The following is a 71,834-nucleotide window of genomic DNA, read 5'->3' on the forward strand; positions in this document are numbered from 1 at the left end:
CATTAGTTGGTTATTTTAAATGAACTATATATATATATATATATATATATATATATATATATATATATATATATATATATATGTACATCTATATCTATGTATATATATATATAGTAGAGTAGAGGTTGTAGCCGTATTAGTCCAGTGGTGTCAATATCAAATAACAGATGGAATAAGTATCTTGTGATAATACCTTTTTTATTGGACTAACAGAATATAAAAGGTATTATCACAAGATACTTATTCCATCTGTTATTTGATATGTGTATATATATATATGTATAAAAATATATAAGATATTTCTACTTTTATTTGAGAAAAAAATGAAATCCATATCTGATGCCCAGATGGGAAAAGTAATATCGTGACTGATCTTTGATGGGTTTTTTATGGGTTTTAATATTTGGTAAACTGAAAATATTAACGAAACATCAAAATTATTTTTTTTAACTTGAAATCTTTCCTTAGGAGATCTGGAAGTAAAAACCGGAAAGCTTTCCAATGGCGTTGTCCTTAAAGTGGTATATGGAATGGTTGGCGTGACCGCGATCCTGCACGTCATTTATTCCAGCATCATGATATTCTATGTCTTTCTTAAAAAGAAGAGATCCGCGGAGCCAATATCTGTTTAAGCGGACAAAGAAGAGCCCTGCCCGTGTCCTGATTGGAGGTGGTCGGACTGCAGAAATCGAATGCCCGGAAAATCAAATCCTTTTTTTTTTTTTTTCTCTAAATTGACTTTCATTTGACGTTATCGCTTGATTTCTCTTGTGAACCCGGATATCATTCATTCTCAGGATGCACGAGAGGCAGCTGGACCCCTGCAGGCGCATCAGACACAAGTTTTGCTTGCAGACTTTGTATTCTATCAATAATCAATAAAATGTAGATTGTGATATTACAGATTCATTAGATTCTTTTGTTCCATTTCTGCTTCTTATGGCTAGATTCCAGCTGAAAGGGTGTGATCACTTTACTTATATTCGTATTAGATCGGATGTTGAACGATACCTTAGACGGGGGTCTGTTAGTGACAGGAGTCCTCTAACCCCTATTCTGAAACAGATCTGCACCGTACTAAAGAGCTAACAGTCTGCTACAAACTTACTTGTTTTTTCACATTTTTCTACATCAAACACAGATAAATTATCTTATATGCAGGGGAGGGCTGGTAGCCCAAGGCCTGGGGGGCAAGTCTAGTCAACTGGCCCATTGCGCATCAATTAGACTAAAAAAAAAATCAACAATATTAATTTTTATATATATATATATATATATATAATTAACAGCAATCACAATCCTATCATGCCCAGGTTCTAGCATGTGCTGGCTGACTTAGCATGATAGGAGTGTGATTGCTGTTTGCAATATCAATATATATATATTAATTATTCTGTCCAATAAAAGTGTTGTTAACACACCAAAGTTGGACCAAAAAAAAAATTGATAACAGCAATCACACTCCTATCATGCCTAGGCAGCCAGTATATGCTGGAATCTGGGCATGAAAGGAATGTGATTACAGCCTCCCTATGCCATGCTATCACCCAACACTTACACATCCATGCTATCTGAAACCCTCATTCACAAACATTCAGCATAACACCCATCACTCTCACACACTATCCACTCTCCCTGAATCTTGTCCTACCTTTCTTCTATCACTGTCACTCCTCTTCTTCGTTCTTCCTCTTCTTCTGTGTCCTGTCCTTCCGGTGCGGAAGACGGTGGGCGCGGTTTCAGTGTTTTTCTCAAATCCCGGCGCACAAGTCCTGACGCACAGCCACAGTTGCCGCGCCAGCACCCCTCAGATGAGCGGCAGCCGGGGCGGGCCGCCCCCGCCAGGTACGCTACCGACACAACGGCAGCATTCAATCCAGCCGCAAACTAAGCGGCTGCGTTGAATATCCTTCTGCCGGCCATATAAAAAAATGCAAAAAGACAATAAAAAAGATAAAAAACCTTTACATCCCATTGCCCTAACACAATATCTAAAAAGTATAACCCAAACCTGTACACCTTATAGTGTGTTCCCTATAAATGCTGGGGAAGTATGGAAAATCTACATAAATTAGGTATTTCTGAAATTAGGACACCTGAATTGATAAATTTGGAGGGGATTTTCCATTACTTTACCTAATTTGTGAGGATTCAGATGGAAAACTTATATCGGGCTGCCGGCAGACCAACATTGAAAGCATCATGCCTCAGCACCACAGCCATTGGGCGGTGCGTGCACGCTGGCTGCTTTAATTTCATTAGGGGCTAGGGGGTTAAAGAAAAGCAGACCCATATTCAAGGGAGGAGGGTTTGCCTTGGGACATCATGAAAAATACAAAAGGGGGGGGTGGCTGGATTGTGGCATTACAAAATCAATAAAAACAGGGGGGTGGCTAGGGGTAATACACATGGAAGTGGCGGCATCAACAATAGACCAGAGTGTGCTTGGGCATCACATTAACCAATACGAAAGCGGTGGGGGCAACAATAGACAAGGGAGGGGGTTAGTTGGGGCATCACATAAATCAATGCGGGGGGCAATACACAAGGGTGAGGAAGGATAAATGCACAAGGGGGGCAATACACAAGGTTGTGTTGTGGGGGGAAGACAGTAATCAGGGGATCTGGCTAGGGCATCAATGCACAAGGGGACAAAAATACAATAGGGGGAGCTAATGACAAAGCAGTGTAGAAAATACATTTGTTATGCTTCAGTGTGTATTTGGGTGTCCTGGTGTGTATTCGGGTGTTTGTGTGGCAGAGCCTGTCCTGGTGTGTGTGTGTGTGTGTGTCGGTGTGGCAGAGCCTGTCCTGGTGTGTGTGTTTGGGTGTCGGTGTGATAGAGCCTCTCCTGGTGTTTGTGGTAGAGCCTGTCCTGGTGTGTGTGTGTGTATGGGTGTCGGTGTGGCAGAGCCTTTCATGGTATGTGTTTGGATGTGTCGGTGTGATAGAACCTGTCCTGGTGTGTGTCTGGGTGTTGGTGTGACAGAGGCAGTCCTGGTGTGTGTGTCTGGGTGTCGGTGTGGGCACTGTACTTACTGTCGTAATAAATTGGTTTATTTAATGTTTACTTATCCAGAGATAAAATACACTTCTGAATTTGTAGTCACTTCAGAGGACAAACATTCTAGGCCCAGAAATCAGTTTGAGGAAAAGTAAAGGTATTATGTTATTTACTCTTATTTAAATCTGCATATCTTATCACAAAGGATTAATCGCAGAAACTTGAATAGTGGTTGGGATCTTCAGAGTGAAACCCAATTTAGTAGTAAGAACTGATTTCATTATTCCCGTTGGTTTCAGTCCTTCACCCTTAAGAGAGGACCTTTTACATAAACATACTGGCAGACCACTTTGCACCATGAATGGTGTTTTTAAAAAAAAAAATAAAAAAATAATAATGTATCTGGGATGAGGTATTCATTGGGTGTTGCAGTGCTAGAACAGTTGTGGTGGTATTAATAGCCAAAGGTTTCTTACAAGAATATCGTGAAGAATAATGTGATCGCTGTTTTTTTCCACTGAATAAAATGGAACGTTTTCATCTAAAAATGTTTGCAGTAGCAAATTTTTTGATTCCATTATGGCTAATGTATTTCCTTTATTAAGGTCTTTTAACACTTTTTCTTTCTGGCATTTTAATACAAATAATGCGATAAAAATAATGTTTCATATTTATTGGTATGGCAAATAGTGTGTGTGGGGGGTCATTTTCGTCCAAGGAATGCTGAACTTTCAGTTTCGGTTCAGAATTTTCATTTCTGTGCATCCCTACTTTTTACATTTTTTTGGACATTTTTTGAACTGGATGATTCCCCTTATGATGTCATGGTGACATTGCTGTTTTTTTACAGGTGGCCATTTGAAACACTCCTAGAAGCGATCTAAAAGGGCTCCTCTTTTTTTTATTTGTGTTGCTTAATGCATCTATATCGAGCCACTTCAGCAACACTGGCTAAGCTTAGGAGGCGATCATTTATTGGCCCAGCCTGCCATTGGGAAATCACAGGGTTAAACATGCTTTATATGCAATCCTGTCCTGACATGCACAAGAAGTTCCCTGGAGGACAGGAAACTCGACAAGTCATTTTAGACTCTGCAGGAATCTAATTGCTCCCCCTGCTGGGTGATTGCGCGTATTGGGATCAGCACTGCAGGGCTATGGAGTCAAACAGAGATAGTTACTAAATGATAAACTCAAACAAGACCAAAAGAAAAAATAAATATATTAACAATACATTTATTTGAGCATTAAAATAAAAAATAAAGAAATTTAGGAATTACATTTTAATGTAAGTGCTTGACAGCAAACAAACAACAAATTGGGGTTTATGTATAAAAAGTGATTCTGGTGCAAGGTTTGAAATGTTACTGTGATAAGGCCACTCTTCAAATTTGCACAAGAACTACTTTTTTACTCAACACATAAATACCTACATAACTATTCAGTACGTATTTTCACTTTTAGGCTGTGAAAACGTGTAGGAACCTTAGTTCATACAGTTGAAAATTCAAAGATCAATGTTTACAGTCAATACAGATGAAAAGTCTTAACTATGTATTTTGAAAGGGCCAACACACAGCAAGTTCTTCCTGAAAAGGTATGTTAGCATTTCATAATATATATATATTTTTTTGAGATACAACTCCTCATCACGCTATACACAATGCTTAGTGAATCAACATCTGTGAAATGTGACAGAATACAGATTTTTTTCTTTATGATGGTCCATCTATGTTTTGTACATTAAGCACTAGGGGAAAACTAAAAAAAATATATATAATGTACTGCACTTAAAAGTTTGCTAAATGCCATTTTTTATTACCACACTTTTGTTGTTATTAAATCCTGAGGCACGATACGGCAAATATGAATGTAATTTTTTTTTTTAAATAAAGTAAAATGAACCCTCGCAAATTGGTTGCTTTTTTTTTTTGAGCAGCCTCTTCTCAAATAAAATTTATTCCATCTTCATACCACCTGAAATCTGTACCACCACCGGAAATCAGCGGAATAGCTACACGAATGTCCGTTTGGGATATGGAGGACATCCCAGATTACTCTTGAGAGACCCAGCAGCAACACTACCAAGCGTGTATTGTATTAAGAGATAATGGGAAAGTCTGTAATCCTAGCAGCAGGACAGGATTCTACCCCAAAATATTCAGGGTTCCTACAGTCATGAGAGTGTAGCTTTTGTAATATGGTAGCCAATAGCATTTGTGGGTTAGTTTCCACGTATATAAAAACTTTGTTTTTTCTCCACAGAAGATCTACAAACAAGTAATGTCTTTTGTTTTTTTACATAAAAACAACTTTGCATCCATCTGTGGCAGAATTCAGGATTTGGTAAGAATATTTCATGGTTAAGTGTACGTTTGTGACATCTATTTTGTCTTCTTCATCTCTGATGTCTTGCCTTTGTTATGGAAGGAAATAAACTGAGAATCAGTGTTGAAGATTTTGTCCCACCACGTAAAGGTTGAGGCGTAGTTACCGACAAAGTTCATGTGGTGGAAATCGTGGAAGCGTGCCCCCGCGTAGAAGGGGATTAGGTGCAAGGGATTCAGAGGAATGTCGTACCCACTAAAGACAGAAGAGAAGGAGAAGTTAAACAGAATACATTAACTAGAAGTCTTACTATGTATTGCTGTTCTCACAATATCTAAAGACTAACGTTATCTCCATTCAACCAAAACACTAAATTACCAGTCTCAACCTGAAATTATATATATTAGGGCTGAAACAACTAATCGATAAAATCGATAATAATCGATTATGAAAATCGTTGGCAACGAATTTCATCATCGATTAATCGAATCGATTTTTATCGATTATAAAAAGAGGTTTTTTTCAGAGCAAATGCTCTGAAAAACTCCTCTCCTTATAATAATCCGATCTCAAACAGAGATCGGATTATAACACTGGAATCGAGATCCCCCGCAACGCTGCAGGAGACCTGGATTCCCCTCACTGTCGGCCGGTCTCTCACTTCCGTCTCTCTCCCCCCTCCCATACACCCCTCTGACTCCTCCCCCTCCCATACGTCACTCTGCCTCTCTCCCGGCTCCGTTACAGACAAGGACTTTCAATGCAGCTTCATAGAAGCCACAGTGTAAGTGAAGTGCAGTAACGGAGGCTGTCTGTGCGATGCAGACACTCACAGGCTGACAGAGAATCATCCTCTCTGTCAGCTGGTGGGGGTCTGCATCGCACAGACAGCCTCCGTTACTGCACTTCACTTACACTGTGGCTTCTATGAAGCTGCAGTGTAAGTGAACTGTCAGTAACGGAGCAGGGTAGAGAGGCAGAGCGGTGTATGGGAGGGGGGAGGAGTCAGAAGGGTGTATGGGAGCCACCCTCCCCATACACCACTGTGGCTCCTCCCCCTCCCATACGCCACTCTGCCTCTCTACCCGGCTCCGTTACTGACAGTAACGGAGGCTGTCTGTGCGATGCAGACCCCCACCAGCTGACAGAGAGGATGATTCTCTGTCAGCCTGTGAGTGTCTGCATCGCACAGACAGCCTCCGTTACTGCACTTCACTTACACTGTGGCTTCTATGAAGCTGCAGTGAAAGTCCTTGTCTAGTGAGGATCCGTTGCTGACAGGAGGCAGAATGGAGTATGGGAGGAGGCAGAGTGAAGTATGGGAGGGGGGAGGAGGCAAAGTGGTGTATGGGAGGGGGAGGAGCCAAAGTGATGTATGGGAGGGGGAGGAGGCAGAGTGCTGTATGGGAGGGGAGGAGGCAGAGTGGAGTATGGGAGGGGAGGAGCCAGAGTGGTGTATGGGAGGGGGAGGAGGCAGAGTGGAGTATGGGAGGAGCCAGAGTGGTGTATGGGAGGAGGCAGAGTGGAGTATGGGAGGAGGAGCCAGAGTGGTGTATGGGAGGGGGAGGAGCCAGAGTGGTGTATGGGAGGGGGAGGAGCCAAAGTTGTGTATGGGTGAGTTATAGTGGTGTATGGGGGGGTATTATGAATTTCAGGGCATATAGGGGGTATAAGGCATATCGATATTAGGCATATCAGGGGGTCATAAAACATCTGGGTGTAAAAGGTATATCAGGGGGCTCAGTTGCATATCACTGGCATATAAGGAGTATAAGGGCATATCAGGGGCACAGTGGCATATCAGGGGGCACAGTGGAATCTGGCATATAGGAGGTATAAGGCATATATGGGGCAGAGTGGCAAGCTGGGGGTCTGATGTGCATAACCGGGGGCAGTTTGGTAAATAAAAAAAATTTTAACAAGGCTTTTTTTTTTATCATAGTTTTTATTTAATATGAAAAATAGTTAACATATGAATTAATATTTACTAATAACTTTGTATTAAAACCTAGTTTGAGAAACACCGTGTTTGGGTTCTTGTAGCTTTTATTATTATGTCAGTAAAATAAGAAGGTGAATAGAGAGAGGCCATTGCAATAAAGAGATGAAAGTGTAAATTGTACGTTTTTATTACATTATTTAAAATTAAAAAAAATTGCATTTTTTTATCCGATTAATCGAAAAAATAATCGGCCAACTAATCGATTATTAAAATAATCGTTAGTTGCAGCCCTAATATATATTAAGAGGTTTCTATTATAAGGTACCTATTTATTTTGATCTGCTACTTTAAAGGCCTGGGTCTTACTTTTTACTTTAAATACGTTTGGCTGTCTTCGGCATATTAATATATCTACTGGGCCACAACCAACATCAGATAATTTCAAAAATCAACACCCACAAAAAAATAATAAAAAAAAAAAAAAAAACACACCGAAAAAAAATAAAAATAAATGACATTTACAACAATTTGGAGTAAAAATGTGAATGCTGCCACACACTCACATTTGGAGGATGCAATAATAATAAGAGCATTTAATAAACAACTTGACAGTAGCCCTGGAAAGCTTACCTGTGAACATCTATTGTTTCCATAAGTCTGACCATCACCCACGCCCACAGGAGAATGACGTGATTGCAGAACACAAGGATCCCAATAAAAAAACCAGTGCCCAAAATCAGAGTTTCCAGAGGATGGGCATACTCAGCCTGCATCCCAAATGGAGACTGAAAGAAAAAGAAGAAAAAATGAGAATAAAAGATCAGGAAAACTAAAATTAAAAAAAAAAAAAAGTACAATATTCTCACATCAGTACAAGAAAAATAGCTCAAAACAGAGCTGAAAATACAGAATGGTGCAAATAAAGTAACTAGCCATATATTGAGGGTGTTTTTGTATATATTATATATATATATATATATATATATACACACATACACACACACACATACATACATATATACACACACACATACCTAGTGTGTGTGTGTGTGTGTGTGTAACTTAATTGGGTAATTCTTAATTTCGCATAATCTTTGTCTCTAGTCACAAAGGTAGCACATCCGCTGGTGCGTAGGGCTGATTGCAGACACATTGGTTGCCAGAACTCACCGAGAACTCATGGTGTACTTTGTGGATGTATTTGTATATCCGCTTGTGGTGCAGGAGTCGATGGAGGAAATAATGCCAGGCATCTTCAATAACGGCACAACCAAAACACTGTCCACATAGTACATACCTGAAACAAAACAGCATCGCTAGAATTAAAATGTAAGCCCCAGAAATTAAAGCATTTTAGTTGATAGCGATAATATCAATTTAAAGTGGATATCCAAGCTACTTGTACAATGGGCCTTTAATGTAAAAAACATCAACAGGTTATGGGGGGTTTCAACAGAGGTAATCCACAGAAATATCATATTTCGGAAGAAGGTATGCAAGATTTTGCTCAATATCAAATAAGGTATTCATTATACCCCTGAATGGTCTACCAATAGAAGATATGTTTCTTATGCTGAAAATAAAAAATCTCCGATTTAGCACGCGTGTTAGCACGCTCCAAGAACCACACAAGTATGTTTTGTCAGACAGCCTGCTTTCCAATTAGATATCACTATCTATTCCAGTTTAAAAGGCATCTTGGGATGAGACGATCAGCTCTCCCAATCTCCTCTTATTAGAAAAAACTAAGTGACACACCACTTCCACCTAGTAAAGAAATTTACAGATAGAAATGCTTTTTGTACAACTAATAGTTTTCTATTTAAAAATGACAAACAAATCCACCATCAACGGTAAAGGGAAAAAAAACGATGTATCTGATTAAAGAACTGCAGCTCCAGAGCTGTGGTTTTTGCTTGTTTTGGCTGATGATACATACCTTTACAAAGAACGCATATTAAAGTGACTCGAAAGCAAGGAAGGAAGGAAGAAAAAAAAAAAAAAAAAAAGGAAGAAAAAGTCACATACGGGTGTGAGAAGCTGCAGCTCCAGAGGTGCAATACACCCCCTCCACAGTCAGTTTCACAACACTTTTGGCTGCTGGAGCTCTTGCGCAAGCCAGAGCATGACCTGGGTAGCAGTTAGTACAGCGAACACGCACAGCGGCACGCAGGGGATGTGTTGGGCTGAACACAACTCCTTTAATCGAAGGAACCAGGGGGGAAATTGGATGGCTGGAGTGTCCTTTTAAGCATGTGATTTATCACAAACCGTGAGCTCCGGTAACTGGTACTTACCACCGTGGCATGCTTTCCCAGTCATATGGAATGCCGAACATTTCAGTAAAATAATATGTGCCGCAAATTAGAGGGAGCTGGATGCAAAAATGGTTGAAAAGAAGCATCTTGAAGCATCTCCATTGCCCTTCCCACGTCTCTGGTTTGTCCTGTAGTGGAGAGAATTTGTATGAGGTGAACCTCTATGTACAAATTTATAAACAAGGTATATACGACAAAAAATTATTAACTCGTGCCAAAATACTAAAAAGCTATTAAATACCAAGGGGCAAGTCGCGTTTGTGTCTACATAATATAATTTATTGGCTACTGGGTAACCTAGCCTGGCTATTTCCTATCTGGTGAAGAACATCATGGCTTACTTGGCCTTTGATCCTGGTCTTATATTCAAGATAACCTTACGCTTCTCCCCCTTACTGTATTAACCTTCCGTGTGGCTTTTCCTCAGCAGAACCTGATGAACCCTGTTAAACCAATTGATATTAACAGGATGACGCACCTGCTGAATTTTAAACCTTTGCATGAAAGGTAGGAACTGGAAAAGAAAGCCCGGAAGACAAAACAGGAAATAGATGAGTTCGTGGACGATGAGCGATCCCCAGGTCGCAATCTGAAACTTGGTATAGTTGTCCAGCATGTAAGTCCAGGCATATTTAAAAGGCCCTTGCAGAGGGTTCTCGGGTAAGAAAGAGTCTATGTATTCAACGGCCAGGTAGGCGGAATTGAGGACGCTGTCATTGGACGCCATGGTTTTTCCCTGTGAAAACATGGAAAATGGAAAGTTAGCGATAGATTTCATGATCACCAAATGGAAACACACATTGAATGAGGTTTGTAAATGAAGGCACAGCATACACCACGGGACCCCATCGGTTTGGTCCTTGTATGATTTTTTAGTTGCTAATGTTGACCTTTGTCATATACAAAAAAAACATACGTTTAGACATAAAAGTCTTCTTGCTGTCGCTCTCTGTTAACCACACAAAGCTTATGTGAAAAAGGTTAGATGGTTACTTTCAGCACTGCAGATCATTCCGAATACTATCGATGGTTATAAAAGAGAGGGATCCTGCACTGGGATCACAAATAAATAATATTAATTAATAATAAATAACAATGGAGGGCAGCAGTTAGTCTAAAGAACCCCCGCACTGCAAGATTTGTGGGGAGGGGGACGCCCGTCACCACTAACGCAATTCAATCCTGCCCAAAGGAAACGTACAGAACCCAGAAAGGAAGCACAGAAAGAATCCAGTAGTTGTGTAAACGCTGCTTGAATACTTTGATATATTTGAGATATGATATAAGATATATATATATATATATATATATAGTAAATATCCCCCAAAGCAAAGACATGACCGTAACTTTACACAGCTTAGCTATATTAATAATAAGAAATAATACCGATATAGCATGAATTAAAAATATTAAAGCAATAGCTCTATTAACACTTCTATACCATACAGAACGACATCATTGCATTGAGTTACACAACCCATCGCACGAGCGCCTGCACGTACAAATATTAGAGCAGCTGTATTAATCCCGTGGTATATACTCGTATATAATATGAAAGCATTGCTCACCTGTATATAGTCCTCTGTCAGCAGTATGTCTACACACCTGACTTTATATGTTCACCTCTTTCCTCTTCAGCACTGGTACAGAGAACACCGGCCGTCGCGCTACCCCGAGTGATACTGTTTCACGTCTCTGATTGGCCACTGATGTTGCGAGCTACATACGTCACAAGACCGGCTCCAACTCCGGTTGGCTAGCCGCATGGAGTGAGCCTAGGCAGACTTCAGCTAATAACCAATCACAGAACCTGAAGGCTTTTTTCGCCCTAAGCTAGCCACGCCTTTTTTCTCAGTTTATTACATGCGGAAGGTTGTTCGCCATAGAGGGTGGGACTGTTGCCTGGGCAACATTCCGTTAAAAGTGTGAAACCTGTCACCTGTAATGGCGGGGAAAAGGAGGCGGGATAGTCATTGCGTCACGTTACATAATATACCGACCAAAGCTTACCTTACCTCTAGTAAGACGGAGGTGACTATGCATTAACGCGTTCGGTAATAGAGACTATTTCGCTTGTGTAGCAATAAAGTTGACGTATTATTTTCTCTCTCCGATGCCTTACACGTTATGAAGCCTCTTTCTATTTGGTTGCCACCATTACCGAGTCACTACACGGTGGGGAATAACCACTTGCTAGTCTATATAGATGAGCAGTGCTGCAAACGCAAAATGAAATGTAAAGCCCTGTTTTTATTCTGAAACAAGAATCCGAGGACACATCCACCTTCTGGACTCACCTTCCACTTAGCAGCATCTTAGGAGGGTTTAGGAAGAGATCCACCCTCTGTTTTGCACTGCAGGATAATATTCTTCTGTACCAAAAATGCAGCTGATATATAGATATATATGTATTAGATCTATTACATACACTACAGCATCTCCAATCACACCCCACTACTTATTCTAGGGTAGTGTCAATACTACACTATGGACACTTACAGTATGGTAGCCTCAACACTCACTGACTGTCTCACCCAACACTCATCAGTCCAACACTGCTAATGACAAGCTAAAATGGTGTCAGTACACCTTTATGTCCAGGGGCGTAACTAGAAAATTGCCCTGGACCCCCCAGCTTCAATAGCTAATCTGTGCCATCATTGCCTCCACACAACTGGTCTGGGCATTTTTTGCCTCTTGCAAAATGGTTATTTTCCCCCCTGTACAATAGAAAACAGATTTGTATATTTAGTACACACAGATAATGTATAGGATTTATAGCCATCCCTTCTTATACATTCAGCAAGTCTCACGCATTCAGAATTCAATAATCACGTACTTTTAGATAAAGACATTTAATATGAATTTCAAACATTTACAAAAAAAAATCACAAACTGAGATCTTAATAAAAGCAAAATGGAATAAAAGTGAACAATTTAACATGAAAAATAATATTGAAATTACCAGAGATGGCAAAATCTCAGACCTTCAAGTCTGTATAATTAACAGAATATACTAAACCCATGCAATATTTAACAGTCCAGACTGTTATTTTCATAGCAGACACATAAAACCAGATCAAATAACCTAGCCCTGAAATATCTTCAATTTGTGGGAAATGAGAACAATAGCCCTCAGATATTAATGAGAAGACAAAAAAAAACCCTAAACATTCACTGGTGTGTTCAACCGGCCACACTGGTTTCAAACGCAATAACACATTAGTTAAAAATTGTACATATGAGTTCCAGATCACAAACAAAAAAACATATTCCGTTCCGCAGTAGTAAATACACAAGGCTTGCCTATGCCGAAAAGTAATGTGCAATGCAATTATGCAAATATGATTAAGTCAACTAAATATTGGGTCAATAACAAAAATTCACTCCCCCCCAAGAAAACATAAAATCGGTGGCTACCCATATTGCAAGATGGCTTTTAAATTCAAAATAAATTTGGCTAGCCCAAAACACGAAACGGGGCAAAATCTTAAACATGTCTTGCCTGTGTAGAAAAGCAGCACAGACTTCCATAGTGTTATCGGATGAAGCCTGCAAGAGGTGAAACGTGTTGAGGGAAAGGATTAAGGACATTCGATTCCGCTGTTTGCTATATACACAGATGGCTTAAAGGACTTGGAAGAAGGGATCCAGGTGACCCATTGTTTTCAATTCAATAAAGACTAGCGGAGTGTAAGATCTCATATTTGAAACCTGAGAGGTCCGATTAAAAGTGCTGGAAGTATACTGCTCATGTTAAAATATGTCTAATTTGACATTTAGACAATACTGTGCTCTACTGCACCTTACTCTGATTTTTTATTGTTGGACATTTTTTTATTGAGCAAATTTTTAGGGCACATCTTCAGTTAATTGTGATTAATTACCAAAAGATGAACTCCTTTTTAAGCAATTCTTAAACAAATGTAGCTTACTAAAGATACCAGTTGACTTTTGAACAGTTTCCCGGCCGGGTTTGACTTCTCTAACATGCCTGTACAAGCATTTACTGTGGATAAGTGAAACCTACTACCCCCTCCCGAGTGGTTAGTGTTAGTAGCAGATTAAAGCTACAAGCATAACTTTAAAAAGACAGTGTTTATGGGATACTGTCATGGGCTTTATTGATGGTTTATTCTGGTCCCAAAACAAAGCTGATGCTTAAGTAATGTATCAGCCATCATCGATGCTGGTGCATCTTCTACTTTAGGATAAAACCCAGAATTGCCCATGAATTTACAATTATAAGGCAATCAAAAATGTCTCCATTGTGAATTTGGGCAAATACCCTAAATTTACATCAGTCTGTACCGATTTGTAGATGGAATATATTATCCTGGAGCCCATCCACTTTGTAGTAACCAAATTTGGTCAGCAACTGCACAACCCGATTACAGTCTATGGGCAACATACGGTAAGTCTTATTTATAAGACAAATCTACGCCCTGAAGCCACTGATAGACCTCCTGTAAGAAGGCTTTCTTAATGGACTACGGTCAAACTTACTTTGACCATCACCGGATTCAGTTTCAGAGCAAGATGACAAGATGTCACTTTTAAACCCTTAAGTAGTCAATATCTCTGTGTTATGCTTCTTAATTAGCATCACTGAAAGACCTTCTTTGTTTTCCATCTGTCATCCTCCAGGCCATCAAGCAGATGTGACTTGGATTTGGTGGTGGCAGACAGGAAATTTTAGCTTGAGTAAGGTATTTCTGCCTACCACATCCATCCCTCATGGACACTCTCCGCTTAATCCTTTTTTTGTTAAGCTATTTTTAAATGTCACCGTATTCATCCTTCCCTGATTTTCAAAGTGTGGGACATTCTCCAAAAGGGACACTATTTCTTCTTGAAGCCTTCTGTAAACCTTAATCATACTTAACACTAAATCCTTAAATGGCCAAAGTGAGACAGAAAAGAAACATTTGTCTTTGTTTATAAAGGAATATTAACTTTAAAGCACAGGTAGGGGTTCCATTTCAGTGTAGGATCTTGACACACATCTTGCTTCCCAATCCAAGGATGGAAGGGGATTTAATCCCTATTACACCTTCTATCTGTGCTCATATGGTGTGACATGGACATACCCTTGTAATAAAAGCCATGTAGTGATAGATTGTACAGTGATAGATCAGAAGTTATATCTGTATTTATTAAAATGAAAAAGGTATGCAGTACAGCGTTTTACTCTGATGATATTGAGTAGGGTCATTCATTTTTGGGACATTCAAAATAAAAATGTATAATTTGTCATTTCTATCATCACATTACTGGTACTAACTACCTGCCAAACACAGTGGATTTAACTCCTTGTAAATTAAGAAAAAAATAACTTAATGGATTAAAAATAATAATTAGCAAAAAAACAATTAACCAAATCATGCAATTTCAGTCGAAACCCACAAACCTATTGGGAAAAAAACCCCATGAATCATCACTTACATGCTATTATAAAGATTTTTATCACAAAAATAGGAGTTACCATGAATATGTGCAAAATGATATATATATAGAGCATCATAAATAGTTGTTCCAAGTTTCAAATTTATATAAAAAACACATTTTGGCAATATACATATTGTTCCCCTCAAAAGTGCCACTGAGCACCTAGGCAATTTTAAATATGTGTAAAAAACAAAACAAAAATACAGATCAGTCTCAACATAGTACTGGCAATTTTCATACGACTGTGCCATATATAAATAGTGCATATACCCCACAGCTGGGCTGCTTTCATAAAAGCAGCATCTACAAATATACAGTACTCACACACACAGTCACACATACACTTGGTTCATTTTTACATCATTGTAAATGCTTTACATTGTTTTTTTTTTCCACCTAGGAACAGGGTTTTCTAAAACCACTGCCGTAGATTCAGAATAGGACTTCACAACCTTTTAAACCTTCTTTACAAAAACACATTCCATAATCCACTAGGGTTGACAACGACTGTATAATAGAAAAGCAGCTTTACAATTTGTCACATTTCAAAAAAGAAAAAATTGACAAGTTCGAGAAGAGTCCAGACAGCTGCTGCTCGATACAGAATAACTCTGCACATTACTTCTACCAATTGTAATCTTCAGTGACCGCTGTGCTTAATGGAAACTGCAGATTTTCTCTTCCACCGTCTCAGCTTGAAGCCACAATACGGAAGGCTATGAATCCGCACTTCGCTCTGATTCACCTTCTTAAGAAAAACATTTTGACATTTCCTCTCCCAAATCACAAAGGCTTGTCAATAACTGTTACACCTATTGGGAAAATAACACGTGTTACGTGTTTGCAAAATCAAGATTTACATACTGGACAATATTGCATTATTCATTAAAAGGCATACTTCAAAGACAGATAACCATCATAACGCTTAATGTGATAATATGTGCAAAAGGAAATGCAATTTAGTTCTCTTTTTTTGCAGGGGGCGGGGTTCAAATGGAATAATACAATTTAAAAAATATTATTTGCTTTACCTGCATAACTCCTCCCTGTGCTCATACAAGATGGCAAAAGTATCCATTTGTCGGTTGTTGGGTTGTAATACTCTACCGACGCCAAGTTACATGAGCCGTCATCGCCTCCGACAACATACAACATACCGTCCACCGCACAAACACCTACACGAGAAAGAGATCCAAGTGTTAAAACACTGTCCCTAAAAGGATTAAAGGAAGATCTCGGAACATTTTTCAGAGAAGCCTCTTCTGGGGCTTCTCACAACTCCTTTTTAACTTTTCCCTTAAATTAGCAGACAGGATTTCATTACCTTAAAAAGAAAATAGTGACTATATTGTATTTTCTCTTCTCCTAAAGAGCAAGGAAATGCTGCCTCTTTCTAAAATATCATAGGAAGGATATCAAAATCAATTTGTCTTACAAAAATGAGGACTCTATGGTTGGTATAACTAGAGCTCAATGACAAAAATAGATTTTAATATAATAAAAAGTCACTAATCTTAGACAAACTAAGCTATATCTCAGGTATACCCAAGTCACCAAGAAGTTTGGGGGCATATAACGTCCGTTTGGCTGCCCTCGATTTACCTTTAACGTTTATAATTGTGAGTAGTCCTTTGAATTCACGTTAATGTTTTATGTGGAATAGGAACTGGAACAGTGCGAAATACATAGTCGTTTTGGTAAAGCTGTCATTTTCACAGCTGCAATCCTGCCCAACCATGAGAGTTCATACGACTTCCATCTCGAAATATCTGTTTGGTGTTTTGGGGATTTTTTTTTGGTCTTGTGCACCAGTTAATAGAAACGACAGACATTTTACTGAAATTCAGCGTTCCTGAGCTTTACAAAAGTGACAATTATGTCCCTCAGCTACAGGGTTTTGTCACAACAAATTAAGTAGTATTTTGCAGCATTTCATCTTCCTTGCCTTGGCATACAAAATGTGCAAAATGAACAATAGTAACCCAACACAAATTATTATTAGTATGATCATATATATTTCCTGAAAATGTGGTTATTTAAAACATCTAAAAAACGTGTCAAATTAGAGAACACATTTTCTTTGCTATTGATCACTACGCACAGCAGCACATTCAAGTGAATATACTATAATAATATAAAATATTAGTTTTAAAACCCATGGAGTGTGCGGCTAGGGATCTTCATGGTTCTTGTTCTTCAGTACCAGTGAACAAGGAGTGGGATAGGAATGTAGCATTTATCTTATCTGACAGACCTTCACAAATGAGTGAAGGCCGAACGTTCAAGGTTTGAGTGCATTATGACTGTTACAGATCAGCAAACAGGTAGTTGCATACATACATACTGTATGTAAATAATATACTAATATGAAGCTAACCCATGTCATGGTTTAGTAATAAAAGTTAGTTTTCCGCACCAAGCGTCACTACAGCTCAGGGCTGCATGTGGCTTTATTTTAAATACATACACAAGGGCTTGGTGTCTAGGTGCTCCTCCGTTATATTGTGCAATAGTACTGCTCGTGTCTGGAGGGTGAGGATGCAGATTTTGTTTTTGAATATTATTTATTGTGAAGCGGAAGCGCCTAGAAGTAATAGCTCAACCACAAAACCGATCGACCACTCAATCACAGAGCGTGGCTCCCATGGGCTGAAGCGTGTACCATGTAAAAAACAGCCAGTCTTCTGTAGCATCACTCAATACAGAGTTCCAAACTGCGTCTGGAAACATCAGCAAAAACACTGTCCATTGATGCTTCAAGAAATGGGTTTCCATGGCTGAGCAGCTGGGCACTACCTGGAAGTCTGATGGATGAATCTGGGTTGGGCAGATGCCAGAAGAAAGCTACACATAGGAATGCACAGTGCTTATTGTAAAGTTTGGTAGAGGAAGGATACTGGTCTGAAGCTGTTCTTTTTCGGTTTGGGCTAGGCCCCTTGGTACCAATGAACGCTAATGTAAATGCTATAGCATGCAAGTACATTTTAAACAACTGCATGCTCCAGACCTTTTCTGTTCTAGCATGACTACAGACTTTGTTGTGTGTAGAGGGGGACAAAGTCATGGCTTGACATGAGCCCTGACCGAAACCCCACAGGACTGTGATGAATTGGACCGTCTACTGCTAGCCAGGCATTCTCATCAAACATCACTACTTGACCTCACAAATGCTCTTTTGGTTGAATAGGCACAAATGGGCGCATACTTCAAAATCTTGTGGAAACTTTGTTTTATATATAAAGAGGACCCTGGTATTTTGTCCCAATCAAACTTCTTATAATATAATCTCAGTAAAGCCACTAAATCTACATTTATCCAAAAATCATGGCGCTATCCATATGTAATAACATAACTTATAAAGTCCTATTTCGCAAGGAAACTTACATAAAACATATTGGCACAGAGGGAGAAAGGAGGTACCTGCTCTAGTCTAGCTTTAAACGTATTAAAATGTCATAGTTTTGCCTAATTCCTCCTCAATAAGCTTGGAAAAAGCAGGTCCCTCATTCTCATTCTTTGAAGTAAGGAAAAAGAAACCTTCGCGGCCAAACGATCAGCAACAACAAGCTATTTATTCTGTCATAACAGGAAAATGGGAAATACAACAAGGCCCATACATTACCAGTGCGTATACATTGCATATTATATATAGTTTAAATATTATATTCCAGATGGAAGCAAAAGATCTGAACTTTGTCTTATTTAATGGCTTAAGTCTATGTTTATCTATCTTTTTACTTTGCTTTATCTACATCTACAACAGGTTTACTTTAGTGTTGTGAATACGAATACGTTTTATGATTGGCATATAGCAATTCTTTTTTACAGGTATTTTCAGTATGGGTTCAGTGCGAAAGTACAAAGAGTAAATAAACCAATTATAGTTGGGTAAATGCTGCAACACAAGAGTCCAAAAAAGGGGCAAGATCAATATAATTACAGCGTGATAGTCTAAACAAGCTCCCAAATCATTTTATCAGGGAATGGAGATACGACAATGAAGAGATGAGGACTCGCCACTTCCCAAGTATCTTCTTTCTGGTGGCAGTGCTGCCACACCATCAAAATGTAAAGAATCCGTATCAAACACTTCAATCCCCAATGTCTGCTCACAAAACTTGTATATTTACAAAGAACTTGGAGGTGAGTAAAAGTGGACAGTAAGGGGTGGGCTAGCATTGTATCACTTCAGGGTGGATGCATTGATAAAGGGGCTGGAGCCCTGAAAAGTAATAAGAGGTTTTGAGAATATATTGAGACGACTGGACTGTGTGATACAGATTGCTTACATTCTGATGGGGGGAGGGGGGGCACATAAAAAAACCATTCTAGCCCCTATTATGTAACTTAAAAATGCTTATTTATGGAGTCTAAAGATTTTTGGCAATGAAATGGTTTTTGAGTGGTGCAGTTTCTTCCGTCTAAGGTTACTTGTCTTACTAGTTACAAAGTTTGTTGTTGCTGGATTCATCATCCACTCATTAGCAGGATGGTAAGTTATCTTTTTCCAATGGTCACTGAAGAAAGAATCCTGTGACATTTTTTAAAAAAATCTACCCACTATATATGCATAAATGGTATGTGAAAGTGCCTAGAACACCTACACATTTTTGAGGCTCTGTTTTTATGATACAAACCATATATGTGTGCGAAATAAAAATTTTTGTTTTCCTATTGTTTTTTCTTCTTTGGAATGCCCATCATTAAGATAATATTTTTTCTTTGTTTGTTAAATAATTATGTACATCCTTTGGTAAAATTTATGGGATATCTGCACAAGAAGGCAGCACATCCTCTTTATCTGTAGGTTTCTAAATGATGGCGCATCATTTTATTAAGCAGATCCCGCAGTGAAGCACACAGCAGCCCATACCTGCATTCCTCCTGCACATGTTCATGTCAGCCACTTGTTTCCATGCATTTGTAGATGGATCATAAACCTCAACACTTTTTCTCACTAAAGGACCATCATGGCCTCCAACTGCGTATAATGACCCATTCAAGACTCCTACACCTACAAACAAATTAGAAAATATTTAAGTCCCAGCAGCACACCCAGGCGATATTTTCAGATGGAAAATTAAACTGGCCTATACACAAGAAAAGCATGAAAACCCACACAATTCCTGTTAAACTAAACCAGTGTATGTTTTAACCTAAACATTACCGGTATTCTTGAGGTGACAGCATTCTGCTAACACACGATCATCGTAACATCCACTTTGCTTGCATCACTTACTTGGTACTTGTCTACTCCACAGTTAGTGTCCAATTTGTTTATTTACTAGATCCTATACTTTTGTTTGCTTCCATTAGATACTTTAGGACCAGTCCACTAGGCCTGCCCTCCAAGAGCCGTAGGATCTCATTCTGCCGCCTGTTTATCTTAATTGGCTCAGGCGTCATTACCTCCAGTAACACACTGATTTTAACAATAAATGCACATGAGGGACACTTATATCTGTTTTTTTCACATTAAAACGTGCGCATTTAAGTCTTCCCTCACAGTTGATAAAGTGTACAAGGGTGTCTTTACAGGCTTCTAATGGACGCGAGAAGCACTTTATGCATATGTGCAGGTGTACATCATTGTTGTAATAGCGCTTAGTCTTAATTTGTATATCATACACATTTTGTGACAGCACACGGCGATCCCAGGATTCCACAGATGATCACAACAGACATGTGGGTCGAAATGGAAAACTACACATAACCCTGCAGTCGTTATATTAGACCTTGAATGTTCACAAGTAAAGACATAGTGATTCATACACATATACATAAAAAAAAAACACAATCACCCATGCACAGAAAGAACATGTAATATACCTGCTCCACTCCGTCGAGTGCCCATTTCTGAAATGTAAGTCCATTCATTTGTACTTGGGTTATAACATTCAACTGTGCTAAGACACTGGCGTGATGCTCCATCGTAACCACCAACTGCATATAGCATGCCTGAAATATAGCAGTTAACACATACATGATTAAATCAAGGACGCCAATATGAAGGAACAGAATGTTCATCTGAACAACAGCAGCTGTTATGTATTGTATGCAATGCTACAGTTTCTATAATTGGATAAAATAACCATTTTGTATAAATTTTAAACTACAATATATGCTGGATTCGCACCCATGTAAAATTCTGTACAACCAGTGGAACATTAGAAAAAACAAACAGGGTAACATGGGTTTAAATAATGCAGAATGAATACACAAGCGATTGCAGCGGGTATTGCGTGGCGGTAGTCGACAACTGTCAAGTTATTTGTGAACTGCAGCTGTAACTATGGCAGCTACTCCATTACATGTTTGTAAATTACTTTCCACTGTGAATGTGCCAGCGTATTTATACAACGCTATTAACTTCCAGGTACAAAAGTACGCCATCAGATGGCAGCACACGTACGCATCATCTAGGACTTATTTCTAATGAATAAACCTGCGGTACCTCTTCACAACGGATCCCCAGTATCTTACACAGCATGATTATGTTGCTGAATTAAGAATGTGCTCAATGATGTATGCCCTTTCAGAGATGGTTTAACAATTCCAGATCATTAAAACTTTTTTGGTGTCTTCCAGAAATATAGTAAATAAATGGCATACATGAATCATAATGCACAATCTATAGACACCAAAGTACATACCTCCAACGACTCCTACACCAACACTGCTCCTCCTGGTGTTCATTGGCGCCACATGAAACCACTCATTAGCTTTAATATTATATACTTCCACAGTTGCTAGACCTGACAAGGGATAAAATGATGCAACATTAGGGTTATTTCTAAAAAATCTGCTAGCTACATTGCAAGTTTATGGGTGGGTATATAACATAAAATATCAAGGGATCAGCACAGTTTGGGTAGGATCTCATAAAGGGCTCTGCGCTCTACATTTCTATCTTAACTGTTTGATGAACACCAACCTGGTAAACGTATACACTCATATCGTTTATTTTACTTTATATTGCATTCATTTAATGTCCCAATATATTGAACGGATGTTTATTACTGTACCAGAAAGTAATCTTTAGATTGTAGATTGCACTGGACCTTCTTTTTAATTACCTAAGGGCCCAGGCTCACTGCAATAACTGTATACGCAAAGAGATACTTTTTGTTACCTGCGGATGGAATAGGTCCTAACTAGCTTAGGAGTTTTTTTCAAACTCTTACCCAACAGGTTGGCGCAATAGAGATAAAGTGCATACATTTTCAGAGTTAACAGGCTCAAATGCAGAGGTGACCGAGTTGGTTTTATACAGTAGTTGGTCAAGAACCAATATCTGTACTGAGTTACAGGTAGAAGATTTGTTCAAAAATCTTCGCTATCACAAACTGTGTCAGACGATAACTACCTGTGCTTCCATCAAATCCACCAACAGCATAGAGAAGGCCATTTAGAACTGCTGCCCCTAGGGTGCTTCTTCTGTCCTGCATGTTGGCCACACTAGTCCACTGGTCCTTTACTGGATCATATGAATCTACTGTGCGTACCCTGAGTGAACCATTAAATCCACCAACAGCAAAAACGTGACCGTTCATGTACACCACACCTGAAAGTACAATCAAAATTAGTTTCTACTGCTACACCCATTGTATTATTCAGCAAAAACACAAATACCGCTTTAGCTCAGTGTCACAGTGTTTTTTAGCAGTATGAGAACTAGCCATAATAAAGTGATTGCAGGCTGGCAGTACCCCCCCAGGTTACATGGATATATACAATGGGTTTTCCATATCCATATAGAGCCAAAGGATAACAAAGTGCTCATAGATGCCTGCCATCACTCTCATCGCACAGCCTGGTTATCATCCTATCCCTCTAATTACCCCATCAGCGTTTCTGTTGCTGGCCCTACTTCACTTCCTTTGCATGCTCTATTCTCTTGTAGTAACATGTTCTTCTGAATACACCAAAGTGTATGTCTCCTCCCGTTCAAATGCCATTTGTTATCAGCTGCCATTTATGCGAGACGGTTACTCTGAAAAAAGTTCTGTGGTGAGGTCATTAAGACAGAAAATGAGTTTTTTTTTACCCTAGTACCAGAGGTCTTATCAGCAATAAAGCTGGACGGAGCTGTGGTATACATTCAAACATACCTGATCTACACCTTCTGGAAGGCAATTCAGCTACTTGATGCCACTGTTCTTCTTTAAAATCATAGCACTCCACGCTGCGGATAGCCTTAGGGGCTTGACCTCCAACTACCACCATTAACTACAGGGAAAGAATGTCACTTAATTAGAAACAATTTATTTCCTTAGTACAAAATACTTTCAAAGGTCTCAAGGAAAATAATCCTAAATTATCATGCCCCAAATCTTTATTTATATGCACTCAACACAGAACATTAACTGATCTACCTGCACACAGGTAACATACTCAAAATGCATGGCACAACGTACTGTTAAATTATGCCTATAACTGGGAACCCCATTTTTAAAATATTTTAAACAAACTAGGACTTTGGTATAATGAGCAATTATGATGATTTTAAAAATTATATAACTCACTATAACCACAGATTAAGCAGAACATAACCCCCGGTGTGTAGATAAGCATTATCTGGAGCTACATTTGCACTTGATCCCTTTAGCATAAGATGTAAATGTACATTTCACGCAATCTGCCATAGCTTGATATTTCTCATAAAACGCAACACATCTTAAGTAGACAATGATCCACAAACAATAAGCTCTCGGCCATAGCTCTTTTGCAAAATATCCAAAAACACTAGAGTTTAATTTCCATGATAACCAAATGTTATATTAGCTTTCTTATTCTCCGAGACACATGCGCACCTTTTAAAACTAGCCAAGCCATCATAAGGAAAGACGTAAAATATCTACACCTCTAGCCCCGCAAAAACATTAAACAAGACTAACCTAGCATATGAAATAAGACAGTGACAGGGCTTTGTGCTACACAGCAACCAGAATTAGCCTCCTGGAAACACTACATGCGTAACATAAACACAACCCATTTTCATTAAACAAGTGCCCACAGTATCTAAATATCAAATTCTTACTTTGGGAAGGCTGACGGGTGTTCTCTGCCGTGTTCGTGCGCTCTTTATCAGAGTCCGCTGGTCACCTGGGAGGAGGTGGTATTTCATGGCTTCAATGAGGTAATCCTTGCAGGCACTGCTGTTCTTCACCAGAGTCTCTTCTTCAACTCTCTACATAGCAAAGATCACAAAAACACAATGAGCCCCCATCACACTCAGCCTTAAACCTTTACCTCTAGATGATAAGGGATAGGGCAAATGGTATATACTGAAAACAAAATAGCCAGTGTCGCAAATAAAAAAAGGCCTTATATGGGAAGTGAACGGTGAAGTTCTAGACAACCTCAAGAGACCCACAAAACATTTCTATGTTTTTGTTAGATATGATCATAGCGGCATTAAAGAGCTTTCCTGAGAATGGTTTGAAGGATCTCAAAGCGGCACTGACCACATTTTGCAATACAATATAGATTTTTTTGTATTTTATTTAGAAAACATCTATAGCAGAGGCAAAAATCACATTAAGAAAGCTAAAAATGTCAAAGGTCTATTAGACAAAAAAGCTTTGCGATATTTAAGAGTGGTGTTTAAAACCGTCAGACATTTTAGGCCGGCAAATATGTATATTATATAACACAAAAACTAAGTCAGAGCCGTCTTGATTTCTTTATACAACATAGAAGGGTTTGTTTTCTCCCTGAGTTGGTGCTGTATTTTAAAAGCAGTCATTTTTGCTTTTTCTATTATATTAATTTTGAGTAAGACTAATACGGTATAGTATACATAGATTTTTTTTTTACATATTCTATACGCCATATAAACCATTGTCTATGTCTTAAATGTGCTATGGGGTACATTTGTATCTTACATATATTTCATCAGGTGTATTTATACCCAATTCTAAATGTATCTTAAGAATTGTAGTAATTTCTAGATATCCACTACTATTTTCAAGGATAGGAAGTTCATTTGATGGTTAAATCTGGTCAATGCTCAAAAAACAAACAACTTTTGGACGCCAGGTGGCCTGGAATAGTTCCACTAAAGATATTTCTCAAACAAGAGCACCTCCGAGTGGCATATAATGTAAAAATGGTTTATCAAAGGTGATATAATCCCCATGGATGTGGGATGTTAATGCCATTTGGTTCGCTTGTTGCATCACTGTGTGTGTCATTCCTCAGCATTAAATTAACCCTAATGACCCCATCAACCATAACTGCCCCTAAATTAACCCTGAAGACCCCACTAACCATAACTGCCCCTAAATTAACCCTCAACACCCCATCAACCATAACTGCCACCAAATTAACCCTAAAGACCCCATTAACCATAACTGGCCCTAAATTAACCCCCACCTCCCCTAACTTTCAGTAACCCAAATATTAATGCTATACTCACAGTTAGATGAATTGTGGACAGTGTGGACGCTATAGGAAATGGGTGGGGCCAATCGGCAGTGTGACTGCAGACAGGGATGGAGAAAGGGGCGGGGCCAATCGGCAGTGTGACTGCAGAGAGGGACTGGGAAACAGAAAGGGGCGGGGCCAATCAGAGTGACTGCAGGGAGGGACTGTAAGTACTAACTGCTGTGAGTCACACCGAATGAAACGGATTATAAAACAAGGGGTATTTTTCAGAGCATTTGCTCTGAAAAAACCCTCATTTTATTATCGATAAAATCGATTAGTTGTTGCAGCCCTACTTTCTGTTAATAATTTGTGTAATGTGTTAGATCAGTCTGTTAATACTGAGAATAAACCTAAAAAGCTACTATTCAGTATATCTGTATGAGCTTCCATGTCAATATGCAGATTTAAATCAGAAGAAAAAACACGATCGTAAATTGTTTTTCTTTTCTTACCTGAACTAAATAGTCCCGGGAAAGTAAAGGAAGACGAACATGTTCCATCAGGTGAGCCATGTGCTCCTGGCGCACATCTGTGTCGTGGTTGACCCAAGCAATCACCGCTTCAAACACCTGCAAGAAAAAACAAGAACAGTTTAGCACATCTCTAAAGTTACTTACTTGTAGTCCCTACAAACACATACATGTTGTGCTATGGTATTTTCATATAAAGCAACCTCCCATATTCTGTTGTACTTCGTTATTTGAACTGCTACAGAGATGATAGACCCAAAGGATATGTAATAAGACTGTTTAGCAAACCAGCTTTAACAGATGTAGAGTCACAAACTTTCAGGACTTCTTCAGATTTAACCAATTTATGGAGCCATGGCTTCCAGGATAATCCCAGCAACAAAAATAGCCAACAATCTCATAGGATGGCTTGTAAATGACCTTTCCAGAAGCCTGATGAGGACTTGCACATGTTTGTGTAATTATATATACAATTCTGCAGCAGAGCCACCCACAAGACATCATGATTTATTATATACTGCAGTTGTGCCCACATCCAATGTAATATATTGTGTTTTGGGTGCCTGTAGCCTGCATTTCTAGAAATGGATTCTCTTGAAGAGTATTGCTCATCTTATGATCATATGATAAACGAGCATAATGATTGTGTAAACGGAAATGCACAGTCTGTTCCAGGGACATTACAGTGTGCAATGTTAAAAAGTATGCCATGCCAAGAAATCCCTATGCAACAGAGCACAGTCAGGTTCTGCAGTAACATTTTAGGAACTATGGTAACTTGGATTTGTCCATGTCTGTACCCAACAAACAGGGCCAGACTGGGAATTAAAACAGGCCCTACCACCTCAGCCATCTGCTAAGAACACGCAACTGCAGGCTGAGCGCTTACACTTTCTTAGAAAGTGGCAACACAAAAGGACCCTGTTACGTTAGAACCGCTCCTCCTGTTAAGTTGAATTGGTTTTGGTGGCCTTTGTAATGAGTAGGGAAGGAAAAAAAGACTCAAAAGACAAAATGAGTCGACCTATTTTTGTCAAAGCTTCCATAATTTAAAATAGTCTTTTAATTTTATAAGAAAAAAAACATCAGGAAGGTACTCTGCATATATTGGCTTGGCAAGATTAAAAAAGCAACGGAAACATGATTCTGGATACCTTTTCTTCCGATATAACAGTTAGTTTGTCGCTGGCGATTAAGCTGCAAACCTGCTCAATTCCAAGGTTAAGGAATTCTTCTCCAGGCACAATATCTGAAAAGTGTTGCTCTGCATAGGAAAAAATGTGTGTAAATAAAAGTTTACAGAATAATACAAAAAAAAAGTTTTATATTTATTTTCTTTTTGAGTCAATGTCGTCCATACACTAGATGGACAAGAGTATTGGGACAACTGACCATTACACCAACAGGGACTTTTAGGACATTGCATTCTAAATACATAGACATTAATATGTAGCTGGTCTCCCCTTTGCAGCTATAACAGCTTCCCCTCTTTTGGGAAGGCTTTCCGCAAGATTTTGGAGAGTTTCTATGGGATTTTTTGCCCGTTCATCCAGTAGAGGTCAGGCACTGATGTGGACGATAAGGCCGTGCTTACAAGCTCCATTCCATTTCACCCCAAAGGTGCTCAATGGAGTTGAGGTCAGTCATGTTCTTCCACAACAAACTCATCCAACCATGTCTTTATGGACCTTGCTTTGTACACTACTATTTGTACAAAGTATGGGGACACACCTCTTAATTATTAAAATCAGGGTTTGGGCTAGGCCCCTTACTTCAAGTGAAGGAAAGTTTATAAATGTTTCAGCATACCAAGACATTTTGCACAATGTTTTGCTTCCAACTTTGTGGGAACAATGTGGGGAAGGCCCTTTCCTATTCCAGCATGAATGTGCCTCAGTGCACAAAGTAAGGTCCATACAGACATGGCCTAAACAGAACACTGAGTCTTGTGGAAAGCCTTCCAAGAAGAGTGGAATCTGTTATAGCTACAATGTCATAAAAGTGCCTGTTGGTATAATGGTCAGATGTCCCAATACTTTTGTCCATATACTGTATCTGAGAGACCAAAAGCTAGGCATCAGCCATTTATTTTTAGAAAAGCATGTCTTCTAGGATCTTGGAATTTGACCAGTCCTGCTGGGTAGCTAGTAACCTTCAACTCTTACTTTTTGCTGCTTCGGTAATTATATAGCGTATTGCCCCAATTATAGGCCAAAAACTTTTTCCCCTAATTAAAATCTGTACATTAGGCGTGCAATCCATAACCATGGTTTAGATATTCAGGATGGCGTGGCGTTGTGCTTTAACATTCCCTGTGTGGTCACTTTCCACTAGCAGAGCGTGGTCCATCAGTAACGCTGATAAAATGAGTTCCGCCATGTTCTCTGCTCATTCTGTGCCAGACGTGTCCACCGGTTCCTGCTCCTATCTTAGAGTGTGCATCATGAGTTTAAGGCAGGGCTTAAAAAAGCTTTTTATCTCCATAAATTCTAGCCTTTTGAACCCCCCTTGTACTGTGTATTTTTTCTTTCAAAATGTAACTTTCTTTAAAATGGCACCAAATTATAAGGTATGGCCTATAACTGGGACAATATGGTATTTAAAAAAAAAAAAAACATTTCTCCCAGAGCAGTTGCCTTGCATTTATGGCACAGCCATTTCCACTGCCATTATCTTTCCCATAAATATGATCAGTTTGAACATTTATAGTTTACGGGGGTGATGCATTTAAGCAAAAACATGTTAAAGTGGACTTATTTCAAAATGATGCAAGACGGCTGTCCTTGGCTTCCAGAGAGACAGGGAAGCAATGGCTCCATAAGAAGGACTGTATTAGCGAGGATTAGTCTTTTAAGTGCATGTGTCATTCAAACACGATGCGGTGTCACTTTGTAGAGGGCCCCTTTTTACCTGTACACCGTGTATATTTAAGATTTGAAAATACTGAATTATCCCCAATTACAGCTAAGCAATTAGGCGCATGCACCCACATCCTCTACACCCTGACACAGACAGAACCCAAGAGTGAGTGAGTGCGTGCCATTGCATTATTGACAGAGTTGTGGTTTCAATTTACAGAATTGATGGGCTGAATTTGTCCTATATAATGCATAGTTCATGGTTTTAGTTTAGGTAACATTCTTTTCAATAGGTTTCACATAGGGCCAGTCATAATGTAAAGTAAAATTGGAGGTGGGGGAGCACAACTCTCCTTCCAATGTGTCAAACTTTTGTAGTCGTCCAATAAAGCCTTTAGCTATTAAAAACTAAAATAGATTTCTAGCAATTGCTAGCATCTGATAAGAAATCTGTAAAACTAGAAGTAATCTTTAACAAGTGCTCTTAATACCACCTGCCATTACGGAAAAGCCTGCAGTGGGAAGTGGATGCCTCAAGGCAGTGAACCTTATTAAATATAAACCAGCGATTAACCTGGAATGTACATCCATGGGACTGGATAGAAAATGAGGCAGCAAGCATTAAACACGGTGGAAATAAATGTAACAAACAACATTAACATTTAAAAGGGACAGTTTATTGTACCCGACATCTCCACAGAACAAAAATCCATATTAAAGTACTCTGAGCACTTTCTTTTATGAAGCATGCATATTAAACCACTTACCTGGCATAGAAGCTGCAGCTCTGCAGTACTACTTGTTCAGCATGGTCCAAAAATTCTTGCCACTGATTGGCTGCTTGAAGCAGCCACTGGTAGGAAAGCATTCCCATTGAAATCAATGAGAGTGCTTTCCTCACATGGGGATTTGAATAGACTCCCCCTGCAGTGTTTGACAAGCCAGTGCTGGAGCTGACTAGTGGCAAGTATATGACGTGCGAGGAGACGTTTCCTCAGCCAAACACCTGTCCTGCACAGAACATAGCTGTGGGGTGGAGGAAGGATTCTGCAGAATAACCCCACACATTTGCAAAAGAGATGCAATGGAAATTTAAAAGAACCTCTCTGCTATTATATGCAATAAAGTATGATGTCTGGGGTGTCCCTCTCCTGCGGCACACACTGCATAAATTACACGTTCCCATTAAACATACTATACAATATGGCCAAAATCCAGGAGTTTCATTACATGTGAATATAGACAGGAAGAGACGCGAGTATATTTTTTGGCTCTCATCTCTTGGTTTCATTACCAAGGAACCATGTTTAAGCATATTAAAAAGAGGCAGAGCCTAAATATAATATAAAATATATATAAATCCCTACAGGATTTACCTTCACAATTTCTGATGCATATAGTTTCTACTTAAAATAAAGGGGAAAAAAATCTATACAAAAAGTAAATTGTATAGGGAAAAGCCACATATGTCCACTATCAAAAAAAAAAAAGGGATATGTTCGTAGTACTTCACACAGTTGACTCAAGATGGCACTATTTGTGTGGCTGCTCTAATATTCACTCAATGGTTTACATACCTCAATTTGTCTCAAGTATTATAGCCACATCCACACAAAGCGACATAGTATTTGGAAGAACACCATACTTTATTTACACAAGTTAATCTTCGAACACATCTTCTGCTGTTTCTGTAAACTATGGGGTCTATTCACAAAAGGTCCAACAACCCCAGTGTGCAAATACCCCTGTATAATGTATAGATAAATAAGTGAGATCTCAGTCTTCTTACACGTGAATTATACATTATACAGGACCAGCTCAGCCCTTACTGCTGGAGAAACCTGGCAATGTTGGTCCTTTATAATGAATAGTGAAGTAGGGCAGTTGAAACCACAACTCTTGTCCACCCCACCTTTGCTGAACACACCTTATTATTGTAGATTAGGGTTATAGAGCCCTGAAATACTAATTTCCATCCCATAGAACAGAGAAACATAAGGGGAAGTATACACAGAGATTTGGATCACACACTATGCTAATGTTCAGCTGTACATGGCAAGATTTAAATTATAAGCTTGTGAATACCACATGAAACACGCAGAACGCGACTTAAAGTGACAAATAAAGGTTACATTAAAAGAAACCACAAACAGACTGGTGGTTATATATAAATAATGCCAAAACAACAATGACTTATGTTGGTGGAATAATATTAGTGCGATGTTACCAAATCAGTATACATGGCTATACTTGCCTGCAAATGTGTTCGCTTGGTTTAGTAGATCAGGACACGCATGCATGTCTGCAAAAGCCCGGATCCCTAAACAGTTGCTCGGGTGGAGCTGAGATTCCAAGAATTCACAGCAAGTCTTCTTCACATCTTGGAGCTGAAGAAGGCCAGCTGCTGGCAGAAGGACCTACAATGAACATGAAGAGCTTTGATGATACTGTTTTGGTTATACACAAATGACATACATAACATTCAACCATAGTAAGTGTTTACAGAAAGTCTCTGTCCATATTATATGGATATTAGTTTAATATATATATATATATATATATATATATATATATATATATATACATACACACACACACACACACACACACACACACACACATATACATACATACATACACCGGTATAGATAGAGAGATGATAGAGAGAGATAGAGACACACACACAGTTTGCCTCTCTGGAGCTATAGATTTCAGCTATCATACAGGATAAGTTTAGATTTCATAAACTACACTCTCAGCATTCATACTTCACCAAGCAAAATGTAATTTACAAAATGGTTTGAGAGAGTTTAGTGGATTATTGCGATTTTATTTAGCACCTATCCTCTCTCACATTTCTTCCATTTCCATTTGTAAGGGCTATAATGCGGGAACCAAGATTTTTTCCGGTTTGACACCACTTTCATGACACCCGTATGTACGTATAGTATGCAGTGAGTCAGAAGGAACGTACAAGTTTCGGACCTAAGTTTAAAGAGAAACACCCAACGGATCAAAACTTTCACAGCAAACCAAACCAGATCCCCTACTATGTCTGCCAACCTCACAAATGGCTGCTATTTGCATATTATACAATGTTAAAGGACATGCAGAGAGGAGATGATGAAATAGAAGATAAGATCGAGTTCAAAGCACCAATAACCAAAAGGATTATACGGCTGTTCATCGCAATCTTACGTCATTTGTTTAGACAAACCCCTGTGCACGCTGGTATAATATAGTGATTTGGTGGCCGAAATTAATCTGACTTTACACAAAGCATCCAAAAAAAAAATGAAATTACAAGGCGATTTAAAGCTATTTACAATAAAAATACAGACTACCAATCATATAGGTACAATTATTAATCTAGCGACTGGCAAGCATTTAGTTTTCTAGGTGTCAGATATGAGTTAGCCATAACCCCTCAACTACTATAATTCCTTCTGACAAAAGGATTGTCCATGTCCAGCACCAGCTGTATTAATGTTACTAATCCTTCTGACATAAACGAATGCACCATTCTCTGTCATTGGTAATTTTATCAACTGTAGAATACTGTGACTAATATGAAGAGTCCAATGTTCCCTAACTATGTATTCACAAAGCTGCATAATCATGCCAGCTCTGAAAAGTTTAGAGCCAAACCCAAAAGGCTTAGTTTAACACCTGCTATAAACCGTATTTTGCTCGAACATAAGATGAGGCAAACGCAAATATTCAAGGTTGTCTTATAATCCAACCTCAAAAAGAGGTCTGACTATAAGTCTGAGATCCAGATTTCCCCCCCAGCACTGCAGGGGACCTGGATCCTCCTCTCTGGCAGTCGGTTGACATCTGCGCTATGTGCGTAGACAACCTCCGCCTCTGCCCATCATAACCTTCTAGTGCTCAGTAATAGAAGCCCTGGTGGAAGTGCCGGGTAGCAGCAGAGGTTGTCTACGCACATCGCATAGGAGGTATAAGGCATATCCTGGGGGGCAAGCCCGGGGTCAGATGTGCATAACTGGGGGATAGGTTGGCAAATAAAAGGAAATAAAAATAAATGCATTTTTCTCAATCATAGTTTTGATTAAATATGAAAAAATATTTACATGTAAATATTTACTGGTAAAACTTTTTTCTTATAGGGTAGTCTTATATTCAGGCTTCTCCCCCCCAAAATTCAAGTTTTTATAAACAGGGACGTCGATCATCGAGCAAACACACACACAAACAGAGAGAAACAGACAGGTCTGGAGTGCTCCTTTAAAGACAGTGTACAACCTCAGAAATCCTGGCGCTGTACAGCTGACGTGGTGTTGACGGTATAAAAAGTAGTACTGAATACTTCTAGCATAAAGCATTCACATAAAAGCTATACTTAATAGCCAGGCATAAAACTTAATTTCAGCTGCTGGCATTGTTTACCCTGAGTCACTTTTCAACTGCAAATAAAAACCTTTGTGGGTGAATGACATTTCATAGGCTAAAAATACGCTCGGTACTTAAATGCTTACACATTCTGAAGTAGAAAAGAAGCAAAAAAAAAAAAAATTAAAAAAATCTACTGAAAAATACATTATAACAATTAAAAGACAATCATCGTAGTCCCGTGAGTATTATTATGAGAGCTTGGCAACCCCTAGAAATATCTGTCAGCACAAATTGTAAATATTTCACACAGACCTGAAATGAAAGAAAACAAAATATCCTCAATAGCGCTGTGCAACCCAAACACTCAAAACACACGTGCTGCTGTAGAAATATGGCAGGCTTTGACATTCACAGTTCAGATATGAACCATTTGCCCATTCTAGTCTGACCATTTGTTCCTGCCACAAAAAAAACTCAAGTCTTCAACGGACATTAATGCACTTTAATATCAGGATAGCTGAGAAGTCCCTTTAAATTACCATGGTGTTCCCCCTCTTTGCTTGCTAATGTATATGACTGTGCTCTACAGAATGGTCTAAATAAACCCCCATGGTGTTCACCAAGCCACCTCTACAGCGGCCTGGTGTTTGGCAAACTCATCTCACGCACCAGAAATAGCTGGGGGTGGAAGAAGGGACAAAAGCGTAAAGGGGGGTTGCACAGAATACCTCAAGCAAGGGACAAAACGGACATTTAAAGGAATGTCTCAGCTATCATATGCATTAAAAGTGATTATGTACCATATGATGGATAGAGTATCCATTTAACTGAAAAGTGTTTTACAGCAAGTATCATAACTTTGGTAAAGGATGACCCCAGACACCTACAGTCCAACTCTGTAAGGATCTATACAAAACCATGGAATAATGCCGTGTAAGGTTAGTACCTGAACATTTTCTTCTGTGACTTTTATTTCTGCCGTGTAAACGTAGTCAACAAGCATCTTCAGGGTCCACCCATCCACCTCCTTAATTCGGACTCTTTTAGCTCGGCTCTCACTCATCTCGCCTACAGCAACAGCAAAGAGTAAACAGTGGAAATTAAACACTGGCAGCTCAGTACTCGCACAGAGCTTCCTTCAGCTGGCAAAAAGAAAAACGAAACGGTTTATTGTATTATGCAGTCAACGCTAGTCCCGACACCCATTCTCTTATTTCACATATTTCCCTTCAGCTTCTGCCTGCTGGGCAATTCCTTATTGAGATACATTAGACGTAGCGTTGCATAGCTGGTAAATATCAAATACAACCTTGTATCGACAGCAACAAATTAACAGATATAGGAAAGGCTGAACTTGATGGACGCATGTCTTTTTTCAGCCTATGTAACTATGTAACCTATTTCAGAAACAAGTCAAACATAAATCCATTTTAAGACATTTAAGGAATTTGCATATAAATAAAAGCAAGTGTTTAATAATATAATAAACAAGGCCACCATAAACACCTTTGGACAGGGACAATAGTGGCCATTAGCAGACATTTTCCATGCTGATTTATCAAAAAATTATTGCATATACAAAAAAACCTCTGTGCAGTATACCAAAGGTGCATTATTTTGACCCTTTGGGGGGGGGGGGCGTGAACAGCAAGACAAGTGGGTCTAACCACTAAAATCTTACAATCTTTATCTTATCCAATAATCACAAATCAATGACACTAAATACATATAATTGTTTACACTAGATTTGCCTTTTATACGGTACGCGGGCTAAGGCGGCTAGTCACCATAGTAGTACATCATACAGGTTACAGAAGAAGAAATACTAGTGCTACGCAGCGACCCGACATTATCCACCGATAAACACACAGTGAAGAACGGCACATTCGGAGGAGGACAATTTCCCTTAAATAAAAAGGCAAGGCACGCGGACAATCTGCGCAATAATAGTTTTTCAATGAATGTTGCTAGGAGACAAAATGTCTGTAAAAGAAAAAACAGAAATAACCCTCCAAATTCCTGATACTTTTTCATGTCGCCCCACTTTACAATGGATTTGGTCATATCCAGTTGAGGCTGAAAGTTTACATTCACCTTTGTTAAAGACAGTCAAAGTCAAGTTTTCACAACTGCACACATTTCGTGTAACCATACATTTTGTTTGGTAAGTCAGTTAAGGCACCTACTCTGCTTGGACGTAAAATAAATCAATCACAGACAGAATTCTTTCACCTTTGACTATATCAGAATCCCAGCGGGCCAAAAGTTTACGTTTACTTTGTTAGTATTTGGTGGCATTGCCTTTTAATTGCTTAACTTCTATCAAATGCTGGGGGTAGACCTTCCACAAGCTTCTCACAATACGTAGCTGGAATTTTTGCCCATTCCTCCTGACAGAACTGATGTAACCGAGTCAGGTTTGGGGGCCTCGTTGCTCGGACACAGTTTAGTCCACAAGTTCTCTGTGATTTAAGTCAGGGCTTTGTAATGGCCACTCCGGGTCCTGCAACTTTCAGCAGCCACCAAACCTCTCCCAGAAACGGCATCATGCAGTGTCAGCGGGGGGAGGATGATTGCCGTTGCAGGACCCAGTTTGACATGGAGTCTCTGGATGAAGGGCCACTTCCCTGGGTGTCCTTCCTCTTTCGCCAGGCAGGGGAGAGGTGTTTGGCCATGCGACTCCCTTTCCATTTGCTCTTTGCCCCAATTTGCTGACAGATAACATTTGCACAACATTTTTTTTTTTTTTTTTTATTTAGAAGTTTGTCTGATATATCCAGAAGCCAGATCTCTTTGTACATGCTCATACACCAAACACAGTCTAGTGCGTAATGTTAGATGAGAAAGGCCATAAACATAAAAAAAAAACATCTACAAACAAAATACATAGTTAAACTGGTGGTAGTGAAATTGCTAGAAATTCCATGACTTGCCTAATGTTTGAGGGGTCCTACAAACACGGGGCCAGGAAGGGGCACATGTAATCTCTTATTATTCAAAGGCTGCGTTGACGCCCCTGTGCACAGAGAACGTTGAGACCAGGGGATGGTGGGAGACCATATTTGTAGCCCTTAAACTCCTAAATTGCCATTAGCACCAGACGGCAAAGAGATTATGGATAAAATGTACTAAAATAAATGTTTGATCTATACAGAATGTATAATTTTGAATAAAGCATAAACATGAAATTATGCATCGTATACAGTGGTCCTTTGGCAATATCATTTGCATAAATACAGCAAACAAAAACCGGCATTCTATAGGGAAGACATCATTAGAGCAAACCTGCCTAAGTCCAGTGTTTGCTCTCTGTCTATACCTAATTATATAAACCGTAATTAAATTACAGTCTGTGTCTAAATCCGACTTTACAATAAGAACTCAAATACCTTCCTGTGAAGGAGAGTAAAAGTTAATTTGAGCAGCTAATTCCAGGACACAACTATATCAATGTGTATTTGAACTGAATATCACTTTGGAAATCTTCCATTACAACTTTTAAATTCCATTCTTTCCTGCAACAAAAACTCCAGTGACATGCATTACCCTGCGGGAAACACTCGCATAATAAACAATATTGTTTTTGTTGGGGACCATCAAGAAAATAAAATTATGTGAATAAATTCTTTCATGAAATACGAAGCAGAAATATATAAAATAAATAAAGCATTAGGCCAGAGATGATGATGATAAAAAAAAAAATAGAAAGCCATTGATGTGTTCTATTGAATACCCTCCTTGAATATTAGGCTAATGGCCATAATTAGTCATTTTAGGTTTTCACTTGTCTGTGAGAAGGTGCTGGCTTTTCTTGGCGTCACTCCACACCTTCTGCTGCGTTTTAGGTAAACAGGAGTGCATTGGGTGTGCCCTAATCCCGAGATCCGATTCACTCTCTGTCCCTTGTTATTTTGTTACAACGACAAATCCTGCAAAAGTGTTAAAATGGTAAAATGACAGCAGCCAGTGATATGTTTTAAGGGCTTCTGCTCCAATACTGAAAAAGAGCAACATCTCCCAAAACATTTACAAATCCAAAGTGTACCTCCTGTTTAATTATGTGTTCACTGCACAATGGAGGGAGTAGAAACATGGGCTCCTCCAGTCTATGTCTCTAGGACCTGCACCCTTGTGCCACGGTATCCATTCCTCTGCGCTGCAGCACAAAGAAGCAAATCACAAAGATCAAAGACAAGGACCAAGTTTGCCACCTCTCAAAGGTCGCGGGCCTTCATTTTGGCTTCAGCGAGGGTTAAAGTTGCATCCAGCAAAGGCCTTGGCATGAGAAATTTGAAAAGAGAACCAAGTGTCTGCAGAGGTGGCATGTGAACAACCAATCGTAACTGTTAGACACCTGCACGTTTTACCTGGACCGGGAAGGATTAAGGACGGGACCCTCGTGGAACGTGTAACCGGTAGAAGTTTCCTCGAAGAACATGTAACTGGTGGAAAGCTAAAAGCCGATTGTCCAATTCACCGCAAAGGAAAAGCAGTGCTCGTAGAACTTGAGGCAAAGCATGCCTGAGGCTTAGTGCAGCAGAGAGGCACAAGCTTAAAGATCAATCAGGCAGCCCTGGAGTTCTGTAAACAGCGCAAGACTTTCTGTCCTCAGACGATAGATTATTTTTTTTTAGATTTGCTCACAAAGACCAGGAAAATCCTACAGTCTGCAGGCCAGACATCACAGTGCATGCACTTCCTGAAGACCATTCAGCCTGGCACCGAGAATACATATGGACTCCTAAGAAATTAACCTATAAATACCCTCTTGGCCGTTGCTGCAGAAAGAGTTCCTCTTCAGGTATTCTAAATAGTTTAGTGCAAACTGCACTGCAACACCAAGACGAGAAAGCCACTTAAATTCTACAGATAAGGTGTTTTCATCTGCATCATTCGTCATGCATACAGTCTTATATAATTTTGATATACTATATACATTGTAGGGGACAGCTCACGCATGGGGCGGCAATGACGGTTTCACACAGGTTTCCAACGTAAAAGCGCGTTTATTTAGATGTTGTAGTCACAGAGCACCTTGTAAACAAAACAAACTATAAGCCTGTCCGGCTCTAACTAAACAGCAGGATACCTCTCTAGCAGCCTAAGGTCTGACGCAAAGCAAAGTAACCAGTTTTGTATGGGGTAAAGCTTCATACCTGGTGAGCTGCAGCGCTGGCTGTAGCTGCTCCTTCATTCAGTTTCTCCCTTCACCTGCAAACTTAACAGCCCTCTCTTTTAAGGCTTCCTCCCCAGTAACGAGCTTAGGAAGCCTCACCTGAGAGCACCTGGGTTTGCTACCATGCCTGGCAGAGGTAACCAGGTGAGATATATATACCATCAACCACGCTCCCATACACTTTACCACATATCCCCCCCGTCGACTCCAGACCAGAGGTCTGGACAGCGTCAGCAACCATACAGTACACCCTGGACAACGCATCCGCATTCCCATGTAACTTCCCTGGTCTATGCTCCACTGTAAATCTAAAATTTTGCAAGGAGAGAAACCATCTGGTCACTCTTGCATTCCTCTCCTTATTCTGTTTCATCCATGCCAGAGGAGCATGGTCAGTCACCAACACGAATTCCCTGCCCAGGAGATAATATCTCAGGGACTCCAACGCCCACTTGATGGCGAGACACTCCCTTTCCACTATGGCATAATTTTCCTCGGCTGGGGTCAGTTTCCTACTCAAGTACAGCACTGGGTGTTCTTCCCCATTAACCACTTGTGACAAAACTGCCCCCAAACCTCTAGCAGACGCGTCTGTCTGAACCAGAAATGGTTTCCTAAAATCAGGGGAAACGAGCACTGGCTGGTCACACAGGACAGACTTCAGACTCTGAAAAGCCCTTTCTGCCTCGGGGTTCCACTTTACCATCACTGACTTACCACCCTTTGTTAAGTCTGTCAATGGTGTGGCCATGGAGGCAAAATTGGGCACGAACCGACGGTAGTACCCGGTTATGCCAAGGAAAGCCCTCACTTGTTTCTTTGTTACTGGCCTAGGCCAGTTCTGTATCGCCTCAATCTTATTGATCTGGGGTTTAACCAGACCCCTACCAATGATATAACCCAGGTATCTTGCTTCCTCCAGACCCACTGCACATTTTTCAGGGTTTATGGTTAGGCCTGCATCACTAATGGATTCTAACACGCCCTGTACCTTACCGAGGTGACTTTTCCAGTCAGACGAAAAAATTACCACATCGTCCAGGTAAGCAGCGGCATAATCACGATGTGGTCTCAAAATCAGATCCATCAGCCTCTGAAAGGTAGCAGGGGCCCCATGTAACCCAAATGGCATCACAACATACTGGAACAGGCCCTCTGGAGTGGAAAAGGCAGTCTTCTCTTTAGCCTCCTCAGTTAACGGTATCTGCCAATAGCCCTTTGTAAGGTCAAGTGTTGTAATGTACCTTGCCTTCCCAAGCCTCTCAACCAGTTCATCCACTCGGGGCATGGGGTACGCATCAAACTTTGAGACCTCATTTAATCTCCTGAAGTCATTACAGAACCTCCACGTCCCGTTGGGCTTTGGGATTAGCACTATGGGGCTTGACCACTCACTAGTAGATTCCTCAATAACACCTAATTCAAGCATGCGCCTGACCTCCGTGGATACCGCCTCTCTACGGGCTTCTGGTATCCTGTATGGCTTCAGGTTCACTTTACTGTGAGGCTCAGTTTTAATATGGTGTTTTATGAGGTGGGTACGGCCAGGTAGGTCCGAAAACTTTCGTCTGTTTTCCTGCAGGAACTCCCTCACCTCCTGCTTCTGGGGCACTGACAGTGCCTCTCCTATTGTTACTGGGGGAACTGGTTGCCCCACTTCTTTGACCCCTGCCTGGGTCGCCCCCAAAGACTCCCGCTCTTTCCACGGCTTGATCAGGTTTACGTGGTAAACCTGGAAGGGTTTTCTCCTGCCCGGTTGATGGACCTTGTAGTTCACCTCACTCATCTTCTCTACAACCTCATAGGGACCCTGCCACTTGGCTAAAAACTTACTTTCAACGGTGGGCACTAAAACCAGGACCCTGTCCCCAGGATTAAAGGCCCTCAACCTGGCAGATCTGTTATAAATTCTGCTCTGGGCCTCCTGCGCTCTTTGCAGATGCGTTTTAACTATAGGCATCACCGTCGCTATTCGCTCCTGCATCTGAGCCACATGTTCAATAACACTCTTATATGGGGTGGCCTCGGCCTCCCAAGTTTCTTTGGCAATATCTAACAAACCCCGTGGATGTCGGCCATACACTAACTCAAAGGGGGAAAACCCTGTAGACGCTTGGGGCACCTCCCGGATAGAGAACATGAGGTAGGGTAATAGACAGTCCCAATCCCGACCATCCCTTTCTACCACCTTTTTTAGCATATGCTTTAGGGTTTTGTTAAACCTCTCCACTAACCCGTCTGTTTGAGGGTGGTACACTGAGGTACGGAGGTGAGTGATTTTAAACAACTTACACAGGTCTTTCATGACCCGTGACATAAAGGGCGTACCCTGGTCAGTAAGAATTTCTTTAGGGATCCCCGTGCGAGAGAACATGTAAAACAACTCCCTAGCAATATTTTTGGAGGCCATGTTTCTTAAGGGTACCGCCTCTGGGTACCGGGTAGCATAATCCAAGACAACCAAAATGTATTGGTGTCCCCTAGCAGATTTGACAATGGGCCCTACCAAATCCATGGCAACTCTCTCAAATGGTACTTCAATGATGGGAAGTGGCACCAAGGGGCTACGGAAGTGTGGTGTTGGGGCACTCTTCTGGCATGTGGGGCATGACTCACAATACCTTTTTACTTCTTCATATACCCCAGGCCAATAAAACCTTTGGAGGACCCTCTCTTGTGTTTTATTAGTCCCCAAGTGCCCCCCAAACACATGGTTATGGGCTATGTCCAGCACCAGGTGTCGGTATGGTTTTGGCACCAGAAGCTGTTCCACAATTTCCTTGTTAACTTTGGTGACCCGGTACACTAGATCCCCATTCATGGCAAAATGCGGAAATTTCTGGTCAGCTTCGGGTTCCTGTGGTACCCCATTTACTACCGTGACATTTGCCCGTGCAGTTCCCAGAGTGGGGTCTCTCACTTGCTCGGTCCCGAAGTTACCCCGAGACATTTCTAAATCTAAGACCTGTTGGCCGGGTAGGGAAGTTTCTTCTTCTTCCTCCCCAGCTAACACCTGCAAGGGGAAAGAATCTTCACTATACATTTCAGGTGGGCCTAGATCCTTTTCATCATGCCCCTTACTGGTATCATTGTTCCCAATGGCCGTCTCACCTGACCCATTATTTACAGGGAGGGTTACAGACTCTGCCGGAGTTTGTTCCCCAGCTGCAGAAACGTTCCCCCTTCTCCACAACTCCCAGAACAAGGGGAAATCGCGGCCTAAAATAACCGCATGCATAAGTCTTTTTACAACTCCGACTTCGTAGGTCACAGTTCCAGATGGGGTCACCAACTTAATGGGGGCCACAGGGTAAGCTACAATATCCCCGTGGATGCATAGCACTCTTATGTGCTTGTTCGGCACGTAGTCCATAGTCACAAGGCCAGCCCGAACCAAAGTCACCAGGCTACCCGAGTCCAAAAGTGCCTTCACGGAGCAGTCACCTATCTTCACCATACAAAAATGCGGCTCAGTCTCTGATTCTGGAATGGCTGCACAAACAGGTTCTGCAAACAGGGACTGACGCCGACTAGCGTCACACACCATGGGCTCTGAGTTAAGAGGGCAATAGGCGGCTATGTGTCCCCACTCATGGCACCTCCAGCACTGGGGGGTCCCTGGCCTCCTTAGTAGGGAGCCCTTTCTAGGATTGTGGGGTCCCAGGGGTTCAGGATCAGTCTTTTGCCCTTGCCCAAACTCTAGATCCCTGCTCTCTCTCACATTTTTCCATACACCTCCAGCTGGAACTCTCTTACCCAAAGATGTCGCGGGTCTGACAGTCTTGGAAGGTGTTGGTGCCGCAGGGACCTCACGGAGGAAGTCCTCGGTTGCTATGAACCTTTCCACCATGTTGACAAGCTGCTCAGCAGTTCTGGGGTCTCCATGCCCAACCCACCGTTGTAGCTCCGCCGGGAGGGCGCGGAGGTAGTGGTCCACTACCACCTTTTCCACAATCTGGGCTGGTGTAGTGGATTCTGGTTCCAGCCACTTGCGTACAAGATGAATCAGATCATACATCTGGGACCTGGCAGGCTTGTCCATGGTGTATTTCCAACAGTGGACTCTCTTGGCCCGAACAGCGGGCGTAACACCCAGGCGAGCAAGGATCTCCATTTTTAGTTTTGTAAAGTCCCGGACATCCTGCTCCCCGAGGTCATAGTAGGCCTTTTGCGGTTCACCAGTCAGGAAGGGTGCAATCACTTCTGCCCACTCTGCAACTGGCAGTCTCTCTCTCTCCGCCACTCTCTCAAATACGGTGAGGTATGCCTCAACGTCGTCGTCGGGTGTCATTTTTTGTAAGCCCCGCTGAACGGCCCTCCTCACGTTAACAGTCTCAAGGGGGCTTGCCTCCACTTGTTGGGACTGAGCCACAACAGTCTCTCTGAGCGCAGCAATCTGCTCCATTAACAGGCGATTCGTTTCCTGTTGTTGGGCCATAGTCTGCTGTTGCGCATGTTGCTGGGCGTGAAAAGCCTCTGCATGAAACTTCCGTTGCTGTTCCAAGGCCTGCTCATGTCTCAGGTTAGCCTGTATCAGCTGCTTTATCACTTCCTCCATTGTGCCGGATGGGCCTTACAGTGCTGCAGCCTTCACTCAGGACATATGCTTCCGGCCCTTTAAATGTCCACAAAATTCAGATGCTGTGTTTTGTCCTGCCGTTGCTCCTAGCACCACTGTGCCCGCATTCTCCACCAATTGTAGGGGACAGCTCACGCATGGGGCGGCAATGACGGTTTCACACAGGTTTCCAACGTAAAAGCGCGTTTATTTAGATGTTGTAGTCACAGAGCACCTTGTAAACAAAACAAACTATAAGCCTGTCCGGCTCTAACTAAACAGCAGGATACCTCTCTAGCAGCCTAAGGTCTGACGCAAAGCAAAGTAACCAGTTTTGTATGGGGTAAAGCTTCATACCTGGTGAGCTGCAGCGCTGGCTGTAGCTGCTCCTTCATTCAGTTTCTCCCTTCACCTGCAAACTTAACAGCCCTCTCTTTTAAGGCTTCCTCCCCAGTAACGAGCTTAGGAAGCCTCACCTGAGAGCACCTGGGTTTGCTACCATGCCTGGCAGAGGTAACCAGGTGAGATATATATACCATCAACCACGCTCCCATACACTTTACCACAACATATTTAATATACACCCAAATGTATTTAGTAGACTAGGAAACATAATTGCATATATAATACAAAAAAAAGTTTCAACACTTAGCATCAGTATATACTAGAACAAAAGAGGCTTAAACCCATAGGTGTACGAGGACACTCAAATGACAGGATCTGGATTTTCATGCTAATCTAATGAATATTGTCCTAGCCGACAGCAGCCGGCCACGTGAAGCTAGCTTGGCTTCTCTCGAATAGCGAGCACCACACCCAGTCTTGTTCAAATACAGGAAATATTGTTCTTTTTTCCAGTCGGGGGGAAAAAAACCCAGACACAACACTTTCTGTTTACGTGGTAGAAATATATTCCGGTATTATTTACTTTTCCATCAAACTGAGAATTTAAATAGTTTCAAACAGCAACAGAAAAAAAGTTAGATGTAGCACTTGTTCAGCAGGACATCAGTAACATCATCAGTTGCACCCAGCCAAATAGCACGTACCTGTAAACATAGCATGGAAGTAGGGGCTGCAGGCTGCAAGCACGACCTTGTGAGCGGCGATCTCCACATCTTCAGCCACTATTGTCACATCACACAGCAGGTTCTGACTGGGAACACAATGAACACACATAATGGGTATACACATAGTGCCTGTAGAGCACTTAATTTATACAGCGTTCAGGAGACTGACAGATCAGACTATGGGTTACCTGTGAAGAATCCGGACGAATAAAAACAAAAAAAAAAGTAATGTACATAAAATATACAGTATCTCACAAAAGTGAGTACACCCCTCACATTTTTGTAAATATTCTATTATATCTTTCCATGTGACAACATAGCCATTAATGTCTAACACCTTGGCAACAAAAGTGAGTACACCCCTAAGTGGAAATGTCCAAATTGGGCCCAAAGTGTCAATATTTTGTGTGACCACCATTATTTTCCAGCACTGCCTTAACCCTCTTGGGCATGGAGTTCACCAGAGCTTCACAGGCTGCCACTGGAGTCCTCTTCCACTCCTCCATGACGACATCACGGAGCTGGTGGATGTTAGAGACCTTGTGCTCCCCCACCTTCCGTTTGAGAATGCTCCACAGATGCTCAATAGGGTTTAGGTCTGGAGACATGCTTGGCCAGTCCATCACCTTTACCCTCAGCTTCTTTAGCAAGGCATCTTAGAGGTGTGTTTGGGGACGTTATGTTGGAATACTGCCCTGCGGCCCAGTCTCCGAAGGGAGGGGATCATGATCTGCATCAGTATGTCACAGTACATGCTGGCATTCATGGTTCCCTCAATGAACTGTAGCTGCCCAGTACCGGCAGCACTCATGCAGGCCCAGACCGTGACTTCACACCAGCATGCTTGACTGTAGGCAAGGCACGCTTGTCTTTGTACTCCTCACCTGGTTGCCGCCACACACGCTTGACACCATCTGAACCAAATAAAGTTATCTTGGTCTCATCGGACCACAGGACATGGTTCCAGTAATCCATGTCCTTAGTCTGCTTGTCTTCAGCAAACTGAGGGCTTTCTTGCGCATCATCTTTAAAAGAGGCTTCCTTCTGGTACGACAGCCATGCCGACCAATTTAATGCAGTGTGCGGTGTATGGTCTGAGCACCGACAGGCTGACTCCCCACCACTTCAACCTCTGCAGCAATGCTGGCAGCACTCATACATCTATTTCCCAAAGACAACATCTGGATATGACGCTAAGCACGTGCACTCAACTTCTTTAGTGGACCATGGCGAGGCCTGTTCTCAGTGGAACCTGTCCTGTGAAACCGCTGTATGGTCTTGCCCACCGTGCTGCAGCTCAGTTTCAGGGTCTTGGCAATCTTCTTACAGTCTAGGCCATCTTTATATAGAGCAAGAATTCTTTTTTTTCAGATCCTCAGAGTTCTTTGCCATGTTGAACTTCCAGTGACCAGTATGAAAGTGCGTGAGAGCGATAACACCAAATTTCACACACCTGCTCCCCATTCACACTTGGGACCTTCTAACACTAATGAGTCGCATGACACCAGGGAAGGGAAATGGCTAATTGGGCCCAATTTGGACATTTCCACTTAGGGGTGTACTCACTTTTGTTGCCAAGGTTTAGACATTAATGGCTGTGTGTTGAGTAATTTTGATGGGGGCAGCAAATGTATACAGGCTGTACACTCACTACTTTACATTGTAGCAGAGTGTCATTTCTTCAGTGTTGTCACATGAAAAGATAATATTTACAAAAATGCGAGGGGTGTACTCTCTTTTGTGAGATACTGTAGGTCAAAAACATACGTGGACACGCACGTTAATAAATCTCTCTCTTCAAAAGAAAATTTTTTTCCTATGAAGAATTTCACATTATAGGAGGCAATGGAACGTAAATCACATTATTTGGGTGTAGTAGGAGAGCTACCAATTTTGTGAAACATACATTACAATAAACGATGGCGTTAGTCACGCACAAGGCATGTGACACGCAGCAGCTTTCACATCGTTAACCCATTGTATCTCCGACATTGTTCACTCACTGCACTGGAAGATGAGAGATTCTGAAATCTTTCAAGGATTAACCTGCCAATGATTGGATTACCAGCCATGATGTTCACTTAACGGTTATTTAAACCTCAAATATTGCCACTGAGTTTTTAAAGATAAGGAACAGGTCTGAAAAAAAAGGTATACACTACTGTAACAGCCCATGTCTGAAAACTCATATCCGAACTAGGCATTCTGCATTATATATACATTAATTCACACACACATTATTTTGGATTTAGAGATGTTCCCATCCGTAACCCCACCTGTTTGGATTTTATTTTTATTCCGGTAATACAGGGAATTACTACCGCAGTAGTGCAGTTACTCTGCATGTAGATGTTCCAACGTTTCCCATGAACAATGGTGAAGGCTATCCAACCGTGGACAGACTTGCTTATGTCAGTACATTAATTGTGGCAGTAATTTTTTGGGCACACTAAATACACCATGACCTTCTCTCCAGGAAAGTACGGGAACATTCATACTGAAGGGATTAGTTCTATTTTATCAATGTCACACAGTAATTTACCGAGATTAATTCACGCAGTGACTAAAGAATAGAGTTTGAATCAAAATCTTTGGGCCCCCTTTTTTGCCATCTATGGGATCAGCTATTTTTCATCTAAATACAGAGTCACCAAGAGGACATGGTGTCATACACATACCGTGGAAGGTGCGTTTCATGCGAGCACTCTAGCTACACTCAAGTATTTCAACTTTATCTTAAGAGTTAGGGAGTTGCTAAAAAAATTCGTCATAAATCACTGCACCATTACATCAACAAAGAAGAGTTAGTACTTTGACAAACAGTCGGAACGGATAGGTTACAGAGAAAATTGAGACGAAGAACATTTTGGAAAAACTATAGGCTGGTAGCTGCACATCTATGTTTCTTATTAAAAAATTAAATAAATTGCACATTGGAAATAATATTTATTGTCCTATTTTGACATTCTGGAAATCTTTGAAAACAGATTTGCATTTCCCAGAATTCATCTGTCCAGCCCTTAAAGAGTGGCTGCTAACATACAAGTGTTTTTAACACACGGAGGTTTAGATGGAAAGTTTAACCTGCCCAAAGGTCCAGCAATCTTTATTCTCGGCTAACATCTTGGTTTAGTTTATTTCCGGCAGCAGGTTGGCTTTAATGATTGTTAGACATATTATTACATTGAGGCAACAGTTGTTCGTTTCTCTGGGCACATGCTTGATGGTAAATTATTAACAAAAAAACCCTTTCTTCTGACAACTATAAAGGAGCATAACTTTTTCAGGAAATTATTTTTTTAGGATATTAAGCAACGATCTCGCTATGTGTTCTACTTTATCGACCAAATCTGGCAACTTAAGTAGTTTTAAGTTAACATGTCCAATGTCATATTGTTAGATGGGCCACTGTGATCTGACTCATCTATGACATTAAACCAAGCAACTTGAAGACAGGGACCCAAACAAGTCAGCTCCTGAAGCAAGATACATGATAACCACCGCCCTCACCCCTAACTGTCTGATGCAGGCAGGGTCCAGATACTACTGCCTCAATCTGGGGGTAGAAACAGAGGAATGTGTAAGCAGATGATAGTTTGGGCTCATTGGATAAGGCATTGCGGTCACATCATCCTTGACCATCGGTTGATACGGTAACTTTTCAAACTTCAGTCTAGTCACAGTTTATATTTAACCCAGCTTGGAACTTTTTCAGCTTTGGAATATTTTTTATATTTATTTATTGAGTAGTCACCTAGTTTACCACACTGTAAAGCAACCCAACATAAATATGAATACCTAGCAAGCACATCAAAGACTTTCTTGAAGATCCACACAATTAAAAAAAAAATATATATATATATATATATCACCTTCGTAATTCATTCATAACCTTGAACGCTTTTCTGGTGTGTCGTGGATTCACTGTGACAGGACAGAACTTTTCAGTATTATCTTTTACATCCACAGGTTTTGGAATGCTTGGCTTAGCGCTTCTGTGAAGGAAACACAAGTATAGAACATTACATAAGCTAAATGAAAACGGTAAAAATTCACAAACAGGCGTATGCATTTGGATTTGAACGATTTGAATTGACTAAAATTTGTACGAATCTCAGAAAACACAACAAAGACCAAGCAAAGATTGGAATTGTTTGAAACCTGGTCTTCTGGTGAGTTTCCCGCAAAAGGGAAGAGGCTGTCCCCAAAGCTCTGCCATTTTGTGGAAGTTCACCGGGAGGCCAGAATAGTGAAGACAGATTTGTTGAGAAAGAGAAGCGTTTCTGCACCTCTCTTTCTTTACAAATCTGTCTGCATTATTCTGGCCTCTATGCACACTTCCGCAAAAGGGGGGAAGCCATGGGGACAGCCTTTCCTCCATTTCGTCAACTGAAGAGGCTCACCAGCAGGCCAGGATCAGAAGCGGACAAGGAACAGCTGCCAAAGAAGGAAAAACAAGAAGATGCAAGAGAAGGTAGGAGCAATGAGAAAGTAGGGAGACATTCAGAGAATGCAAATGAGTGTAAGAACATGAATGAGTATGACAAAGTGAGCGTGACTGCGTGAGCGAGAGCATGAGCGAGTGAATGAGAGTGAGTGACAAAAAATTCTGTTTCTGTAAAACGTAAAAACCCTCTGAATTTTGTCTGAACCAAAGGGGCAGAAAATGATACATGGACATATGGACCAAAACCAAAAAAGAAAAATTAATCCAAATAGCTTTTGGTCCATTTGCACAAGGTTACAATTTAATTTGACCAGGGACACCTGCCTTAGTATCGCAAATGAAGTTCACTTACAGTCTGTCTGATCATACGACACTTGCTCCTTGAGTTTAAGATCATACCGTGTTTCAAGCTCTATTGTTTTAGTATTTGACTTTGCAGCTAAATTTATTGTGGTGCTTGGTTAGCAAAAAACATCAATTTTTCATATTCATTCTTAAAAGGGCTTCTATTGGGGCAATGGGGGAGTAAGTGCTGCAGAGTAAAATGCTTTGAACCTTGATATGCGGTATGGGGATTAAACCCTTTGATAAGACAGCTGAGTGATTATAAATAACATAGAACGTGCATCTGGATCATACTATCTTTACACCAATAAGGTGATAAAACACTTGACTAATTAACACCATACGTCTATAAAAAGGGGTGAGAATACGAAAGTACTAGTTTTAGAGATTATATATATATATATATATATATATATATATATATATATATATATATATATATATATATATATATATATATATATATATATATACACACAACAATTAAGTCATACATATTAATGGGAACAGTATAGACACTGGCCCGCTGACAAACAGAATTAATGTTTATGAGTCTGTGGGGAAATGGGTAGGCATGCCAAACTCAGGGAAAATATCTAATTATTATACGGGGGGGGGGGTATTTGACCAAAAGTCTAGTTAATATTTCCAACACAAAAAATTGTAATATTATTATGTATAAAAATATGAGATTTTTAATTTTCTCATAACTTTTCTCTTTTTGTCTAAATTTGAGGGGGGAAAACCCCTGCCATTTTTTTATAACATGTTATAATTATTAAACGCCATTTTTTTGATCAGACACAACACTTTAACACCACATTTGCCCCTTCTGTCTCCATCAATTAAACATCACAAAACGCAAGTCGCTGGAGATTCCCAAAAATGGTTATCAATGTATTTCAACGACACTTACCAGGATATAAACTACCCCCTTCAGACATGAACCTTCATACACCTCAATACGAGGAGGAAAAAAGTTGCAACGAACACCCCCTCTTAAAAAGGACATGGATAATTTTATCCTGCATAAAATATGGGTCAAATCGGACTTTGCGAATCAGAAATTAACCCGTTAATCCACATTTTGCCATCATTTCTACACCCCTGCCAACGCACAGGAGATTATGCTGTCTGCAGGCCGATGAAGTGTAACTGGCGGCATTACAAGAAAATATATCATGATATAAACGTTTATTACCTTGCCAAAAGCTTATTGAAAGTACTCGTATAACAGTCATAGTACAAATGAAACAGCACATGATCCGTGCCGATTAATCTCTGCCGAGCTGGTATTCCTCTGGCTGTAGTTTTTGGAAATGTTAACTAAGCAAATGACTTGGAAACAGATGTTTAAAGCCACTTTCCGTTATACCAAGTTACTCCAATCCATGTTCACAGGTACATTGCAATCCGCCTAAACCCGAACTGTTTGTTCACAACACATTGGTATTCAGTACACTGTGCTCGTTAAGGAAAATTCCACCACGCAAAGCTAAAGCAAAGGCAGAGCATTCGTTAACAAGAGTCACTTTCCCTGAAGTACAGTTTTAATTATTTTTTACGCTTCATTAATTTAAAAGGAACATACACTATTCCCACAGCCTGCTCTTAAGGGAGCACACATTGCAAGAAGGGAGCTTGAGCTTGATTCACAAATATTCTCTGCAAGCCTCATCATACCACAACTTCAACTTATTTAAAATAAAAAAAAAAAAAAATTACTTAATATGCCAAACAGCGACGCTCCCCAGACAGTATCAGCAGCCTATTTTGCAGGGTCTGGATGAATATATATTCAATTATGTTAAGTTCTTCTATGCTTCCGACAAGCCTTGGAAGGGCAGTGGGCAGGAGAAGGGAAAGGGTTACAGGACACAAAACATTTTATTCTAGTTTTTCATCTTTTTGCTTTTTAAAAAAAAAAAACCAGCACAGGCTACAGATTGAATTTCTTCGCTAAGATTTCTGCTCTTCTTTCATATGCGGTGGAAATTATTTTTAAAGGCTGAAGAGCCAGTGGCTGTGGCCGTAGTCTTTACATTCGCCACAGTTTACTATGTAAGTGTATCTGGCTGCCTCTATACACCGTTATGATCATATAGCCCCAACCCACCGATGAAGGCTATGACGTAGCAGCACAAAGAACTAAACGTCCTGCCCCAAAAATCATTTGTGATTTTTCTCCTGTGAAAAACAGTAATGTTACTTCACTCAGTGCCCGCGCTGTTACATCCTTACCGAACGACACGGTAACCTCCTGTAACTACAGAGTTACCAAGAGTGCCAATATTCGTATTAGGCGTTAATAAACAGGATACGTTGAGAGGGTACAAAATATATTTCATTAACAATTATTATTATTTGCCATTAGTCACTACGCCATGTATTGGTCAGAGCATTATGCAGGGTGAAGAGCCGTCTGGCACCTACAGGGTGATCCGCTCACCATACCCCACAGCTTTTACCAACTTCTCTGAACCCCAAGCAAATCCTGATCATACGCCAAGCAATCCCTCTAACTAATCTGCACATCAGTAAGAGAGAACTTGTTTAATTAGTTCAGTATTCAGTAATAAAAAGTTACATACCTTTTTTTTCGCCACGTGTGGTGCAACAGCATTTTTACACAGCCAGAGTATCACAACGCGCCAAATGCCTATAAAGTTTACACACAATTTCTTCTTGCGCTTGGCTCAGGAAAGCACACAGACGACATTAAGTGCCCTTTGCCTTTAAAGAAGAAAGCGATTGTAGTTTTGAAGCTCAATTTCATGACATTGGTCCATTAAATGCTAGCAGAACTTCTCAGCATTGCTTGGCTGTGATTGGCTGCAATCTGTCCAATCAGCTGCAGATGCCTCAGGCAGCGAAATCGGGTCTGCGCACACCGCTGAACCTCGGCAAGGCGGCCCTAGCCTCCCACTAAACGGAGATTCTGTTTATGTTGTCCAGGGCAGAAAAATATATTTACATGGATAAACAGAAAAGAACCAATTAGCCCAGCTAATCTGTTCTTACGGAATCATTTTTAGTTATTCATTTTTTAGGGTAGCTTGATGTACATGTCAACATTTCTTTAAATGACTATACTGTGTGCCTGTACTAATTACACTGGTGGCCTATACCAGGTATCTACTACCACTATGTAGAAAAGGTTGATTGTTTTTCACATTAGCCCTCAGTCTTCTACCTTGTAACTTTAAATCATGCCCACCAGCTCTGGCACCCTTATCTTTATTACAAACGCTCCCCTCTTGGCCTTTCCTAATCCCTTCTTTTGGGGTAGATGTAGTTCGAAGTCTTTCCTCCTATGGTCACTGGGACCGGACTTTCTAAACGAGAAGTTTTCAGTGATTTAATAAGATCTTTTTCCTGGCTGCCTCTTCCTATACAGTCTGGCATCCTGCAGGCTTTTCCTGCTCACCTTTAACTCTTTAGAATAACTACCAAATCCCTTTCCCCCCGATGTAGTCTGCAGCAAAGTATCCTAATGCATTATTTTATACTCACCCGCATTATACTGTCCCAAATCCTTACATATTCCCTTAGCTTCCATTCCTGCTCCGGGAGTGTCAGCCTGTTACTGATCAACCTGTTCACCGGTCCATGTATTTGCACATTCTCCCTTGGTGGCTGGATTGCAACCCCTATCATCCTCAACTGGTCTCATAGGGACAGGCAGTGCTGGATGTTGCAATTCAATACCAGCTGAAAACACTGCAGCCTTGTTCTAGTGACTTCACTATAAACACTAGTTATACTAAAAGCCCCATTCTTATCCAGGAATGGATATTTTATCTGGATTTTGGGGTTACGGCACCTGTGTTAAGCAGGATTCCCCCGTTTTGATGACACACACACACACACACATACATATATAACGAGTCAGGCAAATGAGACAGAAATGAAAGAATCTCTGTAGTCCTACATTAAATATGTAGAGTATGAGGAGCCACAGCTACTCTGTTTCTGGGTTTTGCCCTGTTCTGCCCCGTCTTCTACCCACCCTGTGGGACTACAAAAGCTGCAATGACAAATTTTATTACAAAAAAAGGAACGCTCATGTTAAAAATGACTTTCATTCAAGCTAACCGTGGCAAAGTGGCGGTTAGCGTAAACACTGCTACTTACAATTACTTCTTAACCCCTTAAGGACAGAGGATGTAACACTACACCCGCAAAAGCGTAAAGCTGTGCATAATATTTTGTCCGCCGGTAAAGTAAAAGGTTGTAGCCAATTGTTGCCGGCACTGGCAGCAGGACCGCTGATGTTGGGCACCCAGCGAACCAGGCAGAACAGCAGCAACCAACATGAGCCACTTCAGTGCAACTGCATTCACACTGCCAACAACAATGTCTGTCAACACTGCCTTGGGCGGTAATCACTGTCTCTCTGCTTCACTGTGATTGTGAGGATAAGAGGGGCAAAGAACACTGCTGGGGTGGGTGGAAAATCTCTTTTGTACATCTGCCCCAGTAAAGGGTTAATTTGTTTAGTTTTTTGGGGTTTTGTTTTCAATAGTTAGCATTGAAGGGGGTTTATTAGACAACATTTCTTTGGGTAAAAATTTGCATGTCCAAAAATCATGACATACTATCGCATATGCGGTGTTTCAAAATCAGGACAAATTCCTTAAATATATTTATGTATTTCTTAACCTGCATTGGCACTGTGTGTATTTCTTTTTTTGGTAAAAAAACGAATTTGTTTTCTATTTCTTCTGATTTATTTTTTTTTTTTGTACTAAATGATGGTTTTCTGGAAAAAGAAAAAAGCCCCACTAGTCCTTAAAAAGCTCTGTGCTTAAACTAAATGAGAGAAAGGGCTTAAAAAAAAAAAAAATAATATATATATATATATATATAGGACTAAGGAGTTAATATACACCACCGAATACCATAACTTGTGGGGATCTAACACTTGCTGCAAAATCATGCTTTATCTATGTACATGCATGTAAAATCTAAATAAATAAATCACGTTCTACTGCTGCCAAACAACCTAATACTTAACCGAAAACAGCCTGCGTGTACCCTGGTGTTATCCAAGCGGAACGTTATCCACGTAGACAACGATTTAAAACCGTATAGGGTGTATATCACTTATTTTTATAACAGATATAAGACATATACCCAGGCTCTGGTGTCATGTGCGGAACTGTATTTGATAACATTTGAAAAACAAAAACCGTCAAAGTTAATTCTTCCGCCATAAAACACATTCAAAAACCCATGTATATGCAAAAAAAAAAAAGTAATCCTGGGATATTCCCATTCTATAAAGTAACAGCTCTGAAAAGTGGCAACAATATATATGTAACGTAAGATACATCCAAGGTTCCCTAGGTCAAAATGGCTTCATTTAACCCCCCCATTTTCTGCTATACCATTACACGACCTTCCAATTCTTATGTCCTACATTCAGATTAATCATTTATCACATAGGTGCAGGTACATGCATGAAAGAGATGGGAAAACCCTACTTCATTAGGGAAAGTGACATAAATTAAGCCATCTGAACGGCCAACAACCTCTACAGATCATCCTGATCCCATCAACTCATCCCCGTCCATGCAGTCCTCTCCTGTTTCATTTCCACCTAAACCACTCACTAGATTGTAAGCTCACAAACCCTCTTCTCTTACCAGTTTGTTATGGTGTGTAATTTTAATTTATTCCTCTGGTTGTAAAAGCGCTACTGAATCGCTGGCATTGTATAAAAACATAATGTAATACATAAAGGTTTGTCTCACTATTCTACTGTATGAGGGAACAGAACCTTCAGATCACTCTTAAAGACCCTGCTCAAGACTGAGATGTATAAGGGAATATCAGCACTTTTCTTTTTTGCTTTATGGCTGCTTCAAATACAGGCCCAGTGAACGGTATCCTGAAATGAGCGATTCCTGTGTTATCATGCAAACAACTCTAAATCCAAGCAACTTCACATAAAAGGCGGGGATTGCTGCAATACGCATTACATCCTTAAGTTTTGCACAACATTTTACCATAACCACCCAAAGGGGTTCAATTCACTAAAGGGAGAGTTTGTGGGAGACTTTTAGTTTAATCATCTCACTTCACCATTCATAACGATGAACCGACACTGGCAGGTTGCTCCAGCAAGTACTGAGCTGGTCCATGTATACATTATAATTGGACAGCCAAGCTCTTCCAGCAGCAGAAGCTCATTGGGGTTGGACCTTCATAACCATACATGTGAACTTTCAGAACGGCTCACTCCGAGACCTCCCCACAGAAAAGAAAAACGTATGTCTGATGGCGCTGCAATGTTTTAGTGTATCTAATAAAATTATACCAGCAACATTGATCTCTAAAGTGTACTTTGCGCATGTATGTGCATTTATATAAATGTATGGTGTTAGAGTGACTATGTATGTATGTAATTATGTATTAACTGTATTAGCTATCCTGGAAGGCCAGTCCGGCATTGCTCACAAGTCACAGCCGGCATCATCACAGCAGTTGTGACCTGGAGTATTTGCCCCCCAGAAAAATGGTCAGAAACAAAGAGTTCACTATATATCACGAACATACCTAAGAAGTCAAGAAGCTGAGACACAACTGTCCTGCAAATTCTTTATATAGCGCGATCACATTCTACACCCCCTCCCCAAATGATTAGGGGCTCTCTCCCTAGAACGTTCACAACATCAGCTTGTTTATAGTCATGCTTTTACGGTGTATAATACTAGAAAACATGGTAGCAATTTCTAAACTAACTGTACGTAAGTAGTCACAGGTAATGAGCTAGTCATTGCCCAATGACGTAAAGCAGGTGTTATTTGTCATCAGGAAGCCAAGCAGCAGACCAGTGATTTCACAAAATATTTTTATGTGCTTAAAAAAGGTTTTTATTATTTTTAATAAGAAAACAATCATACATGTATTAATCACATAATAAAAAACCTTTTACTCTTGACAAACAACTGATTCATCATCTCCTTCCCAAAAAAACAGGAAAGGCTTCAGCCTGATATAATACACCCAAGCAGGAAGAACACAGCAAAATGGCATTTTATCCCAAGAGAAGCCAAAAAAACAGTTTGCAAATAAAAAAAAATGTATATTTCAAAAGCCAACGTGGAGACCCAAGTGACTACAAGCAGCACCTCTCAAATAAACACATTAACTCAAACACACAATAAGCAATCCCGTTAGAAGCCCTACACCCGAAACAGCATTCTAAGGATTAATATGAACATCAGGAGGAAGTTTATAAACTAGCAGGATTTCCTTTGAAATGGTCTCGCCCTCATAGTATATCTCCACTACACAATATTAAAAGTACATTGCATAACAGCACATCTTTAAAAAGGGTTTTACGCTTAATATAAAATAAAAACCAACCAAGTTCTAAAATTCATCCAGCGTGTACAAAACCAGAGACTGAGAAATGCTTGTACAAGACGGTTTACTGCCCATCACTGTCCCACTAAAGTACGCTGAAGACCTGCCGGTGCCCTGGTGCTCCATGGTCAGACAATTCTAAAGAACCCCTCCCCCCATGTATTTGCAAAGGGGGATACCATGGAAAATGTAAAAGAGACCATGCAGCTGTCATATGTGTTAAAGGGCATATAATGGCTAGACTTTGCATGTAAGGACAGATTTTTATTTGGAGCCAGGCATAGCATGCTTCATAAAATAGCAAGGAGAAGAAGTGACGTCAAAAAGGGAAAATACGTGGACCATCATGTCCTGGTACCTAGAATGATTCAGGCCATCTATTTAACATCAAAAATACATTGCTCCACAACCTTACCACTACGCATTGATATTTTGCTATAGTTATATTAACAGCAATACAACTGATACAAATAAGTAAAAGCAAACATTGCCAGCATCACATTAAAGACAGAGAGGAACAGCAAGTCCAGACTACAAAACAATGCCAAAGGGAGCTGTAAAAACTTTTCAAACAGGTCTCCAAAACCAGTGGAAGAACAGATGTTTATTTGCCTACCAATGAAGAAGAACAAAATTCTCATCTCAGAACTCATCGCATTCTTATTAACTTATTAAATTCCAGTAAGTGGTCCACCTCAGTCAACAGGACTGGATCAACAGACATGAGCACGTCTGGAGGTATCTACACAACCTTCCAGGACATTCCCATCAGTGTCAAAGTTATTGTTTTTTAATTAAGTAACTGGTACTGTATGTAGGACACTGAATTGAAGGCCTATTACACCCCCATGTTTAGCGTGTATTGAGAATGCACATATTTGCAAGACTAGGGTATTACATGGACATTATGGCAACACTTGTAACGAGGGGGGGAAGGGACCTAAGCAACTGGCCCTGTGACTAGTATGTTAGGCTGATGTCCCCAAAAAGTTTACTCCATAAGACATACAAGCCTGGAATTATCTTTCCATTAATGAATATATAAAATACACAGATTACTATTAAAAAAAATATATATGAATTATACTATAGTCTGTTTGCAGGTGAGTTAGAGAAAATTCACAATGGTGCATCTACGAATTTAAACATGATTTCATAAAACCCCATAAATGTTTTACGATCATGTAAACAGCATAGAAATGACGGCCAAATGCTATAAAATTGGGATTACGTAGTCATGCCGCCCCGGCTTTTGGTGCAGATGGCCTCATGACATCCAAAAGCTTTGATTTAAGGGGTTCAGGATATTACACAAGCCATGCCATACAACAGAACCCATGGGAGTTTTAATTAAGATGAGGCCTAGAGTAGCCACCTCGGCCATAAAAGCCGACAGCTATAAATTCTACGCTTTCATTGAAAGCAAAGTATAAATTTTATGTACCGCAGAGCAGCATCTGTCAGGCTGACCTGCAACACGCAGAATTGATAAGGGTCAGGTTTTAAATGACCATCGCAGCACACAGGCCAAACAGACAAGACCGGCCCAGCACAACCCTCACACCACTAGATAGAGGTTTAGGTCCATAAGGTGTCCCTCAATAGGCTCTCCAAGGACATCTGTGTCACGCAAGCAACAGATAACCAGGAAACTGTTTCTTTTGTCTTCAGTCCAATCATGAAGACATCATTAAAAATGATCATAAAAACACAAATACCCGTGCAAGGCTTAGATGGGGTATTATTTCAAACAATAAGCTGGGAAAGTACACAGGTGAGATTATCCAACTGATCTCAAGATTACCGGTGTCCTTACATGTTGGCACAAATCCCAACGAATTTCATTTTACAAGCCACTGGCACCACATCTGGCCACAAGGGCCTGTCAGATCAGAATAAGTGTTTCCCAGTGTCACACCCCACTAGTTAGTAGAGAGGGGCCTGACATACCATACAAAGATAAAAGGGTCATGGATTATACTATAGATATATATATTATAGACACATATAGGTATTATTCTGCACAGCTTGCGCTTCATTCAGGATGCAGTATTTAGAAGCTGTGGAATGAGAAAAGTATAATCTTATTTGGCCAAAGTCCTTTTCCGTGTATAAGGGGCTGTCATATATACAGTCCCATAAATAACACATAAATCCCTGCACTCAATTACACATACATCCAATCACCAACAAAAAGTGCTTGGATGTCCCTACTGTCACCGGCAAACTGCACAACAATACTAACAATACCAATAACGCACAGAGCTCCCCCAAAACATATACCCCGCTCTGTGTGCGAATGCTGGATGGCACCGACAGACCGATTATTAATAGTATTACCGCTTCCGGTGGTGCTTTAGTATTGTTATTAGTATTATTAATAATAATAGTACTGTTGGTCTCGGTGCTGCTGCCCTTCCTCCCCGGTCACATTATACACACATGCAGAGAGCAGCAGCTGCTGCCGGGACAGATGGCTCGCTTACACTGTTGTGACAGGCGCCGTCTCCATGCTGTTGGCTGGGGATAGGCTGCGGGCTGCTGTCAGCACCATGCCACGGGCCGGAGGAGCGGATAAACCGCAACACCAGCGTGCAGCTTCCCCGGAGTCCGGCTCATTCCATATCCGCCGCCTCAACCGACCGCTCCGATCCTCCTGACAGGCAAGACTGAGGTCCCCGGATCCCGCTGACCTTTAGCCGCCGAGTCGTCTTGACCCCTCCGTGAGGCAGTGCGCTGGGGTCTCCCCGTACCCAATCCGAGCCCTCCCCTCCCGCACCCTGTCTAGCTGCACTGGTTACTACACTGTAATGCAGTCGTTATCAACATCCTGATCTTCCTTCTAAGGAGCCAATTAGGACGGTGTCGTTAGAAAGCAGTGGCTCCCTCTGCTGGTGGAAGACTGCAGCCTGTCACGAAACGCATCATTTTTTTTTTTTTTAAAGTGGAACTCCACCACTTCCTTTATTACTATTATCAGGTTAAAAATAACTTTAATAAGCACATGACTCACAACAATGTGTTACATCATTAAAATACGTTTTAATTGTTTTGTAAATGTGTTGCTCAATTTACATTAATCATAAAATCAAAAGGCCACAAAGTCCCATAAAAAGTCTTGGTAAAACCTGCCCCCGGTAACACCACAAACAACACCCTTTACAACAAACGTGTCTTTCTGTGGCCATTAGGAGTTTTGGTCCATATGCATACAATAGCTTCTTTGAATGACTTCCCTTGTAAATACTTTTTAAAGTTTTGTAAAAGCTCTGTCGCTTATATTTCTTAACTTATTGCGGGAAATCAGGAGACGGATCTACTGATGGATCAATAAACTTTGCATCAGGCGGGTGGAAATCTTTTACTACAAATAGCTCCCAAATCTCCTTAGACATAAAGATAAGCACCCAAAGTGGCTATAGTGGCAAATGTACCAATACCCTGCAACCGGGGAACTCTCAGGGGTTTTGCCCCAATCTCAGGGTGAAGGGGCAGATTCTCAGAGTCTGCACTGATCTGATCATATATAGGATTACCAAAGGGTGCTTTTGCTAACAGTATGTCATGGTTGATATCCCTGCAGGTAACTTTAAGTGTATCTTTAAATAATGACAAGTCAAGGTTTCCATGAGGACGAGTATTACAGTCACTTTGTTACCATCATTTAGCAGGTCATTACATTGAATCTCCAAATTGAGCTATGTAAAGGTGAATTCTCAGGGCCATTTCATTTAGAAAGTTCCCAGGTACGCTACCAAGGTGCCCTGATAACTTGGCTTATATCCTGGCTCCCTGCCCTGGCCAGCATCTTGAGTTTGCTGGCACCAATGCATTCCCTATGTTCATATTAGAGAGGACTCCCATGTCCAATGCCAATGTACTTTAATTTAACGTGATTTGCTATCAGGTGTGTCAGAGCACACAATATTGGTATGAAATAGGGATTAACAAGCCATGATTCCTAAATAATTACTGTCGTGTGTAGTATTTGTGATACCTTGTAGTAGGCTAACACGTGCATACAATAAAATATAGAATGAAAAGGTAGCGTAGGCATACCTAGGATCTTGTGGGCTCAGCTACCCAGAGCCTGCCCTTTGTGCGGTCCCGCTGATATCAGTGGACATTCACGCATTTATAGGAGAAAAGAGCGGTGAGTGGGGTGTGTCAAGACCCCCGCAACCCGGAGGATCTGTGCTTCTCCTGGACTTCTCTGGGCAAAACTCAGAGAGTTTCCAGGTATGAACATAGGCCTCTGTGTTGCAGACAGCACCAAGTCTTATGGGGCCCCAAGGCTTCTTGGAAGACTAGGAACTTCCCAGGGTAGACTACCAGACAACTCCGGGTCAAACCTGGAGAGTTCCCAGGTATGGTTATTTTGGACCCTAGTTCACACGAATGATATCTGCTGATAATTATCACGTGGGAATTGTTCCCTATTGTATCATTGGCTTCATTTTGGACAAACAATTATTGTGTGTGTTTGATCCATCATTTGGTCGTAGCGAAACGAACCTACTTGGTCTTCAGGGGCGGGCTGGGTCGGGGGGCAATTGCCCCCCAGGCCGCCCGAAATCTAATCTAAACGGCCGCTGGGTGCTGATGTCGCCGGCCGGCGCAACTTTAATACTTTTTTTTTAAAATTTAATATGGCAAGCCGGATCGGCTATTAAATGGAAAAAAAAATAGCATTAAAGCAGCGCCAGCCGGCGGCATCAGCACCCAGCGGCCGTATGCGATGGCCGCCAAGTGATGGGAGCAGCATGAGGGGTGAAAGCTCCGCCCCCTCGCCCCCTCGCCTAAGGCCTGGGGGGCAAATCAAGTGAAGTGGCTCCGCCCCCTCGCACTCACCTTTCACCCCTCACGCTGCTCCCATCACTATGCGGCCATCAGATTGTTGGAAATCGAATCTAAACGGCCGCTGGGTGCTGCTGATGCTGCTGGCTGGCGCTACTTTAATACTTTATTTATTTATTTTTAATATGGCAAGCCGATCCGGCATATTAAATAAATTAAAAAAAAAGGATTAAAGTAGCTCCGGCCGGTGGCATCAGCACCCAGCGGCCGTTTAGATCAGTTTTCCAGCAGTCTGATGGCCGCATAGTGATGGGAGCAGCGTGAGGGGTGAAAGGTGAGTGCGAGGGGGCGGAGCCACTTCACTTGATTTGCCCCCCAGGCCTTAGGCTGCCAGCCCTCCCCTGTTGGTCTTGCAGGTTTATGTGACTTAATATAACCTATGAATATGTTAGGACAGTAAAGTTATCACAACCTTTATCTTCTCTAGGACATGTACGGCAATAACCATTTTCATGCTCGACATTGCAGCACACTTTTATAACTAAGCATACTATTGACTGCCCAAACTCTTCCTAGAAATAATTGTTTAATCCAATTAAATTTCATCTCAGGAAGACTTCATTGTTAAATAACACAAAAACACTGATAGGTGGTTGCCATAGAAACTGAGAAAGCTTCTTAAATGTTTCCGTGCTGTTTTTAATGCGACTAAATGTTGCAAAGAAAAAGTAAAAAACTACAAATCTGCTTTATTCGCTTTCCATGTCCCTACCGGAGAGTGCAGTAAGTGTTTTGTCTAAGTGGAGCAGCACCTTTAAGAATGCTGTTATCAAGTTTTTCTTTAAAATAAAGTAAGTAACTTATAACACTTGATAGACATTGTGCCCACGTATGCAATTATTATTTCATGCAGTCAAAAACTGAAATGGAGTCTTTATCTGTCCTCCCACGTGTTAATATGTCTTTGTGAACACTTTATTTCGTTATCCTTTTAAAGTGCTCTAGGATTAGCGATCTTCTTTGGAAGATTTAATGTATAACCCCCTTTGGTTTTCATAGGGTTAATGTTTGCCCTACACATATACAAACTGAGTTAAATATTTTACTGCTTCAGAGATTGAGACGATGACATAGATCTTTAAGTGACAAGGATATGTTTAAAAGGAAGACTTTTAGGAGGGGTTACTCAAGATACTCTAGGGCAGGGCCTAGATTACCTATAATGCCCTTTTTTGAGGGAGGTAAACTAATGTGATTTAACATTGGATATGGATTAGGGCCCTGGGGGGGCAGTTGGCCTAGGGCCAGTCCAGAATTCTTCAAAGAAAGCCAGACTGTCTTAATGCAACATTATATGATGCGACTGTCTCCACAAAAAATGGCACAGGCCCTTGTGACAGCAGTGATGTAGAAAGGCTCTAGGCAAGGTAAGGATGTGTAAGTGTGAGGTGTGATGGAGTGAGTGTGTGTTTATGTGTATGTGTTTGTTAGTACGAATGTGTGTATGTTATAATGAGTGCGTCTGTAAGTGTGTATGTTACTCAGCTGTTCCTGCCCACCAAAAGGTGCCAGCCCTCCTCTGGTTAAGTTCCTTGTTTTATTGCTAGGCATGAGGATGATTCCAGTAATTTCTGTGCCAAGGAGCATCTGGCTTGGAAATCTGACCCTGGGGAGGGGTTGAGGTAAAAATATGACTTTATCAAGGCCTTTTTACCATTGTTATGCTATGTATCCACTGTACATTGCATTATTTTTATTATTATTATTATTATCCGTTTACTAAATACTGGGGCAAAATGTTACATACTTTGTTATATGCAATGGTGACATTGAGCACCAGAAACTAAACAGAGGTCCTTATCCATCAAATTTTCAATAACTATTTTAAATATGTTACTTATATTGTTTCCAGTTTTATAATTGATATTTGATAATTTGTAGATGCAAATTAAGCAGTAAATACTAGGAAGCGACTATCCTTTGACTGCCTCCTGCCTTGTCTCTAACATGCCTTCTAATAGTGTTTACTAACCTGGACATTGATACGGCCCCCAGGACATTCTAATTCTCCAAACAGATCCAGCCTGAGGCCCAATTTGGGACAGCCAGCTTGCGGAAGCATGGCTTAGTGGGTCATGTAACACAACGTTATGTGACCCCGCAGAAGTAGTGTGGCAGCTCAGACGTGTGTGTTAGAGTGAGTGAAAGTGTGTGTTTGTAGGCTATGGTGAGGTTAGGGACTGGGGGACCAATTGACTTTACATGCCACTTGAGCCAGAAAGCGTCAGCCTTCTTTGGGATGCAACAGTAAATTTTAGTCACTAGTTTTCTAAAAGATTTCCTGAGAATAACAGCTATAGTAACATTTTAGCCCATACTACTTTTAATTTAACAATCAATAACCAGAAACTCCATATGCTGGGGATGGGGCTCAGTATGAAAGCTAAATGTTTCCGATTCTGTGTCATCTGGAATCAAGAACACAATGGAGACAGTTCTAAAAAAAGACACACAAATGTTCACAACAGCCAGATGGTGTGCAAGATTTTTTTTTTTTAATCTTTAATATCTAGCAGTTGAAGTTTTGAAAATGTGGCATATACAACACATTTTAAATATTTGCTTGTAATTTAAACAAAGCAAGCAGATCGTATATTTAGTAAATTATGGTTTCAGTATTCACGAGGAAACGTTTTGGCGTGGTGGCTTGTGGGCACATATTAAAGATGCTGGCAGAACACTCTGGCTTTTAGGAGCACTAATGAAACAGCAAAACACTCACAACTGTAATGTAGAAAATAAAAGCATACAAAATGGCCATATTTTACATGTAATTGTGTGATATATTCTAAATGGAATACAGAAAGGAGTGTCGACTGGTGTAGGGTGGCAGGTGCAGGATGGTAGCAGCTTCGCTCGTGCCATACTTCATGCCGTGAGGACTAACTTGACAGGTGGGCAGGAGCATAATGGGCCTACTGTAAGCATACTTGGGAACTTCCAAGGGTAGGCAACTGATATCATCTCACTCATCTCCAAGTACACTATCATGCAGTCCCTCCACTCATCCAATGATCTCTGTCTGTCCTGTGCTCTGATTTCTAGCAAGATTTTTCAAGGGCTGTCCCTATTCTCTAGAATGCCCTCCCCCAGGCAATCCATCTTTCTGCCTTCGATCCTTAAAAAAAATCCCTCAAGGCCCACTTCTTTATGGACGCCTACAACTTACACGTTAACGCTGTTTCTCCCGTGTGTCACATGACTATAAGCTAGAATTAGCCATTCCCAGACAAAATATGAATGGGGCAACCCTAGCTATTAATATTATTATCATTATTATAAAATGTACGAGTCAGGTCTTGTCTTCCATTCTCTCTGTTTATCATGGTATTTTAAGAATGAGATAAAAATGTATGTGAAAAGATGCTTATGCATATTAATTGTTTTTTTGCCGTGTTATTCTCAGGAACTGGCAGCACTTCACAATGGAAGTGAATGCCACAGATTTCATTTGAGCTGAATGTCTGGATCTGTTCCCTAGCTACATGTGCTGCTTCTGTTTCAGAAACCGCTCCCCCCCTTGAAATGCCTTGCTTTCATTATATTTTGTTTAACCTATAAATTAAGTATAGAAAGTTGTGGGTTCATACGTATACTTTTCATTTTAAAAAGAACAGTTGGAGGCTCCATTTGGATACATCCATTTGCTCCTATGTCTCCAGAGGTGAAGTTGGTGTAGGACTCCTGGCTTACTGGGTTGGCGGTATTAACGATCACACGCCTGCTGGAAGTTAAAGAGAAAAGCAATGTGTCAGCTCTAAACTGGTTAATATTGGATACAATTGCCTCCTAGTATTTTGTTTTCTTTTTTAAAATGCTCCTTGTTCACAGTGAGCTGTTTTATTGCCCTTTCTAAGTAAATGATGCCTATCGTCAACCTATCACAAGATGACAAACACTAAGTAAGCTGATGTAAAGCATCCCCTTAGACAAGCAAAGCAGAGCAAACACGTCAAACGAGAGGATACAGCCAAGCCAACAACAAACATGATATTCAGTGAAAGGTATAGAATGGAAGACGCCTATGATTTCCAGGTTGTAGTTAAACTCCAGACCTAGTTGTAAGGCCCGCCACAAGAGACTTTTTGCATTTGTCGGATAAGAGGCTTCTAGCTAGGGACCTCACACCTGAGGTGGATCAGAGTATCCACTCCAGCACCTCCTCGTTTCAGGACATTCAATAAAAGCACATACAGTCAGGTCCTGCATGTGTTTTAGTACATTGTTGCTCTACTTCCGGTTGTGACCATGCTTGTTTCCCACGGCTCTCTTTCTGGCATCCTGACCTTGACTTTGGTTATTGATTATCTATTTTACCTGACCTTGGGCTATGGCTTTCGATTATCTGATCTATGGCATCCTGAACTTAGCTTTGGCTTTATCCTACTACCAGGGAGGCACTTGAGGTTCTGGGTGGATCATCAGTAAGTCTCACGTCTGCCCAAACCAAAGGTAGGGTCTGAGGCTGTTTCTCTGCTTTTGGTAAAAATTGATCATATTTAGGGTATCAGCTACTAAAGATCTGTAGCTCCGGAGCAAAAAAACTGTTCCTTCTGTAGTCTATGCATTTTGGAGTTTTTAGTTGAAAAAAATTAGTAGGTTTGAGGCAAGGATGTCAAGGTTTCATACACATGCCTTTTTTTTTTTACTAATTTTAGTTTTTTTTTTAAACTATTTAATCTTTGTTTCTTGAGGTCCATGCAACTTCGAGCAGAACTTCACCTTGTTGAGTCAAGTTGAAGTTTTTAATAATTAGATGAACAATTAATTAAGATGTAAGGGGGCACTATAAGCAATAACACAATATGGTTTGTCTACATAGAGAGGAAGCCCCAGACAGAATTTGGGACAAACAATAAAATAATCAGTGTGAGCAAAGTTCATAACTATTATAGAAACTAGAATTATAAGCTATGAAATTCTAACCATTTGAACTGAAAATGATCTTTGTAGATACTATCCCTGATCAAACACGATAGAAGCACCAACTGATTCGGGTTCCCTGGTGTCTTAAGATGTCTTTTTACTCCAATTACTGTTCTTTTGATTCACATAAGTATTGTGGTGCTTTCAGTAAGCAAAGCGTGGAAAGCATGACCGAGGTCTACACGGATAATTTGTTACGCGTGGATGATTCATCTAATTTCTCCATATGCAGATTCTTGTGTGAGCTTTCTGTTCTGTACAGAAATTCCTAAACCGTACTAAAGTCACAGCAGGGACTGGGTGATTGCTCATCTGTTTTGAATAATCTCCCAATCACACTCCCACATCTAAGGAGTAATAAAGCTGGTAACTATTCACCAAAATGGAAATGCAGTATCACTTTTTTTCCCCACTTGCTTGATGTTTTTATCGCAATTTCTGCTAAAATTGAAATAACAGTTATAGAAAGATGGGAGCACTTGACTATATAGAGCATTGATGACTCACAGCCATTAAATCCAGCATCTACATCAATGACGTACAGTTAGTATAATAATTTTAACCAATTGCAGGATTATGTCAGTGTGGCTAACGTACATCTCTTGAAATGTTTATATTTAAAAATGAATTTTCTGGAAAACAATTTCCTTCCGTTTTCTATTTTAAAATGAAATGATATTTATCTTCTGGAATTTATGGCGTGTGTTCTATTACACAAGACATTGTTAGTAGAGGTATTATTAAACACTCATCTACAGACACCAGACAAGACATTGTTAAAACCCTAGCGTCTTTTGCTGTAAGACTCGTTGCACCGTTTCATCATTAGATCGCAGCAGGCTAGCTCAGGGGTTGCGCTGGTAAATTCTGGGGCTCAGATATTTGATCTTTACATATACATATTCTACAGAATCCCCCCATCCATTTGCTATTATTAAATTGCATATGATGGCTAGAGTGTCCCTTTAGATATTAAACACAATCAGGTCCTATGCTTTATTTAACCAAGGCTGGTAATATTCTACATTATATACTGAAGGTTTGTACACATATGTAAGACCTGCTCAGCCTGTATGTCTAGAGGAGGCTTCATCACATCCGTAGCATAGATGAATTTTTCCTATGCATGATATTTTCTTTCCCACTGTGTATGAGTCAGGATTTCATCGAACAAGACAGAGGGTAAAATGTGCCATCGCACATTACCACCTTACTGCTGGGCATCATTTATTCAGACTTCACATTCGTTCCACTTATCTGCTTTATTTAGAAAAAATGTGAAAGGATCGTAAAAGAACATGATTGCACATAATTGTTATGGATATTCGTTTGAATATAAAACTTCTTTTTGCGTACACAGAGAACCTTTGCTGGATTCCTCAGTTAATGTTTTCACTCATTGGTCCATTATTTTATCCTATGAAGTGAAACAATCTAGGGTTTTTATAATTTACTTTGGTCTTCCATGGCATACAGTATATTTGTCAGAGCACCGTGCTTCCTGCGGTAATACTTTATAAGCATGTCAGTGTCACAGTAGCATGGGCTATCGGATCATATGAGCTACCGTACATACGCGCAAAACTGGGGACTCTATGGGTTACTAAGGGGAAACGGGTTGCAGGAGTGGTGTTGCGACATGCCTCACTTTCCGCTGACTTACCCATTAAAAGGAGCATATGTTCCATGACATTGACAGGACCGCTCGAAATGTCAACGGTCTCACCCATCGATGTGAGTGGGACCTACTACTCGCATCACGCAAGGGGGGTCCTGGTAGTTGGAGCCAGAAGGTTCCCAGGTATGCATACATTCATTACATATGCATATGATGTCATGTATGTTAGACTTACACTAGGGTGTCCACATGACAAAAAAGTAGATGCTGCTCTTGTAAGCTTAATAGATTGTAAGCTCATAGAGCAGGGGCCTTTTATTCTGTTGTATGTTTTATTGTTCAGTAAGTATAGTGTACATATTAATGCTATTCATCCCTTTGCTGTAGTGCTATGAAATTTACTGGTGTTCAACAAATAAAATGTAAAAGCAAAAGTTATGGCTTCTTTAACAAAATTGGTATCATCACAGTGTAAGCCTGATGTACACCGATGAACCATAACATGATAACCACCGACAAGTGAAGTCTGTGCCTTCTTTGCCTCTTGCTCCCCCCTCCTTCCAACATAAAACATATGTAAACACACAAATTACACACACACTTTCTTATACTCTCTAACACACACTCCATCTCACCCCACTTACACATCCATGCTCACACACAAGTGCATATCTATGCTCACACATACACACACACACTTGAAGCTACACATCCTTGCTCCCACACACAAAAGTACACATCCATGCTCACACACACAGGTACACATCTATAATCTCACACACACACACAAGTACACATTCATGCTTACATAATATATATATATACACACACACATATATACTGTATATATATATATATATATATATATATATATATATATATATATATATACACATTTATATATATACATACATACACACACAAACACATATACACACATAAACACATATACATACAACCCACCTCCCTTCCGCCCTCACGTGACGTCACGTGACCCCCGATACGCTCCTGTGCCCGTCAAGGTTCAAATAGTTTAGAAAGGGCCCTTCCGGCCTGGATCGATAACATTTTTTTTAAATGGTGCGAGGAGACAAGACCCCTGTAGTTACGCCAATGTTAGGCAGCAAGTGAAGATTTCATCCTTAAAGTTGATGAGTTAGAAGCAGGAAAAGTGTAAGGATCTGAGAGACTTTGACAAGCGCCAAATTGTGATGACTAGAAGACAGGGTCAGAGCAGTGGTCAGTACCAAGGAGTCGCCCAAGGAAGGAAAAGGGGTGAGCAGGCGACAGGGTCATAGGTGGCCAAGGATCACTAATGCAGGTGGGGGTGAAGGCTGGCCCGTGTGGTCAGCTCACTGCCAAAGGCGCCTACAATGGGCATGTGGGCATAAGAAATGGACCACGGAGTAATGGAAAAAGGTGGCTTGGTCGGATGAACCACATTTTCTTTTACATCTCGTGGATGGCCAAGGGCATATGCATCGCTTACCTGGAGAACACCTGGCAACAGGATGCATCCATGGAGGCCCCACCTCACAACTTACAGGACTTAAAGGATCTGTTGCTAACATCTTGGTGCCAAATACCACAGCACAGCTTCAGAGGTCTAGTGGAGTCCATGCCTTAATGGGTCAGGGCTGTTTTGGTGGCAAAAGGGATCTACACAATAGCACAATATTAGGCAGGTGGCCAAAATGTTATGGCTGGTCGGATTACATACCATAACATTTCCTCTAGTAATATACAAGGTAATGCATAAAGTTAAAATTCCTGTATTGTTCTGCTTTAGCTGCTCTGTACATAAGAAACATTTCAATGTGAATAAAAAAGCTCCACTACTGCCAAAAGCATCTTCCACTAAATGTAAGGTGTATATAATTATGTGACTCAGAAAATGGTTTGCCTTACACAACTCAGCGAATAAGACTATAATTAGGAATGTATGCCAGCCAGTAAATTAGTTTAATGTCAACTTTAACTTTACAATGTGGCTAAAGAAATTAACAGGCATGAATACATGGTGATCTTATAGCACGGATCAAACCATTCAGCAGACTGTATGGGTAAAACATGAAATAATCACGTAATCCTTCCAGGTCTGCCAGTGCTTTTTCTACTACTTTCCATATTTAATAAATAAACTTGCTTGACAATTTAATGGTTTCATCCAAATACAAGAAATTATATGTTTTGCACAGTACCCCAGAAGCCTGACTACATACTAAAGATATGAGATTACAGATCCCCATGTTTAGGAGAGACAGTCCCTCTTTGGCACCCAAATGCTTTTACCATTCTTTACTAGGAGCTTGGAATGTTTGCTGGGTATGAGTGTATCACAGTTGACCAGTGCCAATTGTTACGCTAATGTGTATAGAAACAGCAGAGAAAAGCATTTATTGATCAAATTGTGTAACTAAAATAAATAATTCCTCTAAATCTATAATTCAATTATACCTTACTTCACTACCCCCCTGACCCCTCATTAAGCCCCCTCTAATGTTATTTGAAACATTGGGAGATATAAAATTATCTTACCAATTTAAGGATTTATTGCACAGGTCTAATAAGGTCATTCTGATAGGTGATCTCCTACTGTGGGTCCTTCATAATGCAGATCACAGTAGGACTTGAGCTTCTCACAGCTGTAAAATCAAAGTGTCTACTTCTAGCGCAGGATCTGAGTGGGAGTTTGCAGGTGAGATGATGTGGTTTCAACTCATGGATTTCCCTATACCTCATGAACAGCCCATAGTGTGAAGTGCTACCCTAGACCTGACTACAAAGTGTTGGAACATGACACCATATTGAAAGTGTTCTGGCAAAGCAAGTTTTCCATAGTGTAAATGGGTTGGTTGGGGAGATCTGAGATCTCCCTTGTAACCAGCAATCTGCAGCAGCCCCCTGCTGCAAAACTAGGGGGCAAATCATCATTCTGGGCCATCAGGGCTCCTGGTGTGCCATTGCTCAATCTGAGCAATGGCACACCAGGAGCCCTGATGGCCCAGAATGACGATTTGCCCCCTAGTTTTGCAGCAGGGGCTGCTGCTCTCCTGGACCTTCAACTCTAAATGTTTTAGGCTACAATGTCTCACTGCTGCAAAGCGGGCTATGCTTTATCTGCATAATACATAGGTATTTTATGGTTGAACCAGCACATGGGAAATCATCATTTACTAGTCTTGTCCCTAGGATACAAAATCTTTAGTAAACTGACTTTTGAACTTAAAACCAAAGAAATCAGTCAGACAAGAAGATGTACAAAAAAACATACATCTGCATCATGCAGGAATACATGTGCATTAAATTAATTAATCATGTGTACCGCAATCTGTTTGGGATATAAAATGCTTTCTTAATTAGACATTTGTATTGTGTAACTTCCTTATGGGAAATTTAAAAATCTCACATTCTCCTAGTAAGCCTGATAGAATTTGTGTTGTGCAGCAGAATGTATACCATAGGTTTCTTGATGTTGCATCTCTAGCTGTTGGAGAATGAAATTCCCCTATATCGGTGCATGGTTGGGCATGGATGGAGTTATAGTTCACAGCTGGATTTGCGGGTACCGGCTGTTGGGGGGTCATTCTCATTCCATTTGGTATGGGAATATGTCAAAGCAGGGGAGGAGAAGAGATGGGAGAAGCAGGGCTGCTTTTATTATTGATTGGACCCTGGGCAAGCATTTGCTTGGGCCCCGCAGGGAGTACACCATAATGGCCAGCCCTGGCACCCAGATTGCACACATAAGACTTGCCTTGGGACCCAGATTGCATCCACAGGACCCGCCAAGCACGCAGATAGGACATATATGACTTGCCTTTGTCCCCAACAAATTCTTTAAATGCCCTGAAACAGCCTGCCTGTGCCATCTTTGCCCTACACTTACATATCTAAGCTATCACACATATATACATAAATACATACTCATTCACACATACTCATTCATATAAGGGGCAGCTGCTATGGGCCCCCAGGAATGATTGGGCCCTGGGCAGCTACCCCTTTTACCCCATGTTAAAGACCACCCTGGGGACAATTGATGCTTACTGTGCCGGGGGTACTTGTCCTGTTCTGTGCAATAGCGAGTAGGGTTGCCCTATTTTCATACTCCCTGTGCTCAAAGTGGTTTCAAAATGCATATGGTGATCAAATCCAATATTCACAACAATAAATTATAGTCTTACGAAGACCAACTCTGCTGTAGAATATCTTCTATACACCATATCACCCAACATGGCAAATAGCCAAAGAGTGGGTATAAGGCTAGGGGTTGAAGCTTTATTAAAATGTTTTATGTAGCGTTTT

General features: G+C 40.6%; 2 protein-coding genes across 2 annotated transcripts; both read right to left on the reverse strand.

Annotated features, from left to right (window-relative positions):
* Positions 1-4,272: 4,272 nt before the first annotated feature.
* On the reverse strand, positions 4,273-10,320 carry MSMO1 (methylsterol monooxygenase 1). Its single transcript, XM_053459990.1, has 5 exons — positions 10,071-10,320; positions 9,572-9,720; positions 8,445-8,571; positions 7,905-8,059; positions 4,273-5,587 (listed from the first exon to the last, which is right to left on the reverse strand). Exons 1-5 carry the CDS (start codon positions 10,317-10,319, stop codon positions 5,389-5,391), a joined length of 879 nt encoding a protein of 292 aa, XP_053315965.1. The 5' UTR covers position 10,320; the 3' UTR covers positions 4,273-5,388.
* A 4,391-nt stretch (positions 10,321-14,711) lies between these two features.
* KLHL2 (kelch like family member 2) lies at positions 14,712-59,015 on the reverse strand. Its single transcript, XM_053459999.1, has 15 exons — positions 58,612-59,015; positions 47,832-47,954; positions 43,939-44,045; positions 34,102-34,223; positions 31,054-31,216; positions 27,096-27,205; positions 25,924-26,040; positions 24,081-24,230; positions 23,152-23,269; positions 22,407-22,604; positions 21,694-21,795; positions 20,870-20,998; positions 19,914-20,054; positions 16,072-16,215; positions 14,712-15,852 (listed from the first exon to the last, which is right to left on the reverse strand). Exons 1-15 carry the CDS (start codon positions 58,677-58,679, stop codon positions 15,824-15,826), a joined length of 1,821 nt encoding a protein of 606 aa, XP_053315974.1. The 5' UTR covers positions 58,680-59,015; the 3' UTR covers positions 14,712-15,823.
* Between the last annotated feature and the right edge of the window lie 12,819 nt (positions 59,016-71,834).

This window comes from Spea bombifrons, chromosome 1, assembly GCF_027358695.1.
Source record: "Spea bombifrons isolate aSpeBom1 chromosome 1, aSpeBom1.2.pri, whole genome shotgun sequence".
Lineage (NCBI taxonomy): Eukaryota > Metazoa > Chordata > Amphibia > Anura > Pelobatidae > Spea > Spea bombifrons.

What these genes read in the sequence shown, in the direction of transcription:
- MSMO1 (XM_053459990.1), bottom strand. Translation starts at nt 10,319, where the DNA reads ATGGCGTCCAATGACAGCGTCCTCAATTCCGCCTACCTGGCCGTTGAA. An exon ending in AAAGGTTTAAAATTCAGCAG is followed by an intron (nt 9,721 to 10,070) that starts GTGCGTCATCCT and finishes TCTCCACTACAG; the next exon opens with GACAAACCAGAGACGTGGGA. An exon ending in AAGTACACCATGAGTTCTCG is followed by an intron (nt 8,060 to 8,444) that starts GTGAGTTCTGGC and finishes TTTTTCTTTCAG; the next exon opens with TCTCCATTTGGGATGCAGGC.
- KLHL2 (XM_053459999.1), bottom strand. Translation starts at nt 58,679, where the DNA reads ATGGTGCTGACAGCAGCCCGCAGCCTATCCCCAGCCAACAGCATGGAG. An exon ending in ACGGCGCCTGTCACAACAGT is followed by an intron (nt 47,955 to 58,611) that starts GTAAGCGAGCCA and finishes TTTCCTTCACAG; the next exon opens with AAGCGCTAAGCCAAGCATTC. An exon ending in CTGTTATATCGGAAGAAAAG is followed by an intron (nt 26,041 to 27,095) that starts GTATCCAGAATC and finishes TTTTTCTTGCAG; the next exon opens with GTGTTTGAAGCGGTGATTGC.